General features: G+C 58.2%; 2 protein-coding genes and 2 pseudogenes across 2 annotated transcripts; 2 read left to right on the top strand and 2 right to left on the bottom strand.

Moving 5' to 3' along the window:
• Positions 1–4318: 4318 nt before the first annotated feature.
• On the bottom strand, positions 4319–9468 carry LOC118261315 (ADP-ribosylhydrolase ARH1-like). The gene is made up of 7 exons (XM_050716927.1): positions 9458–9468; positions 9140–9363; positions 8300–8398; positions 8108–8213; positions 7114–7193; positions 6839–7022; positions 4319–4691 (listed from the first exon to the last, which is right to left on the bottom strand). Exons 1-7 carry the CDS (start codon positions 9466–9468, stop codon positions 4319–4321), a joined length of 1077 nt encoding a protein of 358 aa, XP_050572884.1.
• A 14243-nt stretch (positions 9469–23711) lies between these two features.
• On the top strand, positions 23712–24748 carry LOC118261316 (olfactory receptor 14J1-like; annotated as a pseudogene).
• A 7628-nt stretch (positions 24749–32376) lies between these two features.
• Positions 32377–38159, bottom strand: LOC118261317 (ADP-ribosylhydrolase ARH1-like). Its single transcript, XM_050716928.1, is given in 8 exon segments — positions 32377–32749; positions 35741–35924; positions 36017–36096; positions 36764–36869; positions 36954–37052; positions 37833–37926; positions 37928–38057; positions 38149–38159. Coding segments are annotated over 8 exon segments (1077 nt in total).
• A 14190-nt stretch (positions 38160–52349) lies between these two features.
• LOC118261318 (olfactory receptor 14J1-like) lies at positions 52350–53386 on the top strand (annotated as a pseudogene).
• Positions 53387–64165: the final 10779 nt, after the last annotated feature.

The following is a 64165-nucleotide window of genomic DNA, read 5'->3' on the forward strand; positions in this document are numbered from 1 at the left end:
AAAGTAAGGAGCAGGTTGGACCCGATGATCCTTGTGGGTCCCTTCCAATCCAGAATATTCTGTGATTCTATGAAGGGGCTCCAATGTCTGAAAAATGGACGTCTGAGCCCTTGGGTGGCTTTATGGCCAAGAGCACAAACGACCCTGCCAGGAGAACATCCCCTGTCCTCATGCGAGGCTCACGCAGCCCTTGATTTCTTATCCTGAAACCCCGTGAATAATCCAGCAACCTCCCGTCTGCCTTTTTATGATACCCAACGAAGTCAGGACCAGGAAAACAAGAGCATTTCCCAGCCAGATGCAAAGACCCAACGGTCAGAAAGGCTCCAAAGAGCAATTTTGTGGTGCGTTGGAGCAGCCACGGACAAACCCAGGCACTGCAGGGCGGTTTTGTTCTGTGAGAGGTGTAGGTTCATAAATATGGGAAGGGACTGGGCGAGGCAGAACTACTCCAAGGCATAATGGTGTGAGAAATACCCTATCCACAGCCGGGATAGCTTGGAAAGGCTTGAGACAACAGAGAAATAGCTGATAGAGCTCAGGGGACCTGAAGCGTGGTTTCTCTGACCCCAGAGTCTGACCTGTGTGATGAACCAGCACCGACGCAGTGAGCAGGATGAGCATCCATCTGTCCTGTGATAAGCACATTTCTTTTTTCTCTTTGTTTTTCTAATGCTGTTACCAGGGTAATCTCAGCCTGAAATATTACAGACGTGGTTCCATGCCTGCTGTTGGCCTTGTGAGGTTGGTTTGGTTAGAGAGAGTGTTAAAGTTTGGGTTGGAGTTTGAGGAGCTCATCCTCCTCCTCCAAGTCTCGCTTTAATACATAATACAATAATACATCGGGTTCGTTCGCCACTCAATTCCCCATTCATTAAGGATCTACTCGGCCAGACCCCGTTTCTGTGCTGTACCAATTTAGCAGTGATTCTCTTCAAACCAGCGCTCACAAATCTCTCCTCCCTTCATCAGACCCTCTTGTCCTCGGATTTCAATCTTCTCTAAACGTGTATGGGAAAACACTGGGGTCAGCAGAACACGAGATGCCGCAAGAAATTCGGCCTCTGTCCTCACTCATTGCCCCCCTTGCACGTTTCAAGCAGCCAAACCGATTCTTGCTTGGCCGAAGGTGAAGCTCACGCAATGCCCTCGATTCTCTGTTCTTTATATGAGCTCACCCCTCATGTTTTGTTATTAACTGTCCCAGTCCCTACCTTTCCTCAACCCTAACTGCTAACCCAAACCCCAAACTAAAGTAACAGCCCCAAATCCAAACCACATCCCTAAACCCAAACCATAAACCTTTAACCACCAACAGTAAACCCTGGTTTTTTGCACAGCCATCAAGGGACCCAGGCGGGCTGGGACACAAGGGACAGGGACCTCAGGACACTCATCAACGGTCTGGGGCAGGAATGGCCCCAAAATTAGGGGCAGACACCATGTCTGGAGGTGCTATCCTGCCACGAACACCCAGGGGTCCTGCTGTCCCCAGGACCCAGAGAAGGTCCCCACTGCCAGCAGGGAGCTGATCAGCATCACTGAAGCCAGACCCAGCCACACGCTGGGCTTTCTGTAATTTTTTTTTTCCCCCTAAATTACACAACACGGCACAAATCTGTCACCTGCTCCGGTTCTTCAAAATTATTTTTAAACCCCAGCGTCACTGCGCCAACCCAAACGCAAAGACACCGACGTCACCAGCAGCACATTGAAGTCTTCCCCCCCACCACCCCCATCCCTTTTAGGCAAAATGTTTGTACATCCTTAACATTTCTCTACGTATTCCTATTGCCAAGCAAAGCCCCGTTCAGTGGAAGCAAAATGGGTCAATAAAGGGTTTTTCCACTCATTGCTGACTTGGAAAAGCTACAGAATAGTTGGTGCTGGGTATGGACATGGAGGGCTGTAAATGGCAGAGCCAGTTTTCGTGTTTATTTATTTTTTTTCCCTCCCCCAAAATCACAACTTTTGGCTCCCCAAGGCTGGATCTGCCCTGCGTGGGGAGGAGCAGCTGGGGCAGCCGGCAAACGCAGCCAGAAATAACCCAGAACAAGCAAAAGCGAAGAAAACCACCCTAAGCAGAAGGTGACCTCCTTTCTCATCCTCTCCCTCTTTGCCTTTCTCAGCATTTCGCTCACAAAAATGACAAATGTGGCTCAGTGAGGCGCCACAGCCTGGGGGTCTGGACCAAACCCAGCAGATTTGGGTCTTCAAAAGATTTTAATTCCCCAAATGGTGGTGTTTTTTTTTTTTCCCCACACATTTTAACAGTCCCTCCCCAGCCAGAGACCACCCCAAGGGTTATTTTTTGGTGAAGGAAACAACAAATGTGTGGGGAAAGCCTCCGTGAGGGGACGCCTCTGCTCACAGCGCTGCCCTCCAGCCCCCCACAACCAAAGAAAAGAAGAAAATGAAGAAAAAAAAAGACTAAGAAGGCTGACAACGGTGAAATAGGCGGGTCGGGGAGGCTGCAGCAGGGCTGGGAGACGTGGACGAGGCACCAGCAAATCTTCGACGCCTCAGCCCGCAAGCGCCGCCATTTTGTGGGCACTGGGAAGGGCGACAGAGGGGGTGGGAGGGCGGGAAAATCCTACCTCCTGATTGGCTGGTCACGGCTGGAGGCGGCAAGCGGCAGCCAGTCAGGAAGCGCGGCAGGCGGCGGCCGCGCGGTGATTGGCTGAGAGCTGCCGCCTCAGCGAGGGGGAGGAGCGTGAGGCGCCTCCAGGGCGTGTCGACCCCATAAAAGTTGCCCCCAAACACCCCCAGGGGCCCCCAAAACTCCCCAGGGGACCCCCAAAAAGATCTAGCCCCCCCCCCCCCCCCCCAAACCCCTTAGGGTCCCCCCCAAACACCCCCCAGGCCTTCCCCCCAAAAAACAGGGTCCCCCCCCAAACACCCCACAGAAGCCCACCAGAGCCCCCACAAACACCATCAGTGTGTCCCGCCCCCCCCCGCCCCCCCGCCCCGACCGCCCTCAAACACCCTCAGCACCCCCCAAAATCCTCTCAGCCCCCCCCTAAATCCTCCCGGGGCCCCCTCCCAAACACCCCCAGCCCCCCCACCTCCATCCTCCAGGGACTCCCTCCTCCCAAAAAAACAGGGTCCCCCCGAGCCCCTCAGGGCCCCAAAAAAAACCCCTCAGGGTCCCTTCTCAAACCTACCAGGGCCACCCCAAAACCCCCAAGACTTCCCCCAAACACTTCCCAGCCCCTCCCCCCCCCCCGAAACACCTCCAGGGTCCGCCCTCAGGGGCCCCCCCCCAAAAACACTCCAAGGGCCCCCCCAAACACCCTCCGGCCACCTTCAAACACCCCCAGAGCCTCCAACCCCCCCCCCCATACACCCCTAGACACCCCCAGGGCTCCCTCAACTCCCCCAGGGCCCCCCTGGGCCCCCTCAGCCCCCCCTCAAAACACCCAGCCCCCCCCCAACCTCTCAGGGTCCCCCAAACATCCCCAGGACCCCCCCCCCCAAATCCCCCCATGGCCCCTCCAAACCCCCCAAGGGTCCCCAGACTCCCCCCCAAATACCCCCAGGACCCCTCCAACCCCCCCCCCCGCAGTACCCCCCAGAAACCCCCAGGGCCCTCTCAGGCCCCCCCCAAAACACCCAGACTCCCCCCCAACCTCTCAGGGTCCCCCAAATCCCCCCATGGCCCCTCCAAACCCACCAAGGGCCCCCAGACCCCCCCCCCAAATGCCCCCAGGGCCCCCCTAAGGCCCCCCCCCAACCTCTCAGGGACCCCCAAACATCCTCAGGACCCCCCCCCAAAACCCCACAAAGGGCCCCCAGACCTCCCCCCCAACATCCCCAGGACCCCCCTAAGGGCCCCCCCCCCAACAACATGGCCGCCCCCCCCGTTGGGAAAAGCCACTTTATTGCCACCCCCCTTCTCAGGGGGCCAAGGGGGAGGAGCCAACCGGGGCCCCTCCCCTGACTGGAAGCGCTGCGATTGGTGGGGAGTGGGGAGAAGGGGCGGGGCTTGTGCTTCGAGGCCCGCCCCCCACGCGCCGTGCAGGGGCGGGGCTGGATTATTGCTATCGGTCACCATGGCTCCCGAAAGTGGGCGGGGCTCCGCCCGTTGGCCCCGCCCCCCAAGCGTCACTCCGGGGCTGGGATTGGTCGCGGCGCTGAGCTGACCAATCCCATCCCCCCAGGACCCTCCAGAGCCCCCCAGGACCCCACACAAGTCCCCAGTACCCCCCCGGACCCGTCCCATTTCCCCCCCCCCCCCCCCGATATTTCCTGCTGGGACAAGTGGGTGACACTGAGGACCCAGGGTTTTGGGGGGGGGGGGGGGGGGTGTCAGGGGGGTTCAGGCCCCCCCCCAGGCCAACTCGTGGAGGCGCCGGGCGGCGGCGCTCAGGCGCCCGCGGTACTCGAGGCCGCGGTGCAGCCCGGGGGGCACCGCCGCCAGCCCCCCCAGCAGCCCCCAGCAGCCGGCGGCGATGGTGCCGGTGGAGTCGTTGTCCCCCCCGTGCAGCACCCCGCGGTGACACAGGGTGGCCCAGCACCCGCCGGCCGCCAGCAGCGCCTCCAGGGCCACCATGGGGGCGTCGTGGCCGCTGCGCCCCGGCCACCCCCCCAGCGCCCAGCCCAGGTACTCGGCGTCCCGCTCGGCCGGGGACGGCAGCGCCGGCAGCCGCGGGGGGCCCGAGCCCTCCAGAAGCCCCCGGGACTCCAGGTACCTGCGGGGACAGCGGGGGCAGAGGGGACATTGGGGTCAGAAGGGACATTGGGGTCACCGGGGACACTGGGGTCACTGGGGACACTGGGGTCAGTGGGGTCATGGGGACATCAGGGTCAGTGGGGACATTGGGGTCATGGGGTCAGGGTGGTCAGGGGGGGTCACAGGGACACTGGGGTCGGTGGGGACATTGGGGTCAGTGGGGTCATGGGGACATCAGGGTCAGTGGGGACATTGGGGTCAGTGGGGTCATGGGGGCATCACGGTCAGTGGGGACATTGGGGTCATTGGGGTCAGGGTGGTCAGGGGGGGTCACAGGGACACTGGGGTCGGTGGGGACATTGGGGTCAGTGGGGTCAGGGTGGTCAGGGGGGGTCACAGGGACACTGGGGTCGGTGGGGACATTGGGGTCATGGGGTCAGGGTGGTCAGGGGGGGGTCACAGGGACACTGGGGTCGGTGGGGACATTGGGGTCATGGGGTCAGGGTGGTCGGGGGGGGTCACAGGGACACTGGGGTCGGTGGGGACATTGGGGTCAGTGGGGTCATGGGGGCATCAGGGTCAGTGGGGACATTGGGGTCACAGGGGTCAGTGGGGTCACAGGGACACCGGGGTCAGTGGGGACATTGGGGTCAGTGGGGTCACAGGGACACTGCGGTCATTGGGGACACCAGGGACATTGGGGTCACCAGGCCATGGGCCCCTAGCAGCCCCCGGGACTTTGGGTACCTGTGGGGTCGCTGGGGACACCGGGGTCATTGGGGTCACCAGGCCATGGATGTCCCTAAGCACTCCCAGTATCCCCAGCAACACCTCCCAGCACTCCCGGTGCCCCCCTTACTAGTGCCACGTGTCCCTGAAGAAGGACCAGTCCACACCATTGTCCCCCATGGCCACCCCAGTGCCCTCCCAGTGCCCCCAGTAACCCCTCCCAGTGCTCCCAGTGCCCCTTCCCAGTGTTCCCAATGCTCCCTGTTTCCCCTCCCAGTGCTCCCAGTGCCCCCTCACCAGCGCCAGGCGTCCCCGAAGAAGGGCCAGGTGATGGCGTTGTCTCCGACGGCCACACCAGTCCCCTCCCAGTGCTCCCAGTAACCCCTCCCAGTGCTCCCAGTGCCCCTTCCCAGTGTTCCCAATGCTCCCTGTTTCCCCTCCCAGTGCTCCCAGTGCCCCCTCACCAGCGCCAGGCGTCCCCGAAGAAGGGCCAGGTGATGGCGTTGTCTCCGACGGCCACACCAGTCCCCTCCCGGTGCTCCCAGTAACCCCTCCCGGTGCTCCCAGTGCCCCCTCCCAGTGCTCCCAGCGCTCCCAGCACCCCCTCACCGGCGCCAGGCGTCCCCGAAGGGCCAGGTGATGGCGTTGTCTCCGACGGCCACACCAGTCCCCCCCCGGTGCTCCCAGTAACCCCTCCCGGTGCTCCCAGTGCCCCTTCCCAGTGTTCCCAATGCTCCCTGTTTCCCCTCCCAGTGCTCCCAGTGCCCACTCACCAGCGCCAGGCGTCCGCGAAGAAGGGCCAGGTGATGGCGTTGTCTCCGACAGCCACACCAGTCCCCTCCCGGTGCTCCCAGTAACCCCTCCCAGTGCTCCCAGTGCCCCTTCCCAGTGTTCCCAATGCTCCGTTTCCCCTCCCAGTGCTCCCAGTGCCCACTCACCAGCGCCAGGCGTCCGCGAAGAAGGGCCAGGTGATGGCGTTGTCTCCGACAGCCACACCAGTCCCCTCCCGGTGCCCCCAGTAACCCCTCCCAGTGCTCCCAGTGCCCCTTCCCAGTGTTCCCAATGCTCCCTGTTTCCCCTCCCAGTGCTCCCAGTGCCCCCTCACCAGCGCCAGGCGTCCCCGAAGAAGGGCCAGGTGATGGCGTTGTCTCCGACGGCCACACCAGTCCCCTCCCAGTGCTCCCAGTAACCTCTCCCAGTGCTCCCAGTGCCCCTTCCCAGTGTTCCCAATGCTCCCTGTTTCCCCTCCCAGTGCTCCCAGTGCCCCCTCACCAGCGCCAGGCGTCCCCGAAGAAGGGCCAGGTGATGGCGTTGTCTCCGACGGCCACACCAGTCCCCTCCCGGTGCTCCCAGTAACCTCTCCCAGTGCTCCCAGTGCCCCTTCCCAGTGTTCCCAATGCTCCGTTTCCCCTCCCAGTGCTCCCAGTGCCCCCTCACCAGCGCCAGGCGTCCCCGAAGAAGGGCCAGGCGGCGGCGTTGTCCCCGACGGCCACCCCGGTGCTCTCCACGTAGTCCCACGCCTGGGGCAGCACCCGCAGCAGCTCGGCCCCCCACTTCTCGGGGGGCTCCCCCCGCGCCCCCAGCGCCCCAAAAAGGGCCACGGCCAGCGCCCCCAGGTACCCTGCAGGGATGGGGCGGGGGGGGGGGGGGGAGTCAGGGGATGAGGGCGGGGGGGTCCCCGGGGGGTCCCCGCGCCCCGGGGTGGCACCCACCGGTGGGGTGGTGGTGGGTCATGCGCCCGCTCTCCACGCTCACCCGGATCAGCGTCGGCAGCTCCCGGGCGTGGGGGTACCTGCGGTGGCCCCGGCCCTGTCTTTGTCCCCGTCCCCACGTCCCTGTCCCTGTCACCCCCCTCCCCCAAATCCCACATCCTCATCCCCATCCCTGCCCCCCCCCATGTCCCTGTCCCTCACCCCCCCCCCCCGCCATGTTCCCGTCCTTAATGTCCCATGTCCCCATCCTTGTCACCCGCATGTCCCTATCCCTGTCCCCCCATGTCCCTGTCCCATGTCCCCATCCCTGTCCCCCCATGTCCCAATCCCTGACCCCCCCCCCATGTCCCTGTCCCCCAGCCCCCTCCATGTTCCCATCCCTAATGTCCCATAATCCCATCCCTGTCACCCCCCCCCATGTCCATGTCTCTGTCCCCCCCCCACCTCCCTGAACCCCACCCCATGTCCCCATCCCTGTCACCCCCATGGCCCTGTCCCTGACCCCCCCCCCCCATGTCCCCACCCCTGTCCCCACGCCCCCCTGCCATGCCCCCAATGTCCCCATCCCTGTCCCGTGTCCCCATCCCTGTCCTCCCATGCCCCAGACCCCCCCATGCCCCCCCCATGCCCCCCATCACCCCCATGTCCCATGTCCCTGACCCCCCTCCCATGTCCCCCCCCCGTCCCCATCCCTGTCCTCCCATGCCCCAGACCCCCCCATGTCCCCCCCTATGCCCCCCCCATGCCCCCCATCACCCCCATGTCCCATGTCCCTGACCCCCCCATGTCCCCCCCTATGCCCCCCCCCATGCCCCCCATCACCCCCATGTCCCATGTCCCTGACCCCCCCCCCCCATGTCCCCCCCATGCCCCAGACCCCCCCATGCCCCCCATCACCCCCATGTCCCATGTCCCTGACCCCTCCCCCCCATGTCCCCCCCCGTCCCCATCCCTGTCCTCCCATGTCCCTGACCCCCCCCCCGTGCCCCCCCACCTGAGGCCGATGGCCAGGCTGCGCATGGCGGCCCCGCAGCCGGTGCCGGTGGGGTTGAAGGGGATGCGATACCCCTGGGGCTCCCCAGGCCGCAGCTGCGATGTGCCTGGGGGGGGGGGGGGGATTTGGGGTGAGCTCCCCCCCCCCCCCCAACACCTCCCCCCCCACACCCCAATAACCCCCCCCACGCACCCAGGATGCTGGTGGGCCCCGGCTTGCGCCCCTCCATGTCCCCCATGGCGGCCACGTAGCGGCGAGCCAGCTCCTGCAGGAGGGGCTCCCCCTCCAGGCCTGGGGGGGGAGGGGGGGACAGTGGGGACCCCCCATGAATGGGGGAGAGGGAGATCACCCCCCCCCCCCCCCCCCCCCAAAAAAAAGAAAAATTGGAGGGGAAGGAGGATCCCGCCCACAATATCCCCAAAATGAGAGGGGACCCACCTGGGCACCCCAAATTGGAGGGGGGGGGGGAACTGGGGACCCTCCCCCTAAAATAAAGGGAAAAGGATCCCCCCGACCCCCCCTGCCATGAGTATATTGGGGATCCTCCCCCCCCAAATACCCCCCAGGGACCCTCCAAAGTGGAACTGGGATACAAAGGGGACCCACCCCCCCCCCTTACACCACCCCCCAAGGACCTCCCCCCCCCCCAGTGTGGGTCTGGGGTACAAAAAGGACCCCCCCACACCCCACAAATTCCCCCCCCCATATGGCTCTGGGGCACAAAAGACACCCCCCCCCCCATCCCCCACAACCCCCCCAAAATGGGTCTGGGGTACAGAGCGACCCCCACATTACCCCCCAGACCGCCCCCCAAAATGAGTCTGGGGTACACAATGACCCCCCCCTTACCCCCAGCCCCCCCCCCCCCCAAATAGGTCTGGTGCACAAAAGGGACCCCCCCCTTACCCCTCAGACACCCCCCCCAAAATGGCTCTGGGTTACAAACGGACCCCCCCCTTTACCCCCCCCCCCCAAAAATGGGTCTGGGGGTCCCCACGCCCCCCCCCCCCCCCCCCCCCCCCAACCCGTTACCGGTGGCCAGCCCCTCGGCCGTGGCGAGGTGCAGGACGGTGTCGTCGCTGACGGGCCACTCGGGGGGCTCGAGGACGATGGCTCCGAGCCCCCCCAGCTGGGCCAGCTCGGCGTGGATCTGGGGCCCCGAGGTGCAGTACTCCCAGCGGGACCCCCGGTACCCCAGGGCGTCCCCCACCCCGCTCAGCACCAGGGCGGCCTCGTACGCCTCCACCGAGGGCACCCTAAGGGGTTTTTGGGGGGGGGGGGGGCATGGGTGTTGTCACAGAGGGACTTTGGGACCACCCCCCCCCCCCAAGCCCCCCGGGGGACACTCACGTCTCCGCCATGGTGGTGGCAGCTGGGGACGCCTGTCACGGGGGGGGGGGGGACGGGGACAGAGCTGGCGGGGGGCCCTTAAGGGAGACGGGGATTTTGGGGAAGGGGGGGGGGGATATGGGTGGGGGTCATTCAAAGGGGCCTGAAAATGGGAGGGGGGGGGTTAATGGGGGCTGGGGTGGACGCTGAGGGGGGGGGGGTTTAATGGGGGCTGGGGTGGACGCTGAGGGGGGGGGGGCAGAGAAGGAAGGGGGGGGGTCCAGAGGGAACTGGGGGTACCCAAAGGGATTTGGGGGCACTCAAAGGGACTCAGGGGGCACCCAAAGGGATATTGAGGGGGGGGGCACCAAAGGGATATTAAGGGACTTGGGGGGGGGCCCCCAAAGGGATTTGGGGGGGGGGGGGGGGCACCCAAAGGGACATGAAGGCAGCAACACAGAGGGGGAAAAGAAAAAAAAAAAAGAAGGCATTTCCAAGAAAAAAAAAAATATTTCTACCAAATATATTTTTTTTTTCATACTGGGATGAGGCAAAAAAATAAAGATTTTTTCCCCCCCCCTCCTCCCCACTCCACAGACCACATGCCACATTTTGGGGCAAGATCCTGCAAAAAAAATCACCATTTCTCACCCGAGTGGGTCCCACCAGGACGGGGCTGATAACCAGGGTCTGAGACGACCTAAAAATGCTACTTTTTGAGTTAAAAAAATGATAATAATAAATACAATTAGTGGTTGGTGGCGGGCAGCAGGGAGTTAAAAGCTCATCCCTAATTTTCAGCAGCTTAATTAAAAGTCCATCGGCGAAACCCCAGTGCTGGACCCCTGCCAAGCTCTGGGGTTTTGTCTTTTTTTCGGGGGGGGGGGGCAAAATTGCACCAAATGACCACAGTTCTTTGGTTTTTATTCAGTGTAAACTTGGTGAAAGAAATAAAAAAGAAAAATTAAAATTAAGTAATTAAATAATTAAAAAAGAACCCCCCCAAAAAATGAAACTGAGTCTTTAGAGCCTGAAATGAGGACTTGAATCCTAAAAATGCACCTTTGGGCAGTAAAAATGAGGCTTTGGACCCTAAAAAATAAAGGTCTGGACCTCAAAAGGAGGCTTAGGATTGTAAAAAGAAGTTTTGGGGACCTAAAAATGAGGGTTTAGACTCTCAAAATGATGTTTTTGGTCCCCGAAGAGGAAGCTTTGGATCCCAAAATGAGGCTTTGGGCCCTAAAAATGAGGCTTTGGACCCTGTAAGTACAATTTGGACACTCAAAAATAGGATTTGGACACTGAAAATCTGAACCCGAGACTCAGAAATGACTGTTTGAAACTCAAAAATGGGGGAATTGGACCCTAAAAAACTTCGGACCTTAAAAATAAAGCTTTGGGCCCAAAAAGGGGGGGGGGAGGGGGGTTAGACACCTCAAAATGAGGATCTGAGCCCTAAAAATGGGCGTTTGGATCTTAGGAGAAGGCTTTGGGATCTAAAAATGAGGTTTTGGGCAATAAAAAGAAGAGTTAGGATTCTAAAAATGGGATCTTCGGACCCTAAAATTAGGCTTTAGTTCCTACAAATGTGGGTGTGGACCCTAAAAAGAGGGTTTCATCCCTAAAAGGAAAGTTGGGATGCCAGAAATGAGGCTCCAGGCCCTGAACATGTGAGTTAGGAACCCAAAAATGAGCTGTTTGCACTCAAAATGAGGGTTTGAGGCCTAAAGAGGTCGCTTTGGACACAAAACCTCTGCCCACGGCATGCTGGGAGTTGTAGTCACAGCCCTTTTGCCCCGTGGCATGCTGGGAGTTGTAGTCCCGCACCCCATTGCATGCTGGGAGCTGCAGGCCTGCACCCCACAGCATGATGGGAGTTGTAGTCCCCACCCCCCAGCATGCTGGGAGCTGAAATACTGTACCCCGTGGCATGCTGGGAGCTGTAGGCCTCTGCTCCTATGGCATGATGGGAGTTGTAGTCACAGACCCTTCCCCCCAATGCTGGGAGCTGTAGTCCTTTGCCCCCCATGGCATGATGGGAATTGTAGTCACAGTCCTTTGCCCCCATGGCACACTGGGAGCTGCAGTCCTTCACCAAGTGTGTGCTGGGAGCTGCAGGCCTCCCCCCACATGGGATGATGGGAGTTGTAGTCAATATCATTTGCCCCATGGCATTCTGGGAGCTGTAGTCCTGCACCCTGCTGAGAGCTATTGGCCTCTGCCCCCATGGCACCTTGGGAGTTGTAGTCACAGTCCTTCGCCCTGCAGCATGCTGGGAGCTGTAGTCCCTCACCCCCAAGGCATGCTGGGAGCTGCAGTCCCTCACCCCACAGCACGCTGGGAGCTGCAGTCCCTCACCCCACAGCTGGCTGCCATGGCCCAGCCCCTGGCCCCCTCCTGAGCCCCCAGGGATGGGCAACGCCGTGTCAGGACGCACACCGAGAAATCGCTATGTCCGTGTGCCAGCGGGCTGGGGCAGGAAGAAATGGGGAAGAGATGAACCCCACCGACCTGCGGCGAGCCCCCAGGGCTGGGGCAAAGGGTAGAGCAAAGGACGTGCGGGCCTGCAGGGCTGTGGACCCCAAGGTGACACGCGATTGCCAGCACCCCTTGCTCCTGAGGCCCCAGGTGTCAGCTCACACGTCCCTGCATCACTGGTCAGGGGCCAAACCTCTGCCTCGGCCATGCTCTGGGTCCGGTTGTGCATTAGGATCAGATTAAAATGGAAGACGAAGACGACGAAGATGGAAGACGAAGATGACAAAGATGAAGAAGATGAAGGAAGAAGACGAATATGACAAAGACAGAAGATGACGAAGGAAGAATATGAAGACAAAGATGGAAGACAAAGATGATGATGAAGATAACAAAGGAAGAAGTAGTGTAAGAAGAAGATGAAGAAGTACGCACAGCCAGGCGTGGGGCATCAACCACCTCTCCTGGAAGCCTGTTCCGGCATCCGACCCCCCCCACGATGAAGAAATTTGTCCTCGTGTCCCATCTGAACCTCCCCTGGTGTTGCTTTGTGCCATTCCCATGTCCTACCATTGGTTCCTGTGAAAGGCCAGCAGAAACAGGGACCTCCAGGCTTTCATCTCCCACGGTACCACACCGTGATCCCTATCGCACACAGACAACTCTCGCAGCTGGCTGAACTCCCGGAAGGGAGGTGGACAGGAGGACAACATCTGCTGCGGGGGCGTTAGCAAGGGTGGTGCAAAGGGAGATGCTCCAGAGCTGGACTCTACACGAGGAAGCGATGAGGCTGGCCTCCTTCCTCTTTGTACAAGCCATTGCAAGGAGGGCCTTCATCCTGAAGGCTGCGTCGCCATCCTGCTGGGCCTCCACGACCACGTTCTTCTCACCTGGACGATACATCAAACAGCCGTTTGGTGGAGGACCACCACAGCCAAAACACGGGGAGCTCCAGGGGGCTCTGGTTACTCTGGAGGCCGTGCAGAGGCTGTGCACAGCCGATGTTGGTTCCTGCCCCCTCTTTAAAACCTCCCTCTTCCCCCTAGGAAGAACGACAGCGGAAGTGCTGATTACAAGTTTATTGAGACAAGAGTTAGAGCAGATCGTACTGCACGTACATATTCATGGGATTACTGGCTCCAAATGCATCCAACGGATCCCAGAAGGGAAAAGGAAGCAGGGAGAAAGAGGGGCGGTGATGTTGAGTAAACGACCTCCAAATGAAAACCAACCACCAAATGGGTCAAAAAACGTTAACAAAAGAAAACCAACCATCAAACGGGTCCAAAAACATTACCAAAAGAAAAACGACCACTGAACAGGTCCAAAAACATTAACAGACAGAAAACCAACGACTAAATAGGTCCAAAAATATTACCAAAAGAAAAGTGACCACTAAAATGAGTCCAAAAATGTTAACAAGAAGAAAACCAATCAATAAATGGCTCCAAAAACATTAACAAAAAGAAAACCGACCACCAAACGGGTCCAAAAACATTACCAAAAGCAAACCAACCGCCCCCAGGAACGGGCTCAGAAGGTGACTGATGAAATAAAGGAAGATCAGCAGACAAAGCATTACAGACCGACCGTGACCTGCATTCCCCATGCGCATTTTCCTTTTCTTTGGGGCAGAAAAGCTGCAGTGTGCAGAGCTTCCAGGTCCCCAGGAGGGGGAGGGCTGCCAGGTGGCACCTCCTCCCTCTGTGATGGTGAATTTAAAATACAAAGCCTAATTTTAGGGCCCAAACCGTATTTGAGAGTCCAAAACCTCCAGTTGGAGACCAAACCTCCCTTTTCAGTGTCCAAACCCTAATTTCTGTAGACCTAAACCTCCCTTTTCAGTGTCCAAACCCTCCTTTAAGTGTTCAAACACCCATTTTGTGGGGCTGAAGCCTAATTCTTAGAACCCAAAGTCTCATTTTTCTGGTCTAAACATTAATTCTGAAAGACCAAAGTCTCAGTTTGAGGGTCTAAAGCCACCAGTTTTGGTCCAAATCTGGTTTTTTAGGGCCCAAAGCCTCTCCTGCTGGTCCACAGCATATTTACAGGGGCCAAATTCTCTTCTCCAGAGCCCCAGGCTCAGTTTGGGCCAGTTGTCCCAGCAGAGTCCTCTCCCAGCTTCTCGCCCCAAGGCCTCGACGCAGTTCAAGCCCCAAGTTCATGGCCAAACCAAGAGCAGTGAGCATTTCTCTCACTTCTACGATGCTACGATTCTGTGACTTCTACGATTTCTACAGTTCTGGGATTCTATGATTTCTATGATTCTACAGTTCTATTTCTACGATTCTTTTCTGACTTCCGCAAGCCTACAGTTTCTACAGTCCTAAAATTCTTTTCTGATTTCTACAATTCTATGATTCCAAGTTCTACAATTCTATGATTCCAGTTTCTACAGTTCTTACAATTCTACAACTTCTACGATTACCCACAACTCTTTGATGTCCTCCTCCCAGCACAGAGGTGCTTGGGCAGGCAGCGGGCGCTTGGTGCCGGCGTCACTGCGGGCAACAGCCAGCACTGGCCGTGTCACCGTGATGTCACAGATATCACTGTGACATGACCGTATAAAAGAGGCTGTGCCTGCGACAGCGGTACAGAGACGTTCGGGCAGGATGAGCTCCCAGGTGGCTGTTGCCAGCAAGGAGCAACCTGCTTGCACGAGGCGTACCACGTTAGGCTTCCCAGAGAGCAGCGCGATGGAGCACATCTCCGCGATGCCAGGTGTCACTGACCAAGGTACGGGCACCCCCAGCACCGCAGGAGTGTGGCTGACCCCCGTGTCTGGGGCTTTCCGTGGGGGGGACCCGGCTCTGCGGTCACCTCCGGGGAGTCTCTGTTTGGGGCCGGAGATGTGATGGCTCTTTTCATCTGCCACCAAAACACGGGGCTGGGGGTGCTGGGAGGGTGGCAGCCACCAGATGCAGAGCGTGACCTGATTTTCTTTGTCTTCCAGAGCGATCATCTGTCTGGGATGCAGTGTCTGTCTACATCCAGGAGCACCTCCAGCTGCGCCAGGTGGGTTGGCACCCACGTCGTCCTTGTTCCCCTCCTCAAAAGCAGGAAACTCACCCCAAAAGGCCCCACCCAGGAGCCAATAGGTATCGCACAAGTGCGGTGTTGCTTGTGGTAGGTGGTGTGGTATCTCAGGGCTGATCCCAGTCGCTGGAAGCCCCTGGATCCCCTCAGCCTGGCTCCCAACAGCGGGAAGGGCACAGCAGGACCTGAAGCACCGTCCCTGGATGGGACCACCTCCAGATGATCCTTAACCTTCGGCCCTTCCGTTCTCTTCCACGTGCAGGGCGTCCGAATTCCCGCTCTTGGCTGCTTTGACGTTGTTTCCAAACGGGTCGAGGATGGGAACAAGTCCCTGACGGTGCAGTGGCCCACGTTTCGCCTGGCCAGGAACCTCGTCGTTGCCCACAACCTCACAAACGACAAGGAGTACCTGCCAGGTAAGAGGACGCATGAATCCCTTGCTGCATGGATGATCCCCTCCCTGGATCTTAGATGCTTCCCCAAAAAAAGCAAAGTGTCCCCTGCACGGAGCAGGTCCCAAACCGAGGCCTTTCTGGGCGATGACTGCAATGAGCAGCACCTGGGGAACACGCGGGGAAGGGCCGCTGGTGACCGACTCCATCCCTCTTGTTTGGTTTTCCAGGCCATAAGGAGCTGGAACCCCTCAAATTTGGTGAGGTGGCTGCTGCTGCCTCCGTGTCCTGGAAGAAGGTGGAGGGCTGCATCCGAAGCACCACATCCCTCATCTCTCACTGCCTGGGGAAGGGCGAGAACATCGCCCTCGTCCTGAAGGACATGGGGGTGCTCCTCATCGAAGGCACGAGGGTGGAAATCAAGTTCTATTACAACTTCTTGGAGAGCCTGTCACCAAAGGGGAGCCTTCAGAAGGCTGTTTTCAAGGTGAGGGTTTTGTTTTCCCCACGGCCTGGGCAGCCTCACAAGGGTGCAGTAGCAATGCCTGCCCTTGGCCCACCCGTACCTCTTGGGCTGGATCTCTTGGCCAACCTCTTGGGGTGGCCAAGAGCTGCGGTCCTGCCGGCTCCCGCTGCCCTGGGCTCCTCCGGGACCGAGTGCCTCGGCCAGGCAGAGGACATTTGCCATCTCCATGCTCCTCCACTGCAGGACCCCCAGCTGATGGACATGGTGGTGTCGCGGCTGGAACCCGTGGCCTCCCTGACCTTCTCTGGCCGCGTCATCGTCTTTCCCGAGTGAGTATGTTTGCGGCTGTGGCCGCTGCTCCTGTTCGGTAGCGTTTGCTCCTTGCACCCATGGGTGCCCAGCCAGTGAGGTGGATCTGACCTGACAGATGGAGGAACTGAGGCAACGCCTCCTTCCCATCGAGGCCTGGGCTTCTTTGCAGGGCGACCCCTCTTCCCAGGACAGTCCTTGGGGATGGGGCCTTTACGGCAACGCGAAAACGTCTCCCTGAGCGGGTGAGCGTGGGGAGTGGTGGTGCCCTGGGTCACGCCGATCTCTTCTTTTTCCAGCTTTAAAATGGACAAAGTGCCCCAACTATCACCCAGAGAGCGTCTCAAGGCCCGCAGGGACAACAGGCAGGAGAAAGAACGGGCTGTGTTGTCGTCTCCCAGCCAAGGTAAGAGACGCAAAGCGGCTGCTGGCTCCTCTTGTGCCACAGCTTCATGCCAGCTCAGCACAGCCTCTCGTCTCCGGGCCTCCAAAATGGAGCCCCCGTGTGTGATGTGCCCAAGGTGCCCGGCCCTGGGTGCTGCAGGAGGTCGGGGATCTGGAACACCCCCTAAAATTGGCTGTACCCAGCTCCTCTGTCCCAGAACTTGGCCCCAAAACCATGTCATGGCCTAAAAATGAGCCGGGTGAGGCTGGTGCCAAAGAGGGCCAAGGCACCTGGAGATGGAGGCTGTGAGGGGAGCACAGCGGCCTCTGGGACACCACAGGAGGAGGCCTCAGCACCCGCCGTGTCCCGGGTACAGCAGAATCACAGAAATGTTCTTCTGACATCTCTCCTTCCCGATTCCAGAGAAACTTCCTGAATTGCCACCCTTCCCGGGCACCTTGACCATCGTTTTTAAAGAAAAAGGGCAACCCTGGAAGAGGAGGGCCGAGCAGAAGGAGAAGCCTTTGTTCAGGTGAGGCTGGAGGCTCCGGGAGGGGGGGGGGATGACGCCGCGGGGAGCCCCCCACTTCTCAGGGCTGGCCCCTCTGTTTGGGGTCTGCAGCCACGGGCGCTGCGTGGGGGGGGGTACAAGATGGGGCCCCAAAGATGTGGTGTAGGTGGATGAATTCTTTTCTCTTTGTCCTTTCAGCAGGCTGCCAGTGATCCCCGAGCTGCCTCATGCCGAAAATGAGCCTTTGAGCGACCAACTGCAGGAAGACACAGCGCCCAAAAAAGAGCCCAAAACAACGCCCAAAAAAGAGCCCAAAACAACGCCCAAAAAAGAGCCCAAAAAAGAGCCCAAAAAAGAGCCCAAAACAGCGCCCAAAGACCAGGCGCAAGACCGGGGCCGGGCGAAGGCTGTGAAATCTGCAAAACCTCAGAAGAGCAAAGGCCAAAAACCAGCAAAAGCCCCTCCTGAAGTCAGGAAGCCATCCATCCTGGAAGCCCTGCCACAGACGGAGCGAGTGAAGCGCCCTGAATCTCAGAAAGCCCCAGGCCCGCTACAAACACCCATCGTTTCCATGCTGTCCTTGTCAAACTCAGAGGGCAGCAGGGTTCAGGAGCCCAGCGACGACAGAGGCAGATTCCAGCTAGGGAGGTCCAGCTCCCAAAGACTGATGAAGTTACGGGCTGAGAAGTTCTGGTCCGTGCTTCCAGACCGTCCGAAGATGGAAGCATCTAATTCCAAGGCCAGCCCCAGCCCGCCCAAGGAGCCCAGCTACCCCTCTGTTTTTGGGCCACTGACACACAAGGGGGCCAGGTCTATGCAGCTTCAACCGCCAAAGTTTGTTCCCAGACCCCCTACGCCATGGCCCAGTCCATGGTGACCCGAGCTTTGCCCGGAGTTGCAAGAACGCCGTCAGAGGTGGCAAAACAGGTGCGTGATCCACATCCGTGTTCTTCTGGGGGGCTCAAGCCTTGGAGGAAAGTAGTTACGGGGACAGCGGGGTCTCTCCAAAGAGATCTCAGTTTTGAGCCGTGGGTTGGCTCCTCCATCGCTAGACTCAAGTCCCTCAATTTCTCTTCTGTTGCCACGCAGACACACCAGGCCACATTAGTTGTCAGCATTTAGAAGGCCTAACAAAGCAGGAGGCTGCTCTTGGCCAGAGAGGAGAGTGTGTGTTTGCAGCTGGGTGCTGGTTTCCAGGCCTGGTGGGAAGAGAGGGGCTTTTTGGGTGGGCCTGGCAGAGCTGAACCCTGCTGCTGGCCGGGGTCTGGTGATGGGGTAAACGGCGGGAGGGAAATGGCGGCGTTGCCCTCGGTGTTGTGGCCTGAAGCCATGCCCGGGGTCCGCATGTGGGCAAAGAGCCCTAAAAACCTGTAGCTTTTTTTGCTCAGAGTCTCACTTGTTTTACAGAAATCCATCTGACAGCGGACCGCGAGATATTGGAGAAAAACATAACAAACTCTTGCCAAAGACGACCAACTCCTCGTTTGTCCACGACGCGGTCTCACCAGACCAAGGATGAAGGTTTTCCAGCTGTGGCTCTGCAGTCAGCCCAAACTTCTGCTGGGAGCGGGACCATCACGGGGATGTTACCAGCTGAAGGACTTTCTTCATGGCCTCCATGGCAAGGAACCTCCCCTTGCTGGGGCAACAGATGGGAAGCGGGCCCTCAGAGCAACGTGGAGAAAACCTGCACATCCCTGGAGGGGAAAGGAGAGGATGCGACGGCAGCTGGGGAGAAAAAGAGAGCACCATTTCCATCCTGCTGGCTTATGTTTTCAAAACGGAACCTGCAAATTAAAATGATTTTTCAAAATGTTTCTTCTTGTAGAGTAAAATTCTGTACAGAAATTGCACCACTTAAGACTGATTTTGGTTTTGAGGATGATTCCATTGATCAAGAATTTCAACTTTTGATGGTTAGCATTGTTTGGATAAATGCTCATCGGTGGCTTTTGATGGCAAATTGCACGTTTTGATGGTCAGCTTAGTCCAAGTACTGAATGCTTCTGCCCTGGAGACCCGCATCTGAAACACCCAGCAAAGAATCAGATAACGTTTGCTGGTAACACTCTAACCTTGCTTACCTTTACGTCTTCCCTCGAGATTTCTCTCTGTATTTTTTTTCCTGGACCTTCTCATATTTCTTTTTGCTCTTTCTGTTTCTTGACCGTGTTTTCGCAGGCCTCTTCACCCTTTCTGTGTGGTTTTTACTCATAAACCACGAGGGAACGGGCAGAGTTGAGGGCACAAATCTTTTCTGCGCCTATTTCCAGGGTGCTGCCAACCCACGGCACCAGTCTGCTCGGTGGTCGCTCACGCCATGCGCGCCAGTGGCTTCATTAACAATCCCCCTGAGGCCTACTGTCATCATTTTGCCTCGACTCCCCCAAAATCCTCATCCCAGTGGTGGAAGGCTCTCTCAACCACCTCTTGTTGCAGGGGAGGAGGAGTAGCGGCTGTTGGAGGAGCTCTATTTCTCCCACCTCAGTTCTCCTAGCAAAGCTCTTTCTCTGTGCTGGTTTCTCCCCCTTCTGCCGTGGCAGTGCCCACTCCTGCCTTGTCCTGGTTGTTCTCTGCTCTGAGAGATGGAGCGAGGATGTTTTCCTGAGCTGCTGCCATTGCTGTTTCCCTCACGGTGGCAAGGGCTCTTTGTTCTTCAGCGTCTCCTACTCCTCACTGTCCAAGCGTGCTCCCTTCCTGCTGTAGTGCTGAGGGGAGAGTTCGGAGAGCCGGGTGGTTTGTGATATCTCCCCTGCATCTTTTCTTCACATCCTCAATCTCTCAGTCCCTGGATGCCTCCAGAAAACGGACTGTTCAGCGCTACGCACAGCTTCATCACTCGAAAGCTCTCTGTATCTTGGGATTCAGCACCTTCACGAGGCCAAACCATCGTGCCTGGAGAAACAACGGTCAGAGTGGAGTTCCTGCAACCTCCTCCTGGCGCCAGTGCCCTTCTGGCACGTTCTAGGAGCACTTTGCAGGACGAGCAGAGGACTCTACCAGCGCTACACGCTGGAAATGAGATCCTGGTCTTCCTGCCCTGGCTGCTCCTGTCGGAGCAGAAGCTCATCTTTACACCCTCTCAGACCTCCGTAACTCCTCTTCTCACTGCTGGCCAGTTCGGGAGAGCAGACCGGGAGCAATTTACTCAGGCACCAAGCGATGGGAGAGAATAAAGGACCTGCAAATCACAGAGAGGACAGAGACCAAGGTCAGCAGCAGGAGAGGGGGCGTATTCTGCCCACCACCTACTCGTTGTTACCTGCAGAGGAAATAGGCCTGCCAATGGAGAACCGTCTGTGCCACAAGAGCGGAATGCAGCTCGTGCAGCCTCCTGCAAAGAAAGGAGAGCGGTGCCTTTGAGTAACTGCAGGGTTTCTGAAAATAAAAGATACCACACCCCTGGAGAACAACACACCGACACAAATCAAAGCCAAGACCCTCTCCCTGAGAACAGTGCTTAGCAGGAGCACCCGTATTGAAGTTTCTCCTCATTATCACCAGTTTTACAGTCAGAAATAAAGGTGATGTTTACCTTTATAGAGCAGTGATCGTCTCCTGCCTGACACCTGAATATTTCCTGCATCAGAACGGGACGTAAGGAACAGAGCGGTGCTTCTCCAGCTGCTGCACAACCCGCAATGCTTTGCCACTGTGAAGTAAAGAGCAGTGTGTAAATTGGTGTCCCGAGGCATTAGTCACTGCCCAGGTCATGGAACACAGCGAGCCTGCTACGACAGGGTTACCTGAAACATCATAGAAGGACCAGAGCCCAGTCTCTTGCTCTCCACATGCTGCTGCATCAGCACCACGAAGGAGATGGGCATCTCGTTTTGGGGGTGTGCGCGCGTGTCTATGTACTGGGGCGACTTCCAGGCTGCAAAACATTTAAAAAGTCAACCTAAGATCTCCCCCCTATTTAAAGGACAATTTATCTTTATTATTAAGAACTTTTAGCGTGATCAGTTTGATAATATTAGAGTGAATTCTCTTTTTTGCCAACAAACCACCTCGGTGCAATGCTTGCTATCACCACCAGGAGCACAAACCACCTCCTGATCGCACTCACCCTACACCCAACGAGACAGTATTCCAAGACCACTCCTCACTATGGGAGGGGGAATTTATTATTTATTACTATTTAATTTATTAATTTATTATTTATTATTTAACCCATTATTTCCCATTTACGTCCCGTTAAGTATGGGAACAGAGGCGTACTTTGAGGCAAAAGCAGCACAAGCAGCTCCTGGGGCTTTCCACGAGGCACTTGACTTTACCAGTCAGCAATATCCTGCCATGATGCAGACCCGTCAGTGAGCAGGGCACGAGGCTTCTCGTTTTCTGCTAATTTCTTGTATATTGGCGCCTCTTCAGCACGTGTCACCTCCTCCTCTGGTGAGGATATTCCCAAATCTTCGTCTTTCGGTCAGTCCACGATCACTTCCAAGATTCCTAGGAGGACTGGTGTTTCTTATTTGAGCCTGCTGTGCTATCAGTGTGACCCATTTACTCCACACAACACCACTGCATGTCCAGAGGGGACCTTTCCCTTGAACATCCAGCTCAACACCTGCAGCCGGGGTGCCAGGAGGAGCCGTGCTGCAGCACCAACCACTCCCGAAGAAGCTCGGACCCCTTCATATGCTGCCAGTATCTCTTTGTTTTTTTGGTTGGTTTCAGATCCTCTTCATCCCAGACTCCAAAATCCTTGGGGCTGACCTCAAATCTCCCCCGGTGCTTTCTGCCAGAGGCTCCAGGTGGGGCCATTCTCCCTGCCTCTGGTGTAAAGCACATTTTTTTATTTTTTTTTAAACCTTTTGTCCTACCTGAACTAGCCCAAGGGCTACTGCGTGAACGATCTCCTGCTTAATTCGCTCAAAGGCTTCTCGTTGCTCGGGTTCCTGATTGGAATTGTTCTTTTGGGTCACTTGGTAGAGAAGGCTACAAATCATACCACAATTTAGATTAGAGGTGAGGAAGAAATTCTTCACTCAGAGGGTGGTGAGGCACTGGGACAGGTTTCCCAGAGAGGCTGTGGATGCCCCATCCCTGGAGGTGTTCAGGGCCAAGCTGGATGAGGCCCTGGGCAACCCGACCTTGTTGGTGGCATCCCTGCCTATGGCAGGGGTTGGAAATCTTTGAGGTCCCTTCCAACCCAAGCCATTCTATGATTCTGTGATTGACTCAGTACAGAGAAATGGGAGCCCTGCCCGTCCTGTCTGATAACGGGGCAGAAAAGCGATTCTCGTGCCCAGCTCTTTTGTTTTTCTCTGATAGAAGAAACCACACTGCTGGGAAGAAGCACATCTCCCCAGCCGAGGGCGGCTGTTGCACCGGGGATTACCTGTTTGTTGTCGGCTTGTTTCCCTGCAGGCTCCTTCTGGAGCCCCAGGGACATCTCGAGGGGCAGAGAAAGCAATCCCGAGCCAGAGGGAAGCCGCAGCGCTGCAGAGATGAGCGGCTCCTCCGCATGGCGAGGCTGGGGGCTCTGCCTGCAGGGGACACAGGCAGAGGAGATAAAAGAGAGAAAAGAGAGAGGTTAAGGGAAGAGGAGAGGAGACGTCGCGTCTTTCGACGTGGTAGGTCTGCGGCAGCAGAGCAGGGCACGAGTATCCCGCAGCACAGATGGGAAAAGTTTTGTTTCTTTGTGGTGGAGAAGGGCACGGTCCAGAGCAGCATCAGAGGGGTTGGCTGAAAAGCGAGGAGTTTTTTTAGGGTCTCTGCTTTCCCTTCCCTGCCCCACAGGGATGGAAATGGAGCGGTTGGTTTAAGACAGGAGCCTCCTAGGGCATCGCACTGAGAGCACGACGCAGCTCCTAGGTTCTGCTCAGCCCACGGCCAGCACCAGCACCGCCACTGTGCTCCCCTCAGGGTCAATTCAAGTCAAGGAAGAGTTGGTTGGAGGCTGGAGCCTCCGCCACCAGCAGGAAGCCATTGACATTTCCCCTCCTCGTGGCCCTGCTGCCCTTCTTCTTTCTCCCACCCCTTATGGGGTTGGGGATTCAGCTGCATGGAAGAAAGGCACCCAAGCACCCTCCTGACCCGGGGGCTTTGTGCTGAGAGCTGAGCTCTCCTTTGGGTATGACGAGGCAGGGCGAGGAGACTGGAGCTGGGTGCTTTGAGCCCAGATTCCTACACTCTCGGCACCATCCAGGTTCTTTTTTGGGGGGACATATGAGCGCAGTCCCCCTCCGGCTCCAACCCGTGCAGTATGGGGCGGCCAGGCAGCTCTCCTCGCACCTTTCCTCTCGGGACCCACAGAATTCCATGCGGAGTGCACAATGCCAGGATTTCTGCCCGAAAATCCTCCGCAGCTGAGGTGGGGGGTACCAGAAGAGAACACAACAGAAACCACCACCACCGACAACAAAAAACGCAGGGCTGCTCTGCAGTCGGCTGGAGTGGGAGCAACCACGCTGGGAAGCAATTTGGCGCCAGGATCTAACCCAAGAGCACCCCGCGTTCCTATTTACCCATGGCTGTAGGGCAGGGCCAGCTCTTCCACCGTGTCCCCCGATCTAAGTGGGATTCCTGGAAGGAACCATCCAGAAATCATGAAAGGGACCTGCTGAAGGTCTTCTGAAATAGGGAGAGGTAGCCCGGGCTGGTTTTTCTAGTGGGTTTTGCTCCCAGAGGTGTTTTCTAACTTTCTGCTGTCGTTCTGTCTTTGGGCAGGTCGCTGTGCCCAGAAGCAGATGTCCAACAGCAGCTCCACCACCGAGTTCCTGCTCCTGGCATTCGCAGACACGCGGGAGCTGCAGCTCCTGCACTTCGGGCTCTTCCTGGGCATCTACCTGGCTGCCCTCCTGGGCAACGGCCTCATCCTCACCGCCGTAGCCTGCGACCACCGCCTCCACACCCCCATGTACTTCTTCCTCCTCAACCTCGCCCTCATCGACCTCAGCTCCATCTCCACCACTGTCCCCAAAGCCATGGCCAACTCCCTGTGGGACACCAGGGCCATCTCCTACTGGGGGTGCGCAGCCCAGCTCTTCCTCTTTTCCTTTCTGATATCAGCAGAGCTTTATCTCCTCACCATCATGGCCTACGACCGCTACGTGGCCATCTGCAAGCCCCTGCACTACGGGACCCTCCTGGGCAGCAGAGCCTGTGCCACCATGGCAGCAGCTGCCTGGGGTGGTGGAGTTCTCCACGCTCTGCTGCACGCCGCCAACACATTTTCACTCCCTCTCTGCCAAGGCAATGTCCTGGACCAGTTCTTCTGCCAGATCCCCCAGATCCTCAAGCTCTCCTGCTCCAACTCCTACCTCGGGGAGGTCGGGCTTCTCGTGGTCGGGGTCTCTTTCGCCTTTGGGTGTTTTATTTTCATCGTGGTGTCCTATGTGCAGATCTTCAGGGCCGTGCTGAGGATGCCCTCTGAGCGGGGCCGGCACAAAGCCTTCTCCACGTGCCTCCCTCACCTGGCCGTGGTCTCCCTGTTCATCAGCACGGCCACGTTCGCCTACCTGAAGCCCCCCTCCATCTCCTCGCCACCCCTGGACCTGGTGGTGGCCGTCCTCTACTCGGTGCTGCCTCCGGCGCTCAACCCCCTCATCTACAGCCTGAGGAACCAGGAGCTCAAGGATGCCATCAGGAAAATGAGCTCCTGGATATTCCTCAGCGGTGCCAACTTCCCGACTCGCTCTGCAAATTAGTCGGGGGCGTCACATCCCTGGCTTCTGCTTCGCTGTTCCTCCGTCGGTGGCACCACCAGCATTTTTGTTGTCAGTGACGTTGTGTTTATCGCCACCGTTGTATTCACTGTCACCATCACGTCACGGCAATTTGTGGTGCTCGTGCTCCTACACAACTGCTGAGCTCACTTCTAGTGACGTCCTACTCACTTCAGCTCACTTCTAGTGAGGAACGGGGCTGCTCTCTCCTGAAACCCCTCAAAGTGGACACCTCCACCGGGTCAGAGCGGGCTCTCAGAGCTTTCTGGAACAAAACAATCTCCCCATTTTACCTGCAGTGCCTGAAGACTCTCCTGTTCTTTGAAAGCTGGTAACACAGGCACAAGCAGCTTTTCCAGGAGCAAAGCGCTCTACTCCGGCACCTTGGGACCTGCTGGAGACCCAGGGGTGCATTTGGGACTGACCACCAGGCTCTAATGCCCCTGGAGACGGAGAACGGTCCCTGCTTTACATACCTGGGCTGGCCCACACGGATGAAATCCTTAGAGAGGGGCCGCAGACCCTCGCAGCACCCGCAGGAGCCCCGGGACGCGGGCTCTCAGCCCTCCCTCGCAGGCAGGATCCTCGTGCACCTCCACAGAATCCCAGAAGCGTTGGAAGGGAGCTCTGGAAATCACCCGGACCGCCACCACCAAGCGGGGTCGCCCAGAGCACGCTGCTCAGGATCGCACCCAGCTGGGTTTATGAGGATCTCCAGAGAAGGAGGCACCACAGCCTCTCTGGGCAGCGCGTGCCAGCGCCCTGTCACCCTCACGGTACAGAAATGTTTCCTCATATCCAGCTAGAGCTCCGGCTACAGGACGTCTCCGTTCCTTCAGCGAGGTGGTGGATGAAGGAGTTGAACAAAAGGGGGACACCACCACCGAACCAGCCCTCGATCCACCCCACTGCCCGCTCCTCCATCCCCAAGCTTCATCGCAAGGATTTCATGGGAGGCAGAAGGCTTTCAGGCTGGCTAGCCACGATTCCCCCTCGGTGGAGCCACGCTGAGCACTCCTGATCGCCTCCATGCGCTGTGAGAGGCCACCCAAGACGAGCCGCCCCCAAAACCTTCCCAGGGATGGAGGCGAGGCTCCTGGGTCCCGCTTCCTGCCCCTTTCTTGGAGGCTGGGGTGATGCTGCCTTTATTCCAGTCCTCTCCTTTTCTCCACGATGACGAAGAGTGGCCAACAAAACTCCTCCTGGCTTCCTACTGCCCCCAAACCTCCTCAGGATCCCCTCGGTGCCACCATCCAGGAAGGGCTGAACACAGAGGCCAATTTTCCTGCTCATGTTTCGGGCCGTGCCCCCAGAGGTCGCCATCCACGTCCCTCGCTTCACCTCCTGCTTTCTTCGCCCTCTTTCCTCACTCCCAAATCCCCGCAAGTCTCCCGCAGACGCCCCACCTCTCGAGGTGGCTTGATTAGAGGACTGGAACACCTGTTAAACGAGGACAGGCTGAGGGAACTGGGCCTGTTTAGCCTGGAAAAGAGAAGACAGAGAGAAGAGACTGAGAAGGTCTCACCAGCGTGTATAAATATCTGAGGGAAGGTGTCAAGAGAACGGAGCAGGTTTCTTTTCGGTTGTGCCCAGCGACAGGACGAGGGGCACTGGGCACAAACTGAAGCCCAGGAGGCTCTGGCTCAATGTGAGGGGGCGCTTCTGTACTGGGAGGGTGACAGAGCACTGGGACAGGCTGCCCAGAGGGCTTGTGGAGTCTCCTTCTCCGGCAATCTTCAAAACCCGCCCGGGTGCCATCCCGTGAAATGTGCTCTAGGTGATCCTGCTGGGCAGAGGGGGTTGGACTGGGTGATCTTCAGAGCTCCCTTCCAACCTCGGACAATTCTGTGACACGCAGAGGAACAAAGAGCCCTGAAAGGGCAGCACCGCGGTGAAACCGGTCAGCTGTGGCGCAAGGGGCCTCGAGCGGAGGCCGGGATCTCACCCCCAAGGCACAGGATTGCTCTGTAAAACCCAGCAAGGCTTCAGCCAGCACCAGAGCCCCCTGCGCTTAGCCTACCTGTGGTCGCAGCTGGCAATTACCTGCACTAACGAGACCACGGGGAATCGGTCCCAGTGCTGGGCCTCATTAAGCCTTCAGTAACATTCAGAGCCGCTTCTGACTTCTCTGCGCAGCCTCCTCTTGGCACCAAATACACCACGGGGATCATTACAGCGCAGAACGCTCGCGTCTGCCTTGTCCCTCCACATAATTTTCCTTAAGTCCAGGTAATTAATCCCAGTAAAGCAAAACTGCCTACGAGGGGAGAGGATTAACTCGGTACATGGCACCAGTCCAGGCTTTTCCTGCGGGCGGTTTGCTCAGTTTCCGTCGCTGACCAGCCTCCTCGTTACTTGATAACCACAGGAGAATATCTTAATCCGATTTGTTTCTACCTGCAGACGCCAATTCTGCATTCTCCAACTCTGCACAAGCACTCGGATTTACCATCTGCACCCAACATGCCCCAAACTGGAGCAAAGTGACTACACCACCTCGATTTCTCAAGCCTGCAGCTCCCACGCCGACGGGTGTTTCGCATCCTGCCCGTGTTTAACTTCGCTTTGCAGCAAGAGCAGAGGCTCCTCTGCACCCTCACCTCTCTGCTGCTCACCCCTTGCCTGCTCCTCATGGGAGTGTCAAGGTGGAGGAGGCCCCTGGGGGTCCAACTCCGACACTTGGTGCTGCGGCCACGCCAGTTCGCACCCAGCAAGGTCTTGTAGAGAAAGCTCCGCTTGGAGACGCGCAGGAAGGTTCAAGAAGGCGTCGTGGTTTCACTCCAAAGCTCTGGAGAAGGAGAAGGGGTTCCCAAAACTCAACAGATTCCCAGTTCCAGAGATCCTCAAGCAGTATTGAATCCCCGTTTTAGACTCCATCAGCAGACAACACATAGCGAGTCACTGCCTAACGGCAGCCGAACCAAACCACCTGTTAGCGTGTACACATGGAACGTGAAGATGCTCCTAAAGAACAAGATTCTAATTAAAGATGTGTTAATTGTAACAAAAAGAAGAGAAATGGAGCAGATGCTGTACATTCCTCGTGGGTAGTTATGCTTTTGTGTGATGGTAGTGGAGATGAGTATCTGTGAACAGAATCAGTGCGTAATTTAGGTTGGAAAGGATTTGTGGAGTCCTCTCCTGACTCTAAACCAAAGCCCTTCTTAAAGCGGGGCTAGCTACAGTCAGATCACGTTGGTGAAGACAAGGAACACTTTAGGTTAAAGAAAAGTTACCTGAAATAAAAGATGAAAAAGTATTTCCACGCATATTTTGCTGTAACTGGAATAAGTAATATTCGTTGCTTTGATCGAACGGAACAAATTTAACGTTATTTTTACAGAACCCATGTTTTATGGCACCTACACAAACACAAAGTAAGGAGCAGGTTGGACCCGATGATCCTTGTGGGTCCCTTCCAATCCAGAATATTCTGTGATTCTATGAAGGGGCTCCAATGTCTGAAAAATGGACGTCTGAGCCCTTGGGTGGCTTTATGGCCAAGAGCACAAATGACCCTGCCAGGAGAACATCCCCTGTCCTCATGCGAGGCTCACGCAGCCCTTGATTTCTTATCCTGAAACCCCGTGAATAATCCAGCAACCTCCCGTCTGCCTTTTTATGATACCCAACGAAGTCAGGACCAGGAAAACAGGAGCATTTCCCAGCCAGATGCAAAGACCCAACGGTCAGAAAGGCTCCAAAGAGCAATTTTGTGGTGCGTTGGAGCAGCCACGGACAAACCCAGGCACTGCAGGGCGGTTTTGTTCTGTGAGAGGTGTAGGTTCATAAATATGGGAAGGGACTGGGCGAGGCAGAACTACTCCAAGGCATAATGGTGTGAGAAATACCCTATCCACAGCCGGGATAGCTTGGAAAGGCTTGAGACAACAGAGAAATAGCTGATAGAGCTCAGGGGACCTGAAGCGTGGTTTCTCTGACCCCAGAGTCTGACCTGTGTGATGAACCAGCACCGACGCGGTGAGCAGGATGAGCATCCATCTGTCCTGTGATAAGCACATTTCTTTTTTCTCTTTGTTTTTCTAATGCTGTTACCAGGGTAATCTCAGCCTGAAATATTACAGACGTGGTTCCATGCCTGCTGTTGGCCTTGCGAGGTTGGTTTGGTTAGAGAGAGTGTTAAAGTTTGGGTTGGAGTTTGAGGAGCTCATCCTCCTCCTCCAAGTCTCGCTTTAATACATAATACAATAATACATCGGGTTTGTTCGCCACTCAATTCCCCATTCATTAAGGATCTACTCGGCCAGACCCCGTTTCTGTGCTGTACCAATTTAGCAGTGATTCTCTTCAAACCAGCGCTCACAAATCTCTCCTCCCTTCATCAGACCCTCTTGTCCTCGGATTTCAATCTTCTCTAAACGTGTATGGGAAAACACTGGGGTCAGCAGAACACGAGATGCCGCAAGAAATTCGGCCTCTGTCCTCACTCATTGCCCCCCTTGCACGTTTCAAGCAGCCAAACCGATTCTTGCTTGGCCGAAGGTGAAGCTCACGCAATGCCCTCGATTCTCTGTTCTTTATATGAGCTCACCCCTCATGTTTTGTTATTAACTGTCCTAGTCCCTACCTTTCCTCAACCCTAACTGCTAACCCAAACCCCAAACTAAAGTAACAGCCCCAAATCCAAACCACATCCCTAAACCCAAACCATAAACCTTTAACCACCAACAGTAAACCCTGGTTTTTTGCACAGCCATCAAGGGACCCAGGCGGGCTGGGACACAAGGGACAGGGACCTCAGGACACTCATCAATGGTCTGGGGCAGGAATGGCCCCAAAATTAGGGGCAGACACCATGTCTGGAGGTGCTATCCTGCCACGAACACCCAGGGGTCCTGCTGTCCCCAGGACCCAGAGAAGGTCCCCACTGCCAGCAGGGAGCTGATCAGCATCACTGAAGCCAGACCCAGCCACACGCTGGGCTTTCTGTAATTTTTTTTTTCCCCCTAAATTACACAACACGGCACAAATCTGTCACCTGCTCCGGTTCTTCAAAATTATTTTTAAACCCCAGCGTCACTGCGCCAACCCAAACGCAAAGACACCGACGTCACCAGCAGCACATTGAAGTCTTCCCCCCCACCACCCCCATCCCTTTTAGGCAAAATGTTTGTACATCCTTAACGTTTCTCTACGTATTCCTATTGCCAAGCAAAGCCCCGTTCAGTGGAAGCAAAATGGGTCAATAAAGGGTTTTTCCACTCATTGCTGACTTGGAAAAGCTACAGAATAGTTGGTGCTGGGTATGGACATGGAGGGCTGTAAATGGCAGAGCCAGTTTTTGTGTTTATTTATTTTTTTTCCCTCCCCCAAAATCACAACTTTTGGCTCCCCAAGGCTGGATCTGCCCTGCGTGGGGAGGAGCAGCTGGGGCAGCCGGCAAACGCAGCCAGAAATAACCCAGAACAAGCAAAAGCGAAGAAAACCACCCTAAGCAGAAGGTGACCTCCTTTCTCATCCTCTCCCTCTTTGCCTTTCTCAGCATTTCGCTCACAAAAATGACAAATGTGGCTCAGCGAGGCGCCACAGCCTGGGGGTCTGGACCAAACCCAGCAGATTTGGGTCTTCAAAAGAGTTTAATTCCCCAAATGGTGGTTTGTTTTTTTTTTTTTTTTCCCCACACATTTTAACAGTCCCTCCCCAGCCAGAGACCACCCCAAGGGTTATTTTTTGGTGAAGGAAACAACAAATGTGTGGGGAAAGCCTCCGTGAGGGGACGCCTCTGCTCACAGCGCTGCCCTCCAGCCCCCCACAACCAAAGAAAAGAAGAAAATGAAGAAAAAAAAAGACTAAGAAGGCTGACAACGGTGAAATAGGCGGGTCGGGGAGGCTGCAGCAGGGCTGGGAGACGTGGACGAGGCACCAGCAAATCTTCGACGCCTCAGCCCGCAAGCGCCGCCATTTTGTGGGCACTGGGAAGGGCGACAGAGGGGGTGGGAGGGCGGGAAAATCCTACCTCCTGATTGGCTGGTCACGGCTGGAGGCGGCAAGCGGCAGCCAGTCAGGAAGCGCGGCAGGCGGCGGCCGCGCGGTGATTGGCTGAGAGCTGCCGCCTCAGCGAGGGGGAGGAGCGTGAGGCGCCTCCAGGGCGTGTCGACCCCATAAAAGTTGCCCCCAAACACCCCCAAGGGCCCCCAAAACTCCCCAGGGGACCCCCAAAAAGATCTAGCCCCCCCCCCCCAAACCCCTTAGGGTCCCCCCCAAACACCCCCCAGGCCTTCCCCCCAAAAAACAGGGTTCCCCCCCCCAAACACCCCACAGAAGCCCACCAGAGCCCCCACAAACACCATCAGTGTGTCCCGCCCCCCCCCCCCCCCCCCGCCCCGACCGCCCTCAAACACCCTCAGCACCCCCCAAAATCCTCTCAGCCCCCCCCTAAATCCTCCCGGGGCCCCCTCCCAAACACCCCCAGCCCCCCCACCTCCATCCTCCAGGGACTCCCTCCCCCCAAAAAAACAGGGTCCCCCCGAGCCCCTCAGGGCCCCAAAAAACCCCTCAGGGTCCCTTCTCAAACCTACCAGGGCCACCCCAAAACCCCCAAGACTTCCCCCAAACACTTCCCAGCCCCTCCCCCCCCCCGAAACACCTCCAGGGTCCGCCCTCAGGGGCCCCCCCCAAAAACACTCCAAGGGCCCCCCCAAACACCCCCCGGCCACCTTCAAACACCCCCAGAGCCTCCAACCCCCCCCCCATACACCCCTAGACACCCCCAGGACTCCCTCAACTCCCCCAGGGCCCCCCTGGGCCCCCTCAGCCCCCCCTCAAAACACCCAGCCCCCCCAACCTCTCAGGGTCCCCCAAACATCCCCAGGACCCCCCCCCCCCAAATCCCCCCATGGCCCCTCCAAACCCCCCAAGGGTCCCCAGACTCCCCCCCAAATACCCCCAGGACCCCTCCAACCCCCCCCCCCCCCCCAGTACCCCCCAGAAACCCCCAGGGCCCTCTCAGGCCCCCCCCAAAACACCCAGACTCCCCCCCAACCTCTCAGGGTCCCCCAAATCCCCCCATGGCCCCTCCAAACCCACCAAGGGCCCCCAGACCCCCCCCCAAATGCCCCCAGGGCCCCCCTAAGGCCCCCCCCCAACCTCTCAGGGACCCCCAAACATCCTCAGGACCCCCCCCAAAACCCCACAAAGGGCCCCCAGACCTCCCCCCCAACATCCCCAGGACCCCCCTAAGGGCCCCCCCCCCAACAACACGGCCGCCCCCCCCGTTGGGAAAAGCCACTTTATTGCCACCCCCCTTCTCAGGGGGCCAAGGGGGAGGAGCCAACCGGGGCCCCTCCCCTGACTGGAAGCGCTGCGATTGGTGGGGAGTGGGGAGAAGGGGCGGGGCTTGTGCTTCGAGGCCCGCCCCCCACGCGCCGTGCAGGGGCGGGGCTGGATTATTGCTATCGGTCACCATGGCTCCCGAAAGTGGGCGGGGCTCCGCCCGTTGGCCCCGCCCCCCAAGCGTCACTCCGGGGCTGGGATTGGTCGCGGCGCTGAGCTGACCAATCCCATCCCCCCAGGACCCTCCAGAGCCCCCCAGGACCCCACACAAGTCCCCAGTACCCCCCCGGACCCGCCCCCCCCCCCCCCCCCCCCCCGATATTTCCTGCTGGGACAAGTGGGTGACACTGAGGACCCAGGGTTTTGGGGGGGGGGGGGGGGGGGTCAGGGGGGTTCAGGCCCCCCCCCAGGCCAACTCGTGGAGGCGCCGGGCGGCGGCGCTCAGGCGCCCGCGGTACTCGAGGCCGCGGTGCAGCCCGGGGGGCACCGCCGCCAGCCCCCCCAGCAGCCCCCAGCAGCCGGCGGCGATGGTGCCGGTGGAGTCGTTGTCCCCCCCGTGCAGCACCCCGCGGTGACACAGGGTGGCCCAGCACCCGCCGGCCGCCAGCAGCGCCTCCAGGGCCACCATGGGGGCGTCGTGGCCGCTGCGCCCCGGCCACCCCCCCAGCGCCCAGCCCAGGTACTCGGCGTCCCGCTCGGCCGGGGACGGCAGCGCCGGCAGCCGCGGGGGGCCCGAGCCCTCCAGAAGCCCCCGGGACTCCAGGTACCTGCGGGGACAGCGGGGGCAGAGGGGACATTGGGGTCAGAAGGGACATTGGGGTCACCGGGGACACTGGGGTCACCGGGGACACTGGGGTCAGTGGGGTCATGGGGACATCAGGGTCAGTGGGGACATTGGGGTCAGTGGGGTCATTGGGGTCAGGGTGGTCGGGGGGGTCACAGGGACACTGGGGTCAGTGGGGACATTGGGGTCAGTGGGGTAATGGGGACATCACGGTCAGTGGGGACATTGGGGTCATTGGGGTCAGGGTGGTCAGGGGGGGTCACAGGGACACTGGGGTCGGTGGGGACATTGGGGTCAGTGGGGTCATGGGGACATCACGGTCAGTGGGGACATTGGGGTCAGTGGGGTCAGGGTGGTCGGGGGGGGTCACAGGGACACTGGGGTCGGTGGGGACATTGGGGTCAGTGGGGTCATGGGGACATCACGGTCAGTGGGGACATTGGGGTCATGGGGTCAGGGTGGTCAGGGGGGGTCACAGGGACACTGGGGTCGGTGGGGACATTGGGGTCATGGGGTCAGGGTGGTCAGGGGGGGTCACAGGGACACTGGGGTCGGTGGGGACATTGGGGTCATGGGGTCAGGGTGGTCAGGGGGGGTCACAGGGACACTGGGGTCGGTGGGGACATTGGGGTCATGGGGTCAGGGTGGTCGGGGGGGGTCACAGGGACACTGGGGTCGGTGGGGACATTGGGGTCATGGGGTCAGGGTGGTCGGGGGGGGTCACAGGGACACTGGGGTCGGTGGGGACATTGGGGTCATGGGGTCAGGGTGGTCGGGGGGGGTCACAGGGACACTGGGGTCGGTGGGGACATTGGGGTCATGGGGTCAGGGTGGTCGGGGAGGGTCACAGGGACACTGGGGTCGGTGGGGACATTGGGGTCAGTGGGGTCATGGGGACATCAGGGTCAGTGGGGACATTGGGGTCAGTGGGGTCAGGGTGGTCGGGGGGGGTCACAGGGACACTGGGGTCGGTGGGGACATTGGGGTCAGTGGGGTCATGGGGGCATCAGGGTCAGTGGGGTCATTGGGGTCACAGGGGTCAGTGGGGTCACAGGGACACCGGGGTCAGTGGGGACATTGGGGTCAGTGGGGTCACAGGGACACTGCGGTCATTGGGGACACCAGGGACATTGGGGTCACCAGGTCATGGGCCCCTAGCAGCCCCCGGGACTTTGGGTACCTGTGGGGTCGCTGGGGACACCGGGGTCATTGGGGTCACCAGGCCATGGATGTCCCTAAGCACTCCCAGTATCCCCAGCAACACCTCCCAGCACTCCCGGTGCCCCCCTTACTAGTGCCACGTGTCCCTGAAGAAGGACCAGTCCACACCATTGTCCCCCATGGCCACCCCAGTGCCCTCCCAGTGCTCCCAGTAACCCCTCCCAGTGCTCCCAGTGCCCCTTCCCAGTGTTCCCAATGCTCCCTGTTTCCCCTCCCAGTGCTCCCAGTGCCCCCTCACCAGCGCCAGGCGTCCCCGAAGAAGGGCCAGGTGATGGCGTTGTCTCCGACAGCCACACCAGTCCCCTCCCAGTGCTCCCAGTAACCTCTCCCAGTGCTCCCAGTGCCCCTTCCCAGTGTTCCCAATGCTCCCTGTTTCCCCTCCCAGTGCTCCCAGTGCCCACTCACCAGCGCCAGGCGTCCCCGAAGAAGGGCCAGGTGATGGCGTTGTCTCCGACGGCCACACCAGTCCCCTCCCAGTGCTCCCAGTAACCCCTCCCAGTGCTCCCAGTGCCCCTTCCCAGTGTTCCCAATGCTCCGTTTCCCCTCCCAGTGCTCCCAGTGCCCCCTCACCAGTGCCAGGCGTCCCCGAAGAAGGGCCAGGTGATGGCGTTGTCTCCGACGGCCACACCAGTCCCCTCCCAGTGCTCCCAGTAACCCCTCCCAGTGCTCCCAGTGCCCCTTCCCAGTGTTCCCAATGCTCCCTGTTTCCCCTCCCAGTGCTCCCAGTGCCCACTCACCGGCGCCAGGCGTCCCCGAAGAAGGGCCAGGTGATGGCGTTGTCTCCGACAGCCACACCAGTCCCCTCCCGGTGCCCCCAGTAACCCCTCCCGGTGCTCCCAGTGCCCCCTCCCAGTGCTCCCAGTGCCCCCTCCCAGTGCTCCCAGCGCTCCCAGCACCCCCTCACCGGCGCCAGGCGTCCGCGAAGAAGGGCCAGGTGATGGCGTTGTCTCCGACGGCCACACCAGTCCCCTCCCGGTGCTCCCAGTAACCCCTCCCGGTGCTCCCAGTGCCCCTTCCCAGTGCTCCCAGTGCCCCTTCCCAGTGTTCCCAATGCTCCATTTCCCCTCCCAGTGCTCCCAGTGCCCCCTCACCAGCGCCAGGCGTCCCCGAAGAAGGGCCAGGTGATGGCGTTGTCTCCGACGGCCACACCAGTCCCCTCCCGGTGCTCCCAGTAACCTCTCCCAGTGCTCCCAGTGCCCCTTCCCAGTGTTCCCAATGCTCCGTTTCCCCTCCCAGTGCTCCCAGTGCCCCCTCACCAGTGCCAGGCGTCCCCGAAGAAGGGCCAGGTGATGGCGTTGTCTCCGACAGCCACACCAGTCCCCTCCCAGTGCTCCCAGTAACCCCTCCCAGTGCTCCCAGTGCCCCTTCCCAGTGTTCCCAATGCTCCGTTTCCCCTCCCAGTGCTCCCAGTGCCCCCTCACCAGCGCCAGGCGTCCCCGAAGAAGGGCCAGGTGATGGCGTTGTCTCCGACGGCCACACCAGTCCCCTCCCAGTGCTCCCAGTAACCCCTCCCAGTGCTCCCAGTGCCCCTTCCCAGTGTTCCCAATGCTCCATTTCCCCTCCCAGTGCTCCCAGTGCCCCCTCACCAGCGCCAGGCGTCCCCGAAGAAGGGCCAGGTGATGGCGTTGTCTCCGACGGCCACACCAGTCCCCTCCCGGTGCTCCCAGTAACCCCTCCCGGTGCTCCCAGTGCCCCCTCCCAGTGCTCCCAGTGCCCCTTCCCAGTGCTCCCAGCGCTCCCAGCACCCCCTCACCGGCGCCAGGCGTCCCCGAAGAAGGGCCAGGCGGCGGCGTTGTCCCCGACGGCCACCCCGGTGCTCTCCACGTAGTCCCACGCCTGGGGCAGCACCCGCAGCAGCTCGGCCCCCCACTTCTCGGGGGGCTCCCCCCGCGCCCCCAGCGCCCCAAAAAGGGCCACGGCCAGCGCCCCCAGGTACCCTGCAGGGATGGGGCGGGGGGGGGGGGGGGGAGTCAGGGGATGAGGGCGGGGGGGTCCCCGGGGGGTCCCCGCGCCCCGGGGTGGCACCCACCGGTGGGGTGGTGGTGGGTCATGCGCCCGCTCTCCACGCTCACCCGGATCAGCGTCGGCAGCTCCCGGGCGTGGGGGTACCTGCGGTGGCCCCGGCCCTGTCTTTGTCCCCGTCCCCACGTCCCTGTCCCTGTCACCCCCTCCCCCAAATCCCACATCCTCATCCCCATCCCTGCCCCCCCCCATGTCCTTGTCCCTCACCCCCCCCCCCCCGCCATGTTCCCGTCCTTAATGTCCCATGTCCCCATCCTTGTCACCCCCATGGCCCTGTCCCTGACCCCCCATGTCCCTGTCCCATGTCCCCATCCCTGTCCCCCCATGTCCCAATCCCTGACCCCCCCCATGTCCCTGTCCCCCAGCCCCCTCCATGTTCCCACCCCTAATGTCCCATAATCCCATCCCTGTCCCTCCCCCCCCCATGTCCATGTCTCTGTCCCCCCCCCCACCTCCCTGAACCCCGCCCCATGTCCCCATCCCTGTCACCCCCATGGCCCTGTCCCTGACCCCCCCCATGTCCCCACCCCTGTCCCCACGCCCCCCTGCCATGCCCCCAATGTCCCCATCCCTGTCCCGTGTCCCCATCCCTGTCCTCCCATGCCCCAGACCCCCCCATGTCCCCCCCTATGCCCCCCCCATGCCCCCCATCACCCCCATGTCCCATGTCCCTGACCCCCCCCCCCCCCATGTCCCCCCCCGTCCCCATCCCTGTCCTCCCATGTCCCTGACCCCCCCCCCGTGCCCCCCCCACCTGAGGCCGATGGCCAGGCTGCGCATGGCGGCCCCGCAGCCGGTGCCGGTGGGGTTGAAGGGGATGCGATACCCCTGGGGCTCCCCAGGCCGCAGCTGCGAGGTGCCTGGAGGGGGGGGGGGGGATTTGGGGTGAGCTCCCCCCCCCCCAACACCTCCCCCCCCCCACCCCAATAACCCCCCCCACGCACCCAGGATGCTGGTGGGCCCCGGCTTGCGCCCCTCCATGTCCCCCATGGCGGCCACGTAGCGGCGAGCCAGCTCCTGCAGGAGGGGCTCCCCCTCCAGGCCTGGGGGGGGAGGGGGGGACAGTGGGGACCCCCCATGAATGGGGGAGAGGGAGATCACCCCCCCCCCCCAAGGACCCCCCCCCCCCACACCCCCCCAAAAAAAAGAAAAATTGGAGGGGAAGGAGGATCCCGCCCACAATATCCCCAAAATGAGAGGGGACCCACCTGGGCACCCCAAATTGGGGGGGGGGGGAACTGGGGACCCTCCCCCTAAAATAAAGGGAAAAGGATCCCCCCGACCCCCCCCGCCATGAGTATATTGGGGATCCTCCCCCCCCAAATACCCCCCAGGGACCCTCCAAAGTGGAACTGGGATACAAAGGGGACCCCCCCACACCCCCCCTTACACCACCCCCCAAGGACCTCCCCCCCCCCCCCAGTGTGGCTCTGGGGTACAAAAAGGACCCCCCCCCCCCCCCCCCAAATTGCCCCCCCCCCCCATATGGCTCTGGGGCACAAAAGACACCCCCCTCCCCCTTATCCCCCACAACCCCCCCCAAAATGGGTCTGGGGTACAGAGCGACCCCCACATTACCCCCCAGACCGCCCCCCAAAATGAGTCTGGGGTACACAATGACCCCCCCCTTACCCCCAGCCCCCCCCCCAAATAGGTCTGGTGCACAAAAGGGACCCCCCCCCCCCTTACCCCTCAGACACCCCCCCAAAATGCCTCTGGGTTACAAACGGACCCCCCCTTTACCCCCCCCCCCCCCCCCCCCCAAAAATGGGTCTGGGGGTCCCCACGCCCCCCCCCCCCCCCCCCCCCCCCCAACCCGTTACCGGTGGCCAGCCCCTCGGCCGTGGCGAGGTGCAGGACGGTGTCGTCGCTGACGGGCCACTCGGGGGGCTCGAGGACGATGGCTCCGAGCCCCCCCCAGCTGGGCCAGCTCGGCGTGGATCTGGGGCCCCGAGGTGCAGTACTCCCAGCGGGACCCCCGGTACCCCAGGGCGTCCCCCACCCCGCTCAGCACCAGGGCGGCCTCGTACGCCTCCACCGAGGGCACCCTAAGGGGTTTTTTGGGGGGGGGGGGCATGGGTGTTGTCACAGAGGGACTTTGGGACCTCCCCCCCCCCAAGCCCCCCGGGGGACACTCACGTCTCCGCCATGGTGGTGGCAGCTGGGGACGCCTGTCACGGGGGGGGGGGGGGGGACAGAGCTGGCGGGGGGCCCTTAAGGGAGACGGGGATTTTGGGGAAGGGGGGGGGATAAGGGGGGGGGGTCATTCAAAGGGGCCTGAAAATGGGAGGGGGGGGGGGTTAATGGGGGCTGGGGTGGACGCTGAGGGGGGGGGGGAGAGAAGGAAGGGGGGGGTCCAGAGGGAACTGGGGGTACCCAAAGGGATTTGGGGGCACTCAAAGGGACTCAGGGGGCACCCAAAGGGATATTGAGGGGGGGGGGCACCAAAGGGATATTAAGGGACTTGGGGGGGGCCCCCAAAGGGATTTGGGGGGGGGGGGGGCACCCAAAGGGACATGAAGGCAGCAACACAGAGGGGGAAAAGAAAAAAAAAAAAGAAGGCATTTCCAAGAAAAAAAAAATATTTCTACCAAATATATTTTTTTTTCATACTGGGATGAGGCAAAAAAATAAAGATTTTTTCCCCCCCCCTCCTCCCCACTCCACAGACCACATGCCACATTTTGGGGCAAGATCCTGCAAAAAAAAATCACCATTTCTCACCCGAGTGGGTCCCACCAGGACGGGGCTGATAACCAGGGTCTGAGACGACCTAAAAATGCTACTTTTTGAGTTAAAAAAATGATAATAATAAATACAATTAGTGGTTGGTGGCGGGCAGCAGGGAGTTAAAAGCTCATCCCTAATTTTCAGCAGCTTAATTAAAAGTCCATCGGCGAAACCCCAGTGCTGGACCCCTGCCAAGCTCTGGGGTTTTGTCTTTTTTTTCGGGGGGGGGAGGCAAAATTGCACCAAATGACCACAGTTCTTTGGTTTTTATTCAGTGTAAACTTGGTAAAAGAAATAAAAAAGAAAACTTAAAATTAAGTAATTAAATAATTAAAAAAGAAGCCCCCCAAAAAATGAAACTGAGTCTTTAGAGCCTGAAATAAGGACTTGAATCCTAAAAATGCACCTTTGGGCAGTAAAAATGAGGCTTTGGACCCTAAAAAATAAAGGTCTGGACCTCAAAAGGAGGCTTAGGATTGTAAAAAGAAGTTTTGGGGACCTAAAAATGAGGGTTTAGACTCTCAAAATGATGTTTTTTGTCCCCGAAGAGGAAGCTTTGGATCCCAAAATGAGGCTTTGGGCCCTAAAAATGAGGCTTTGGACCCTGTAAGTACAATTTGGACACTCAAAAATAGGATTTGGACACTGAAAATCTGAACCCGAGACTCAGAAATGACTGTTTGAAACTCAAAAATGGGGGAATTGGACCCTAAAAAACTTCGGACCTTAAAAATAAAGCTTTGGGCCCAAAAAGGGGGGGGGGGGAGGGGGGTTAGACACCTCAAAATGAGGATCTGAGCCCTAAAAATGGGCGTTTGGATCTTAGGAGAAGGCTTTGGGATCTAAAAATGAGGTTTTGGGCGATAAAAAGAAGAGTTGGGATTCTAAAAATGGGATCTTCGGACCCTAAAATTAGGCTTTAGTTCCTACAAATGTGGGTGTGGACCCTAAAAAGAGGGTTTCATCCCTAAAAGGAAAGTTGGGATGCCAGAAATGAGGCTCCAGGCCCTGAACATGTGAGTTAGGAACCCAAAAATGAGCTGTTTGCACTCAAAATGAGGGTTTGAGGCCTAAAGAGGTCGCTTTGGACACAAAACCTCTGCCCACGGCATGCTGGGAGTTGTAGTCACAGCCCTTTTGCCCCGTGGCATGCTGGGAGTTGTAGTCCCGCACCCCATTGCATGCTGGGAGCTGCAGGCCTGCACCCCACAGCATGATGGGAGTTGTAGTCCCCACCCCCCAGCATGCTGGGAGCTAAAATACTGTACCCCGTGGCATGCTGGGAGCTGTAGGCCTCTGCTCCCATGGCATGATGGGAGTTGTAGTCACAGACCCTTCCCCCCAATGCTGGGAGCTGTAGTCCTTTGCCCCCCATGGCATGATGGGAATTGTAGTCACAGTCCTTTGCCCCCATGGCACACTGGGAGCTGCAGTCCTTCACCAAGTGTGTGCTGGGAGCTGCAGGCCTCCCCCCACATGGGATGATGGGAGTTGTAGTCAATATCATTTGCCCCATGGCATTCTGGGAGCTGTAGTCCTGCACCCTGCTGAGAGCTATTGGCCTCTGCCCCCATGGCACCTTGGGAGTTGTAGTCACAGTCCTTCGCCCTGCAGCATGCTGGGAGCTGTAGTCCCTCACCCCAAGGCATGCTGGGAGCTGCAGTCCCTCACCCCACAGCACGCTGGGAGCTGCAGTCCCTCACCCCACAGCTGGCTGCCATGGCCCAGCCCCTGGCCCCCTCCTGAGCCCCCAGGGATGGGCAACGCCGTGTCAGGACGCACACCGAGAAATCGCTATGTCCGTGTGCCAGCGGGCTGGGGCAGGAAGAAATGGGGAAGAGATGAACCCCACCGACCTGCGGAGAGCCCCCAGGGCTGGGGCAAAGGGTAGAGCAAAGGACGTGCGGGCCTGCAGGGCTGTGGACCCCAAGGTGACACGCGATTGCCAGCACCCCTTGCTCCTGAGGCCCCAGGTGTCAGCTCACACGTCCCTGCATCACTGGTCAGGGGCCAAACCTCTGCCTCGGCCATGCTCTGGGTCCGGTTGTGCATTAGGATCAGATTAAAATGGAAGACGAAGACGACGAAGATGGAAGACGAAGACGACAAAGATGAAGAAGATGAAGGAAGAAGACGAATATGACAAAGACAGAAGATGACGAAGGAAGAATATGAAGACAAAGATGGAAGACAAAGATGATGATGAAGATAACAAAGGAAGAAGTAGTGTAAGAAGAAGATGAAGAAGTACGCACAGCCAGGCGTGGGGCATCAACCACCTCTCCTGGAAGCCTGTTCCGGCATCTGACCCCCCCCACGATGAAGAAATTTGTCCTCGTGTCCCATCTGAACCTCCCCTGGTGTTGCTTTGTGCCATTCCCATGTCCTACCATTGGTTCCTGTGAAAGGCCAGCAGAAACAGGGACCTCCAGGCTTTCATCTCCCACGGTACCACACCGTGATCCCTATCGCACACAGACAACTCTCGCAGCTGGCTGAACTCCCGGAAGGGAGGTGGACAGGAGGACAACATCTGCTGCGGGGGCGTTAGCAAGGGTGGTGCAAAGGGAGATGCTCCAGAGCTGGACTCTACACGAGGCAGCGATGAGGCTGGCCTCCTTCCTCTTTGTACAAGCCATTGCAAGGAGGGCCTTCATCCTGAAGGCTGCGTCGCCATCCTGCTGGGCCTCCACGACCACGTTCTTCTCACCTGGACGATACATCAAACAGCCGTTTGGTGGAGGACCACCACAGCCAAAACACGGGGAGCTCCAGGGGGCTCTGGTTACTCTGGAGGCCGTGCAGAGGCTGTGCACAGCCGATGTTGGTTCCTGCCCCCTCTTTAAAACCTCCCTCTTCCCCCTAGGAAGAACGACAGCGGAAATGCTGATTACAAGTTTATTGAGACAAGAGTTAGAGCAGATCGTACTGCACGTACCTATTCATGGGATTACTGGCTCCAAATGCATCCAACGGATCCCAGAAGGGAAAAGGAAGCAGGGAGAAAGAGGGGCGGTGATGTTGAGTAAACGACCTCCAAATGAAAACCAACCACCAAATGGGTCAAAAAACGTTAACAAAAGAAAACCAACCATCAAACGGGTCCAAAAACATTACCAAAAGAAAAACGACCACTGAACAGGTCCAAAAACATTAACAGACAGAAAACCAATGAGTAAATAGGTCCAAAAATATTACCAAAAGAAAAGTGACCACTAAAGTGAGTCCAAAAATGTTAACAAGAAGAAAACCAATCAATAAATGGCTCCAAAAACATTAACAAAAAGAAAACCGACCACCAAACGGGTCCAAAAACATTACCAAAAGCAAACCAACCGCCCCCAGGAACGGGCTCAGAAGGTGACTGATGAAATAAAGGAAGATCAGCAGACAAAGCATTACAGACCGACCGTGACCTGCATTCCCCATGCGCATTTTCCTTTTCTTTGGGGCAGAAAAGCTGCAGTGCGCAGAGCTTCCAGGTCCCCAGGAGGGGGAGGGCTGCCAGGTGGCACCTCCTCCCTCTGTGATGGTGAATTTAAAATACAAAGCCTAATTTTAGGGTCCAAACCGTATTTGAGAGTCCAAAACCTCCAGTTGGAGACCAAACCTCCCTTTTCAGTGTCCAAACCCTAATTTCTGTAGACCTAAACCTCCCTTTTTAGTGTCCAAACCCTCCTTTAAGTGTTCAAACACCCATTTTGTGGGGCTGAAGCCTAATTCTTAGAACCCAAAGTCTCATTTTTCTGGTCTAAACATTAATTCTGAAAGACCAAAGTCTCAGTTTGAGGGTCTAAAGCCACCAGTTTTGGTCCAAATCTGGTTTTTTAGGGCCCAAAGCCTCTCCTGCTGGTCCACAGCATATTTACAGGGGCCAAATTCTCTTCTCCAGAGCCCCAGGCTCAGTTTGGGCCAGTTGTCCCAGCAGAGTCCTCTCCCAGCTTCTCGCCCCAAGGCCTCGACGCAGTTCAAGCCCCAAGTTCATGGCCAAACCAAGAGCAGTGAGCATTTCTCTCACTTCTACGATGCTACGATTCTGTGACTTCTACGATTTCTACAGTTCTGGGATTCTATGATTTCTGTGATTCTACAGTTCTATTTCTACGATTCTTTTCTGACTTCCGCAAGCCTACAGTTTCTACAGTCCTAAAATTCTTTTCTGATTTCTACAATTCTATGATTCCAAGTTCTACAATTCTATGATTCCAGTTTCTACAGTTCTTACAATTCTACAACTTCTACGATTACCCACAACTCTTTGATGTCCTCCTCCCAGCACAGAGGTGCTTGGGCAGGCAGCGGGCGCTTGGTGCCGGCGTCACTGCGGGCAACAGCCAGCACTGGCCGTGTCACCGTGATGTCACAGATATCACTGTGACATGACCGTATAAAAGAGGCTGTGCCTGCGACAGCGGTACAGAGACGTTCGGGCAGGATGAGCTCCCAGGTGGCTGTTGCCAGCAAGGAGCAACCTGCTTGCACGAGGCGTACCACGTTAGGCTTCCCAGAGAGCAGCGCGATGGAGCACATCTCCGCGATGCCAGGTGTCACTGACCAAGGTACGGGCACCCCCAGCACCGCAGGAGTGTGGCTGACCCCCGTGTCTGGGGCTTTCCGTGGGGGGGACCCGGCTCTGCGGTCACCTCCGGGGAGTCTCTGTTTGGGGCCGGAGATGTGATGGCTCTTTTCATCTGCCACCAAAACGCGGGGCTGGGGGTGCTGGGAGGGTGGCAGCCACCAGACGCAGAGCGTGACCTGATTTTCTTTGTCTTCCAGAGCGATCATCTGTCTGGGATGCAGTGTCTGTCTACATCCAGGAGCACCTCCAGCTGCGCCAGGTGGGTTGGCACCCACGTCGCCCTTGTTCCCCTCCTCAAAAGCAGGAAACTCACCCCAAAAGGCCCCACCCAGGAACCAATAGGTATCGCACAAGTGCGGTGTTGCTTGTGGTAGGTGGTGTGGTATCTCAGGGCTGATCCCAGTCGCTGGAAGCCCCTGGATCCCCTCAGCCTGGCTCCCAACAGCGGGAAGGGCACAGCAGGACCTGAAGCACCGTCCCTGGATGGGACCACCTCCAGATGATCCTTAACCTTCGGCCCTTCCGTTCTCTTCCACGTGCAGGGCGTCCGAATTCCCGCTCTTGGCTGCTTTGACGTTGTTTCCAAACGGGTCGAGGATGGGAACAAGTCCCTGACGGTGCAGTGGCCCACGTTTCGCCTGGCCAGGAACCTCGTCGTTGCCCACAACCTCACAAACGACAAGGAGTACCTGCCAGGTAAGAGGGTGCATGAATCCCTTGCTGCATGGATGATCCCCTCCCTGGATCTTAGATGCTTCCCCAAAAAAAGCAAAGTGTCCCCTGCACGGAGCAGGTCCCAAACCGAGGCCTTTCTGGGCGATGACTGCAATGAGCAGCACCTGGGGAACACGCGGGGAAGGGCCGCTGGTGACCGACTCCATCCCTCTTGTTTGGTTTTCCAGGCCATAAGGAGCTGGAACCCCTCAAATTTGGTGAGGTGGCTGCTGCTGCCTCCGTGTCCTGGAAGAAGGTGGAGGGCTGCATCCGAAGCACCACATCCCTCATCTCTCACTGCCTGGGGAAGGGCGAGAACATCGCCCTCGTCCTGAAGGACATGGGGGTGCTCCTCATCGAAGGCACGAGGGTGGAAATCAAGTTCTATTACAACTTCTTGGAGAGCCTGTCACCAAAGGGGAGCCTTCAGAAGGCTGTTTTCAAGGTGAGGGTTTTGTTTTCCCCACGGCCTGGGCAGCCTCACAAGGGTGCAGTAGCAATGCCTGCCCTTGGCCCACCCGTACCTCTTGGGCTGGATCTCTTGGCCAACCTCTTGGGGTGGCCAAGAGCTGCGGTCCTGCCGGCTCCCGCTGCCCTGGGCTCCTCCGGGACCGAGTGCCTCGGCCAGGCAGAGGACATTTGCCATCTCCATGCTCCTCCACTGCAGGACCCCCAGCTGATGGACATGGTGGTGTCCCGGCTGGAACCCGTGGCCTCCCTGACCTTCTCTGGCCGCGTCATCGTCTTTCCCGAGTGAGTATGTTTGCGGCTGTGGCCGCTGCTCCTGTTCGGTAGCGTTTGCTCCTTGCACCCATGGGTGCCCAGCCAGTGAGGTGGATCTGACCCGACAGATGGAGGAACTGAGGCAACGCCTCCTTCCCATCGAGGCCTGGGCTTCTTTGCAGGGCGACCCCTCTTCCCAGGACAGTCCTTGGGGATGGGGCCTTTACGGCAACGCGAAAACGTCTCCCTGAGCGGGTGAGCGTGGGGAGTGGTGGTGCCCTGGGTCACGCCGATCTCTTCTTTTTCCAGCTTTAAAATGGACAAAGTGCCCCAACTATCACCCAGAGAGCGTCTCAAGGCCCGCAGGGACAACAGGCAGGAGAAAGAACGGGCTGTGTTGTCGTCTCCCAGCCAAGGTAAGAGACGCAAAGCGGCTGCTGGCTCCTCTTGTGCCACAGCTTCATGCCAGCTCAGCACAGCCTCTCGTCTCCGGGCCTCCAAAATGGAGCCCCCGTGTGTGATGTGCCCAAGGTGCCCGGCCCTGGGTGCTGCAGGAGGTCGGGGATCTGGAACACCCCCTAAAATTGGCTGTACCCAGCTCCTCTGTCCCAGAACTTGGCCCCAAAACCATGTCATGGCCTAAAAATGAGCCGGGTGAGGCTGGTGCCAAAGAGGGCCAAGGCACCTGGAGATGGAGGCTGTGAGGGGAGCACAGCGGCCTCTGGGACACCACAGGAGGAGGCCTCAGCACCCGCCGTGTCCCGGGTACAGCAGAATCACAGAAATGTTCTTCTGACATCTCTCCTTCCCGATTCCAGAGAAACTTCCTGAATTGCCACCCTTCCCGGGCACCTTGACCATCGTTTTTAAAGAAAAAGGGCAACCCTGGAAGAGGAGGGCCGAGCAGAAGAAGCCTTTGTTCAGGTGAGGCTGGAGGCTCCGGGAGGGGGGGGGGATGACGCCGCGGGGAGCCCCCCACTTCTCAGGGCTGGCCCCTCTGTTTGGGGTCTGCAGCCACGGGCGCTGCATGGGGGGGGGGGTACAAGATGGGGCCCCAAAGATGTGGTGCAGGTGGATGAATTCTTTTCTCTTTGTCCTTTCAGCAGGCTGCCAGTGATCCCCGAGCTGCCTCATGCCGAAAATGAGCCTTTGAGCGACCAACTGCAGGAAGACACAGCGCCCAAAAAAGAGCCCAAAACAACGCCCAAAAAAGAGCCCAAAAAAGAGCCCAAAAAAGAGCCCAAAAAAGAGCCCAAAACAGCGCCCAAAGACCAGGCGCAAGACCGGGGCCGGGCGAAGGCTGCGAAATCTGCAAAACCTCAGAAGAGCAAAGGCCAAAAACCAGCAAAAGCCCCTCCTGAAGTCAGGAAGCCATCCATCCTGGAAGCCCTGCCACAGACGGAGCGAGTGAAGCGCCCTGAATCTCAGAAAGCCCCAGGCCCGCTACAAACACCCATCGTTTCCATGCTGTCCTTGTCAGACTCAGAGGGCAGCAGGGTTCAGGAGCCCAGCGACGACAGAGGCAGATTCCAGCTAGGGAGGTCCAGCTCCCAAAGACTGATGAAGTTACGGGCTGAGAGGTTCTGGTCCGTGCTTCCAGACCGTCCGAAGATGGAAGCATCTAATTCCAAGGCCAGCCCCAGCCCGCCCAAGGAGCCCAGCTACCCCTCTGTTTTTGGGCCACTGACACACAAGGGGGCCAGGTCTATGCAGCTTCAACCGCCAAAGTTTGTTCCCAGACCCCCTACGCCATGGCCCAGTCCATGGTGACCCGAGCTTTGCCCGGAGTTGCAAGAACGCCGTCAGAGGTGGCAAAACAGGTGCGTGATCCACATCCGTGTTCTTCTGGGGGGCTCAAGCCTTGGAGGAAAGTAGTTACGGGGACAGCGGGGTCTCTCCAAAGAGATCTCAGTTTTGAGCCGTGGGTTGGCTCCTCCATCGCTAGACTCAAGTCCCTCAATTTCTCTTCTGTTGCCACGCAGACACACCAGGCCACATTAGTTGTCAGCATTTAGAAGGCCTAACAAAGCAGGAGGCTGCTCTTGGCCAGAGAGGAGAGTGTGTGTTTGCAGCTGGGTGCTGGTTTCCAGGCCTGGTGGGAAGAGAGGGGCTTTTTGGGTGGGCCTGGCAGAGCTGAACCCTGCTGCTGGCCGGGGTCTGGTGATGGGGTAAACGGCGGGAGGGAAATGGCGGCGTTGCCCTCGGTGTTGTGGCCTGAAGCCATGCCCGGGGTCCGCATGTGGGCAAAGAGCCCTAAAAACCTGTAGCTTTTTTTGCTCAGAGTCTCACTTGTTTTACAGAAATCCATCTGACAGCGGACCGCGAGATATTGGAGAAAAACATAACAAACTCTTGCCAAAGACGACCAACTCCTCGTTTGTCCACGACGCGGTCTCACCAGACCAAGGATGAAGGTTTTCCAGCTGTGGCTCTGCAGTCAGCCCAAACTTCTGCTGGGAGCGGGACCATCACGGGGATGTTACCAGCTGAAGGACTTTCTTCATGGCCTCCATGGCAAGGAACCTCCCCTTGCTGGGGCAACAGATGGGAAGCGGGCCCTCAGAGCAACGTGGAGAAAACCTGCACATCCCTGGAGGGGAAAGGAGAGGATGCGACGGCAGCTGGGGAGAAAAAGAGAGCACCATTTCCATCCTGCTGGCTTATGTTTTCAAAACGGAACCTGCAAATTAAAATGATTTTTCAAAATGTTTCTTCTTGTAAAGTAAAATTCTGTACAAAAATTGCACCACTTAAGACTGATTTTGGTTTTGAGGATGATTCCATTGATCAAGAATTTCAACTTTTGATGGTTAGCATTGTTTGGATAAATGCTCATCGGTGGCTTTTGATGGCAAATTGCACGTTTTGATGGTCAGCTTAGTCCAAGTACTGAATGCTTCTGCCCTGGAGACCCGCATCTGAAACACCCAGCAAAGAATCAGATAACGTTTGCTGGTAACACTCTAACCTTGCTTACCTTTACGTCTTCCCTCGAGATTTCTCTCTGTATTTTTTTTCCTGGACCTTCTCATATTTCTTTTTGCTCTTTCTGTTTCTTGACCGTGTTTTCGCAGGCCTCTTCACCCTTTCTGTGTGGTTTTTACTCATAAACCACGAGGGAACGGGCAGAGTTGAGGGCACAAATCTTTTCTGCGCCTATTTCCAGGGTGCTGCCAACCCACGGCACCAGTCTGCTCGGTGGTCGCTCACGCCATGCGCGCCAGTGGCTTCATTAACAATCCCCCTGAGGCCTACTGTCATCATTTTGCCTCGACTCCCCCAAAATCCTCATCCCAGTGGTGGAAGGCTCTCTCAACCACCTCTTGTTGCAGGGGAGGAGGAGTAGCGGCTGTTGGAGGAGCTCTATTTCTCCCACCTCAGTTCTCCTAGCAAAGCTCTTTCTCTGTGCTGGTTTCTCCCCCTTCTGCCGTGGCAGTGCCCACTCCTGCCTTGTCCTGGTTGTTCTCTGCTCTGAGAGATGGAGCAAGGATGTTTTCCTGAGCTGCTGCCATTGCTGTTTCCCTCACGGTGGCAAGGGCTCTTTGTTCTTCAGCGTCTCCTACTCCTCACTGTCCAAGCGTGCTCCCTTCCTGCTGTAGTGCTGAGGGGAGAGTTCGGAGAGCCGGGTGGTTTGTGATATCTCCCCTGCATCTTTTCTTCACATCCTCAATCTCTCAGTCCCTGGATGCCTCCAGAAAACGGACTGTTCAGCGCTACGCACAGCTTCATCACTCGAAAGCTCTCTCTATCTTGGGATTCAGCACCTTCACGAGGCCAAACCATCGTGCCTGGAGAAACAACGGTCAGAGTGGAGTTCCTGCAACCTCCTCCTGGCGCCAGTGCCCTTCTGGCACGTTCTAGGAGCACTTTGCAGGACGAGCAGAGGACTCTACCAGCGCTACACGCTGGAAATGAGATCCTGGTCTTCCTGCCCTGGCTGCTCCTGTCGGAGCAGAAGCTCATCTTTACACCCTCTCAGACCTCCGTAACTCCTCTTCTCACTGCTGGCCAGTTCGGGAGAGCAGACCGGGAGCAATTTACTCAGGCACCAAGCGATGGGAGAGAATAAAGGACCTGCAAATCACAGAGAGGACAGAGACCAAGGTCAGCAGCAGGAGAGGGGGCGTATTCTGCCCACCACCTACTCGTTGTTACCTGCAGAGGAAATAGGCCTGCCAATGGAGAACCGTCTGTGCCACAAGAGCGGAATGCAGCTCGTGCAGCCTCCTGCAAAGAAAGGAGAGCGGTGCCTTTGAGTAACTGCGGGGTTTCTGAAAATAAAAGATACCACACCCCTGAAGAACAACACACCGACACAAATCAAAGCCAAGACCCTCTCCCTGAGAACAGTGCTTAGCAGGAGCACCTGTATTGAAGTTTCTCCTCATTATCACCAGTTTTACAGTCAGAAATAAAGGTGATGTTTACCTTTATAGAGCAGTGATCGTCTCCTGCCTGACACCTGAATATTTCCTGCATCAGAACGGGACGTAAGGAACAGAGCGGTGCTTCTCCAGCTGCTGCACAACCCGCAATGCTTTGCCACTGTGAAGTAAAGAGCAGTGTGTAAATTGGTGTCCCGAGGCATTAGTCACTGCCCAGGTCATGGAACACAGCGAGCCTGCTACGACAGGGTTACCTGAAACATCATAGAAGGACCAGAGCCCAGTCTCTTGCTCTCCACATGCTGCTGCATCAGCACCACGAAGGAGATGGGCATCTCGTTTTGGGGGTGTGCGCGCGTGTCTATGTACTGGGGCGACTTCCAGGCTGCAAAACATTTAAAAAGTCAACCTAAGATCTCCCCCCTATTTAAAGGACAATTTCTCTTTATTATTAAGAACTTTTAGCGTGATCAGTTTGATAATATTAGAGTGAATTCTCTCTTTTTTGCCAACAAACCACCTCGGTGCAATGCTTGCTATCACCACCAGGAGCACAAACCACCTCCTGATCGCACTCACCCTACACCCAACGAGACAGTATTCCAAGACCACTCCTCACTATGGGAGGGGGAATTTATTATTTATTACTATTTAATTTATTAATTTATTATTTATTATTTAACCCATTATTTCCCATTTACGTCCCGTTAAGTACGGGAACAGAGGCGTACTTTGAGGCAAAAGCAGCACACGCAGCTCCTGGGGCTTTCCACGAGCCACTTGACTTTACCAGTCAGCAATATCCTGCCATGATGCAGACCCGTCAGTGAGCAGGGCACGAGGCTTCTCGTTTTCTGCTAATTTCTTGTATATTGGCGCCTCTTCAGCACGTGTCACCGCCTCCTCTGGTGAGGATATTCCCAAATCTTCGTCTTTCGGTCAGTCCACGATCACTTCCAAGATTCCTAGGAGGACTGGTGTTTCTTATTTGAGCCTGCTGTGCTATCAGTGTGACCCATTTACTCCACACAACACCACTGCATGTCCAGAGGGGACCTTTCCCTTGAACATCCAGCTCAACACCTGCAGCCGGGGTGCCAGGAGGAGCCGTGCTGCAGCACCAACCACTCCCGAAGAAGCTCGGACCCCTTCATATGCTGCCAGTATCTCTTTGTTTTTTTGGTTGGTTTCAGATCCTCTTCATCCCAGACTCCAAAATCCTTGGGGCTGACCTCAAATCTCCCCCGGTGCTTTCTGCCAGAGGCTCCAGGTGGGGCCATTCTCCCTGCCTCTGGTGTAAAGCACATTTTTTTATTTTTTTTTTAAACCTTTTGTCCTACCTGAACTAGCCCAAGGGCTACTGCGTGAACGATCTCCTGCTTAATTCGCTCAAAGGCTTCTCGTTGCTCGGGTTCCTGATTGGAATTGTTCTTTTGGGTCACTTGGTAGAGAAGGCTACAAATCATACCACAATTTAGATTAGAGGTGAGGAAGAAATTCTTCACTCAGAGGGTGGTGAGGCACTGGGACAGGTTTCCCAGAGAGGCTGTGGATGCCCCATCCCTGGAGGTGTTCAGGGCCAAGCTGGATGAGGCCCTGGGCAACCCGACCTTGTTGGTGGCATCCCTGCCTATGGCAGGGGTTGGAAATCTTTGAGGTCCCTTCCAACCCAAGCCATTCTATGATTCTGTGATTGACTCAGTACAGAGAAATGGGAGCCCTGCCCGTCCTGTCTGATAACGGGGCAGAAAAGCGATTCTCGTGCCCAGCTCTTTTGTTTTTCTCTGATAGAAGAAACCACACTGCTGGGAAGAAGCACATCTCCCCAGCCGAGGGCGGCTGTTGCACCGGGGATTACCTGTTTGTTGTCGGCTTGTTTCCCTGCAGGCTCCTTCTGGAGCCCCAGGGACATCTCGAGGGGCAGAGAAAGCAATCCCGAGCCAGAGGGAAGCCGCAGCGCTGCAGAGATGAGCGGCTCCTCCGCATGGCGAGGCTGGGGGCTCTGCCTGCAGGGGACACAGGCAGAGGAGATAAAAGAGAGAAAAGAGAGAGGTTAAGGGAAGAGGAGAGGAGACGTCGCGTCTTTCGACGTGGTAGGTCTGCGGCAGCAGAGCAGGGCACAAGTATCCCGCAGCACAGATGGGAAAAGTTTTGTTTCTTTGTGGTGGAGAAGGGCACGGTCCAGAGCAGCATCAGAGGGGTTGGCTGAAAAGCGAGGAGTTTTTTTAGGGTCTCTGCTTTCCCTTCCCTGCCCCACAGGGATGGAAATGGAGCGGTTGGTTTAAGACAGGAGCCTCCTAGGGCATCGCACTGAGAGCACGACGCAGCTCCTAGGTTCTGCTCAGCCCACGGCCAGCACCAGCACCGCCACTGTGCTCCCCTCAGGGTCAATTCAAGTCAAGGAAGAGTTGGTTGGAGGCTGGAGCCTCCGCCACCAGCAGGAAGCCATTGACATTTCCCCTCCTCGTGGCCCTGCTGCCCTTCTTCTTTCTCCCACCCCTTATGGGGTTGGGGATTCAGCTGCATGGAAGAAAGGCACCCAAGCACCCTCCTGACCCGGGGGCTTTGTGCTGAGAGCTGAGCTCTCCTTTGGGTATGACGAGGCAGGGCGAGGAGACTGGAGCTGGGTGCTTTGAGCCCAGATTCCTACACTCTCGGCACCATCCAGGTTCTTTTTTGGGGGGACATATGAGCGCAGTCCCCCTCCGGCTCCAACCCGTGCAGTATGGGGCGGCCAGGCAGCTCTCCTCGCACCTTTCCTCTCGGGACCCACAGAATTCCATGCGGAGTGCACAATGCCAGGATTTCTGCCCGAAAATCCTCCGCAGCTGAGGTGGGGGGTACCAGAAGAGAACACAACAGAAACCACCACCACCGACAACAAAAAACGCAGGGCTGCTCTGCAGTCGGCTGGAGTGGGAGCAACCACGCTGGGAAGCAATTTGGCGCCAGGATCTAACCCAAGAGCACCCCGCGTTCCTATTTACCCATGGCTGTAGGGCAGGGCCAGCTCTTCCACCGTGTCCCCCGATCTAAGTGGGATTCCTGGAAGGAACCATCCAGAAATCATGAAAGGGACCTGCTGAAGGTCTTCTGAAATGGGGAGAGGTAGCCCGGGCTGGTTTTTCTAGTGGGTTTTGCTCCCAGAGGTGTTTTCTAACTTTCTGCTGTCGTTCTGTCTTTGGGCAGGTCGCTGTGCCCAGAAGCAGATGTCCAACAGCAGCTCCACCACCGAGTTCCTGCTCCTGGCATTCGCAGACACGCGGGAGCTGCAGCTCCTGCACTTCGGGCTCTTCCTGGGCATCTACCTGGCTGCCCTCCTGGGCAACGGCCTCATCCTCACCGCCGTAGCCTGCGACCACCGCCTCCACACCCCCATGGACTTCTTCCTCCTCAACCTCGCCCTCATCGACCTCAGCTCCATCTCCACCACCCTCCCCAAAGCCATGGCCAACTCCCTGTGGGACACCAGGGCCATCTCCTACTGGGGGTGCGCAGCCCAGCTCTTCCTCTTTTCCTTTCTGATATCAGCAGAGCTTTACCTCCTCACCATCATGGCCTACGACCGCTACGTGGCCATCTGCAAGCCCCTGCACTACGGGACCCTCCTGGGCAGCAGAGCCTGTGCCACCATGGCAGCAGCTGCCTGGGGTGGTGGAGTTCTCCACGCTCTGCTGCACGCCGCCAACACATTTTCACTCCCTCTCTGCCAAGGCAATGTCCTGGACCAGTTCTTCTGCCAGATCCCCCAGATCCTCAAGCTCTCCTGCTCCAACTCCTACCTCGGGGAGGTCGGGCTTCTCGTGGTCGGGGTCTCTTTCGCCTTTGGGTGTTTTATTTTCATCGTGGTGTCCTATGTGCAGATCTTCAGGGCCGTGCTGAGGATGCCCTCTGAGCGGGGCCGGCACAAAGCCTTCTCCACGTGCCTCCCTCACCTGGCCGTGGTCTCCCTGTTCATCAGCACGGCCACGTTCGCCTACCTGAAGCCCCCCTCCATCTCCTCGCCACCCCTGGACCTGGTGGTGGCCGTCCTCTACTCGGTGCTGCCTCCGGCGTTCAACCCCCTCATCTACAGCCTGAGGAACCAGGAGCTCAAGGATGCCATCAGGAAAATGAGCTCCTGGATATTCCTCAGCGGTGCCAACTTCCCGACTCGCTCTGCAAATTAGTCGGGGGCGTCACATCCCTGGCTTCTGCTTCGCTGTTCCTCCGTCGGTGGCACCACCAGCATTTTTGTTGTCAGTGACGTTGTGTTTATCGCCACCGTTGTATTCACTGTCACCATCACGTCACGGCAATTTGTGGTGCTCGTGCTCCTACACAACTGCTGAGCTCACTTCTAGTGACGTCCTACTCACTTCAGCTCACTTCTAGTGAGGAACGGGGCTGCTCTCTCCTGAAACCCCTCAAAGTGGACACCTCCACCGGGTCAGAGCGGGCTCTCAGAGCTTTCTGGAACAAAACAATCTCCCCATTTTACCTGCAGTGCCTGAAGACTCTCCTGTTCTTTGAAAGCTGGTAACACAGGCACAAGCAGCTTTTCCAGGAGCAAAGCGCTCTACTCCGGCACCTTGGGACCTGCTGGAGACCCAGGGGTGCATTTGGGACTGACCACCAGGCTCTAATGCCCCTGGAGACGGAGAACGGTCCCTGCTTTACATACCTGGGCTGGCCCACACGGATGAAATCCTTAGAGAGGGGCCGCAGACCCTCGCAGCACCCGCAGGAGCCCCGGGACGCGGGCTCTCAGCCCTCCCTCGCAGGCAGGATCCTCGTGCACCTCCACAGAATCCCAGAAGCGTTGGAAGGGAGCTCTGGAAATCACCCGGACCGCCACCACCAAGCGGGGTCGCCCAGAGCACGCTGCTCAGGATCGCACCCAGCTGGGTTTATGAGGATCTCCAGAGAAGGAGGCACCACAGCCTCTCTGGGCAGCGCGTGCCAGCGCCCTGTCACCCTCACGGTACAGAAATGTTTCCTCATATCCAGCTAGAGCTCCGGCTACAGGACGTCTCCGTTCCTTCAGCGAGGTGGTGGATGAAGGAGTTGAACAAAAGGGGGACACCACCACCGAACCAGCCCTCGATCCACCCCACTGCCCGCTCCTCCATCCCCAAGCTTCATCGCAAGGATTTCATGGGAGGCAGAAGGCTTTCAGGCTGGCTAGCCACGATTCCCCCTCGGTGGAGCCACGCTGAGCACTCCTGATCGCCTCCATGCGCTGTGAGAGGCCACCCAAGACGAGCCGCCCCCAAAACCTTCCCAGGGATGGAGGCGAGGCTCCTGGGTCCCGCTTCCTGCCCCTTTCTTGGAGGCTGGGGTGATGCTGCCTTTATTCCAGTCCTCTCCTTTTCTCCACGATGACGAAGAGTGGCCAACAAAACTCCTCCTGGCTTCCTACTGCCCCCAAACCTCCTCAGGATCCCCTCGGTGCCACCATCCAGGAAGGGCTGAACACAGAGGCCAATTTTCCTGCTCATGTTTCGGGCCGTGCCCCCAGAGGTCGCCATCCACGTCCCTCGCTTCACCTCCTGCTTTCTTCGCCCTCTTTCCTCACTCCCAAATCCCCCCAGTCTCCCGCAGACGCCCCACCTCTCGAGGTGGTTTGATTAGAGGACTGGAACACCTGTTAAACGAGGACAGGCTGAGGGAACTGGGCCTGTTTAGCCTGGAAAAGAGAAGACAGAGAGAAGAGACTGAGAAGGTCTCACCAGCGTGTATAAATATCTGAGGGAAGGTGTCAAGAGAACGGAGCAGGTTTCTTTTCGGTTGTGCCCAGCGACAGGACGAGGGGCACTGGGCACAAACTGAAGCCCAGGAGGCTCTGGCTCAATGTGAGGGGGCGCTTCTGTACTGGGAGGGTGACAGAGCACTGGGACAGGCTGCCCAGAGGGCTTGTGGAGTCTCCTTCTCCGGCAATCTTCAAAACCCGCCCGGGTGCCATCCCGTGAAATGTGCTCTAGGTGATCCTGCTGGGCAGGGGGGTTGGACTGGGTGATCTTCAGAGCTCCCTTCCAACCTCGGACAATTCTGTGACACGCAGAGGAAGAAAGAGCCCTGAAAGGGCAGCACCGCGGTGAAACCGGTCAGCTGTGGCGCAAGGGGCCTCGAGCGGAGGCCGGGATCTCACCCCCAAGGCACAGGATTGCTCTGTAAAACCCAGCAAGGCTTCAGCCAGCACCAGAGCCCCCTGCGCTTAGCCTACCTGTGGTCGCAGCTGGCAATTACCTGCACTAACGAGACCACGGGGAATCGGTCCCAGTGCTGGGCCTCATTAAGCCTTCAGTAACATTCAGAGCCGCTTCTGACTTCTCTGCGCAGCCTCCTCTTGGCACCAAATACACCACGGGGATCATTACAGCGCAGAACGCTCGCGTCTGCCTTGTCCCTCCACATAATTTTCCTTAAGTCCAGGTAATTAATCCCAGTAAAGCAAAACTGCCACGAGGGGAGAGGATTAACTCGGTACATGGCACCAGTCCAGGCTTTTCCTGCGGGCGGTTTGCTCAGTTTCCGTCGCTGACCAGCCTCCTCGTTACTTGATAACCACAGGAGAATATCTTAATCCGATTTGTTTCTACCTGCAGACGCCAATTCTGCATTCTCCAACTCTGCACAAGCACTCGGATTTACCATCTGCACCCAACATGCCCCAAACTGGAGCAAAGTGACTACACCACCTCGGTTTCTCAAGCCTGCAGCTCCCACGCCGACGGGTGTTTCGCATCCTGCCCGTGTTTAACTTCGCTTTGCAGCAAGAGCAGAGGCTCCTCTGCACCCTCACCTCTCTGCTGCTCACCCCTTGCCTGCTCCTCATGGGAGTGTCAAGGTGGAGGAGGCCCCTGGGGGTCCAACTCCGACACTTGGTGCTGCGGCCACGCCAGTTCGCACCCAGCAAGGTCTTGTAGAGAGAGCTCCGCTTGGAGACGCGCAGGAAGGTTCAAGAAGGCGTCGTGGTTTCACTCCAAAGCTCTGGAGGAGGAGAAGGGGTTCCCAAAACTCAACATATTCCCAGTTCCAGAGATCCTCAAGCAGTATTGAATCCCCGTTTTAGACTCCATCAGCAGACAACACATAGCGAGTCACTGCCTAACGGCAGCCGAACCAAACCACCTGTTGGCGTGTACACATGGAACGTGAAGATGCTCCTAAAGAACAAGATTCTAATTAAAGATGTGTTAATTGTAACAAAAAGAAGAGAAATGGAGCAGATGCTGTACATTCCTCGTGGGTAGTTATGCTTTTGTGTGATGGTAGTGGAGATGAGTATCTGTGAACAGAATCAGTGCGTAATTTAGGTTGGAAAGGATTTGTGGAGTCCTCTCCTGACTCTAAACCAAAGCCCTTCTTAAAGCGGGGCTAGCTACAGTCAGATCACGTTGGTGAAGACAAGGAACACTTTAGGTTAATGAAAAGTTACCTGAAATAAAAGATGAAAAAGTATTTCCACGCATATTTTGCTGTAACTGGAATAAGTAATATTCGTTGCTTTGATCGAGCGGAACAAATTTAACGTTATTTTTACAGAACCCATGTTTTATGGCACCTACACAAACACAAAGTAAGGAGCAGGTTGGACCCGATGATCCTTGTGGGTCCCTTCCAATCCAGAATATTCTGTGATTCTATGAAGGGGCTCCAATGTCTGAAAAATGGACGTCTGAGCCCTTGGGTGGCTTTATGGCCAAGAGCACAAATGACCCTGCCAGGAGAACATCCCCTGTCCTCATGCGAGGCTCACGCAGCCCTTGATTTCTTATCCTGAAACCCCGTGAATAATCCAGCAACCTCCCTTTTTATGATACCCAGCAAAGTCAGGACCAGGAAAACAAGAGCATTTCCCAGCCAGATGCAAAGACCCAACGGTCAGAAAGGCTCCAAAGAGCAATTTTGTGGTGCGTTGGAGCAGCCACGGACAAACCCAGGCACTGCAGGGCGGTTTTGTTCTGTGAGAGGTGTAGGTTCATAAATATGGGAAGGGACTGGGCGAGGCAGAACTACTCCAAGGCATAATGGTGTGAGAAATACCCTATCCACAGCCGGGATAGCTTGGAAAGGCTTGAGACAACAGAGAAATAGCTGATAGAGCTCAGGGGACCTGAAGCGTGGTTTCTCTGACCCCAGAGTCTGACCTGTGTGATGAACCAGCACCGACGCGGTGAGCAGGATGAGCATCCATCTGTCCTGTGATAAGCACATTTCTTTTTTCTCTTTGTTTTTCTAATGCTGTTACCAGGGTAATCTCAGCCTGAAATATTACAGACGTGGTTCCATGCCTGCTGTTGGCCTTGCGAGGTTGGTTTGGTTAGAGAGAGTGTTAAAGTTTGGGTTGGAGTTTGAGGAGCTCATCCTCCTCCTCCAAGTCTCGCTTTAATACATAATACAATAATACATCGGGTTCGTTCGCCACTCAATTCCCCATTCATTAAGGATCTACTCGGCCAGACCCCGTTTCTGTGCTGTACCAATTTAGCAGTGATTCTCTTCAAACCAGCGCTCACAAATCTCTCCTCCCTTCATCAGACCCTCTTGTCCTCGGATTTCAATCTTCTCTAAACGTGTATGGGAAAACACTGGGGTCAGCAGAACACGAGATGCCGCAAGAAATTCGGCCTCTGTCCTCACTCATTGCCCCCCTTGCACGTTTCAAGCAGCCAAACCGATTCTTGCTTGGCCGAAGGTGAAGCTCACGCAATGCCCTCGATTCTCTGTTCTTTATATGAGCTCACCCCTCATGTTTTGTTATTAACTGTCCTAGTCCCTACCTTTCCTCAACCCTAACTGCTAACCCAAACCCCAAACTAAAGTAACAGCCCCAAATCCAAACCACATCCCTAAACCCAAACCATAAACCTTTAACCACCAACAGTAAACCCTGGTTTTTTGCACAGCCATCAAGGGACCCAGGCGGGCTGGGACACAAGGGACAGGGACCTCAGGACACTCATCAATGGTCTGGGGCAGGAATGGCCCCAAAATTAGGGGCAGACACCATGTCTGGAGGTGCTATCCTGCCACGAACACCCAGGGGTCCTGCTGTCCCCAGGACCCAGAGAAGGTCCCCACTGCCAGCAGGGAGCTGATCAGCATCACTGAAGCCAGACCCAGCCACACGCTGGGCTTTCTGTAATTTTTTTTTCCCCCTAAATTACACAACACGGCACAAATCTGTCACCTGCTCCGGTTCTTCAAAATTATTTTTAAACCCCAGCGTCACTGCGCCAACCCAAACGCAAAGACACCGACGTCACCAGCAGCACATTGAAGTCTTCCCCCCCACCACCCCCATCCCTTTTAGGCAAAATGTTTGTACATCCTTAACATTTCTCTACGTATTCCTATTGCCAAGCAAAGCCCCGTTCAGTGGAAGCAAAATGGGTCAATAAAGGGTTTTTCCACTCATTGCTGACTTGGAAAAGCTACAGAATAGTTGGTGCTGGGTATGGACATGGAGGGCTGTAAATGGCAGAGCCAGTTTTTGTGTTTATTTATTTTTTTTCCCTCCCCCAAAATCACAACTTTTGGCTCCCCAAGGCTGAATCTGCCCTGCGTGGGGAGGAGCAGCTGGGGCAGCCGGCAAACGCAGCCAGAAATAACCCAGAACAAGCAAAAGCGAAGAAAACCACCCTAAGCAGAAGGTGACCTCCTTTCTCATCCTCTCCCTCTTTGCCTTTCTCAGCATTTCGCTCACAAAAATGACAAATGTGGCTCAGCGAGGCGCCACAGCCTGGGGGTCTGGACCAAACCCAGCAGATTTGGGTCTTCAAAAGAGTTTAATTCCCCAAATGGTGGTTTTTTGTTTTTTTTTTTTTTTCCCCACACATTTTAACAGTCCCTCCCCAGCCAGAGACCACCCCAAGGGTTATTTTTTGGTGAAGGAAACAACAAATGTGTGGGGAAAGCCTCCGTGAGGGGACGCCTCTGCTCACAGCGCTGCCCTCCAGCCCCCCACAACCAAAGAAAAGAAGAAAATGAAGAAAAAAAAGACTAAGAAGGCTGACAACGGTGAAATAGGCGGGTCGGGGAGGCTGCAGCAGGGCTGGGAGACGTGGACGAGGCACCAGAGGCACCAGCAAATCTTCGACGCCTCAGCCCGCAAGCGCCGCCATTTTGTGGGCACTGGGAAGGGCGACAGAGGGGGTGGGAGGGCGGGAAAATCCTACCTCCTGATTGGCTGGTCACGGCTGGAGGCGGCAAGCGGCAGCCAGTCAGGAAGCGCGGCAGGCGGCGGCCGCGCGGTGATTGGCTGAGAGCTGCCGCCTCAGCGAGGCGGAGGAGCGTGAGGCGCCTCCAGGGCGTGTCGACCCCATAAAAGTTGCCCCCAAACACCCCCAGGGGCCCCCAAAACTCCCCAGGGGACCCCCAAAAAGATCTAGCCCCCCCCCCCCAAACCCCTTAGGGTCCCCCCCAAACACCCCCCAGGCCTTCCCCCCAAAAAACAGGGTCCCCCCCCAAACACCCCACAGAAGCCCACCAGAGCCCCCACAAACACCATTAGTGTGTCCCGCCCCCCCCCCCCCCCGCCCCGACCGCCCTCAAACACCCTCAGCACCCCCCAAAATCCTCTCAGCCCCCCCCTAAATCCTCCCGGGGCCCCCTCCCAAACACCCCCAGCCCCCCCACCTCCATCCTCCAGGGACTTCCCTCCCCCCAAAAAACAGGGTCCCCCCGAGCCCCTCAGGGCCCCAAAAAAACCCCTCAGGGTCCCTTCTCAAACCTACCAGGGCCACCCCAAAACCCCCAAGACTTCCCCCAAACACTTCCCAGCCCCTCCCCCCCCCCCCGAAACACCTCCAGGGTCCGCCCTCAGGGCCCCCCCCCCCCCCCAAAACACTCCAAGGGCCCCCCCAAACACCCCCCGGCCACCTTCAAACACCCCCAGAGCCTCCAACCCCCCCCCATACACCCCTAGACACCCCCAGGACTCCCTCAACTCCCCCAGGGCCCCCCTGGGCCCCCTCAGCCCCCCCTCAAAACACCCAGCCCCCCCCAACCTCTCAGGGTCCCCCAAACATCCCCAGGACCCCCCCCCCCAAATCCCCCCATGGCCCCTCCAAACCCCCCAAGGGTCCCCAGACTCCCCCCCAAATACCCCCAGGACCCCTCCACCCCCCCCCCCCCCCAGTACCCCCCAGAAACCCCCAGGGCCCTCTCAGGCCCCCCCCAAAACACCCAGACTCCCCCCCAACCTCTCAGGGTCCCCCAAATCCCCCCATGGCCCTCCAAACCCACCAAGGGCCCCCAGACCCCCCCCCAAATGCCCCCAGGGCCCCCCCCTAAGGGCCCCCCCAACCTCTCAGGGACCCCCAAACATCCTCAGGACCCCCCCCAAAACCCCACAAAGGGCCCCCAGACCTCCCCCCCAACAATCCCCAGGACCCCCCTAAGGGCCCCCCCCCCAACAACATGGCCGCCCCCCCCCCGTTGGGAAAAGCCACTTTATTGCCACCCCCCTTCTCAGGGGGCCAAGGGGGAGGAGCCAACCGGGGCCCCTCCCCTGACTGGAAGCGCTGCGATTGGTGGGGAGTGGGGAGAAGGGGCGGGGCCTTGTGCTTCGAGGCCCGCCCCCCACGCGCCGTGCAGGGGCGGGGCTGGATTATTGCTATCGGTCACCATGGCTCCCGAAAGTGGGCGGGCTCCGCCCGTTGGCTCCGCCCCCCAAGCGTCACTCCGGGGCTGGGATTGGTCGCGGCGCTGAGCTGACCAATCCCATCCCCCAGGACCCTCCAGAGCCCCCAGGACCCCACACAAGTCCCCAGTACCCCCCCGGCCCCCCCCCCCCCCCCCCCCCCCGATATTTCCTGCTGGGACAAGTGGGTGACACTGAGGACCCAGGGTTTTGGGGGGGGGGGGGGGGTGTCAGGGGGGTTCAGGCCCCCCCCAGGCCAACTCGTGGAGGCGCCGGCGGCGGCGCTCAGGCGCCCGCGGTACTCGAGGCCGCGGTGCAGCCCGGGGGGCACCGCCGCCCAGCCCCCCCAGCAGCCCCCGCAGCCGGCGGCGATGGTGCCGGTGGAGTCGTTGTCCCCCCCGTGCAGCGCCCCGCGGTGACACAGGGTGGCCCACCCCGCCGGCCGCCAGCAGCGCCTCCAGGGCCACCATGGGGGGTCGTGGCCGCTGCGCCCCGGCCACCCCCCAGCGCCCAGCCCAGGTACTCGGCGTCCCGCTCTGGCCGGGGACGCAGCCCGGCAGCCGCGGGGGGCCCGAGCCCTCCAGAAGCCCCCGGACTCCAGGTACCGCGGGGACAGCGGGGCAGAGGGGACATTGGGTCAGAAGGGAACATGGGTCACCGGGGACACGGGTCACCGGGGACACTGGGGTCAGTGGGGTCATGGGGCAATCAGGGTCAGTTGGGGACATTGGGTCATTGGTCCTTGGTCAGGGTGGTCGGGGGGTCACAGGGACACTGGGTCAGTGGGGACATTGGGTCAGTTGGGGTAATGGGGACATCACGGTCAGTGGGGACATTGGGGTCATTGGGGTCATGGGGTCAGGGGGGTCACAGGACACTGGGGTCATGGGGACATTGGGTCAGTGGGGTCATGGGGACACTCACGGTCGTGGGGAATTGGGGTCATGGGGTCAGGGTGGTCGGGGGGGTCACAGGACACTGGGTCGGTGGGGACATTGGGGTCAGTGGGGTCATGGGGACATCACGGTCAGTGGGGACATTGGGGTCATGGGTCAGGGTGGTCAGGGGGGGTCACAGGGACACTGGGGTCGGTGGGACATTGGGGTCATGGGGTCAGGGTGTCAGGGGGGTCACAGGGACACTGGGTCGGTGGGGACATTGGGGTCATGGGGTCAGGGTGGTCAGGGGGGGTCACAGGGACACTGGGGTCGGTGGGGACATTGGGTCATGGGGGTCAGGGTGGTCGGGGGGGGTCACGGGACACTGGGGTCGGTGGGGACATTGGGGTCATGGGGTCAGGTGGTCGGGGGGGTCACAGGGACACTGGGGTCGGTGGGGACATTGGGGTCATGGGGTCAGGGTGGTCGGGGGGGGTCACAGGGACACTGGGTCGGTGGGGACATTGGGGTCATGGGGTCAGGGTGGTCGGGGAGGGTCACAGGGACACTGGGGTCGGTGGGGACATTGGGGTCAGTGGGGTCATGGGGACATCAGGGTCAGTGGGGACATTGGGGTCAGTGGGTCAGGGTGGTCGGGGGGGTCACAGGGACACTGGGGTCGGTGGGGACATTGGGGTCAGTGGGGTCCATGGGGGCATCAGGGTCAGTGGGTCATTGGGGTCACAGGGGTCAGTGGGGTCACAGGGACACCGGGGTCAGTGGGGACATTGGGGTCAGTGGGGTCACAGGGACACTGCGGTCATTGGGGACACCAGGGACATTGGGGTCACCAGGTCATGGGCCCCTAGCAGCCCCCGGGACTTTGGTACCTGTGGGGTCGCTGGGGACACCGGGGTCCATTGGGGTCACCAGGCCATGGATGTCCCTAAGCACTCCCAGTATCCCCAGCAACACCTCCCCAGCCTCCCGGTGCCCCCCTTACTAGTGCCACGTGTCCCTGAAGAAGGACCAGTCCACACCATTGTCCCCCATGGCCCCCCAGTGCCCTCCCAGTGCTCCCAGTAACCCCTCCCAGTGCTCCCAGTGCCCCTTCCCAGTGTTCCCAATGCTCCCTGTTTCCCCTCCAGTGCTCCCAGTGCCCCCTCACCAGCGCCAGGCGTCCCCGAAGAAGGGCCAGGTGATGGCGTTGTCTCCGACAGCCACCCAGTCCCCTCCCAGTGCTCCCATAACCTCTCCAGTGCTCCCAGTGCCCTTCCCAGTGTTCCCAATGCTCCCTGTTTCCCCTCCCAGTGCTCCCAGTGCCCACTCACCAGCGCCAGGCGTCCCCGAAGAAGGGCCAGGTGATGGCGTTGTCTCCGACGGCCACACCAGTCCCCTCCCAGTGCTCCCAGTAACCCCCCCAGTGCTCCCAGTGCCCCTTCCCAGTGTTCCCATGCTCCGTTTCCCCTCCCAGTGCTCCCAGTGCCCCCTCACACAGTGCCAGGCTCCCCGAAGAAGGGCCAGGTGATGGCGTTGTCTCCGACCCACACAGTCCCCTCCCAGTGCTCCCAGTAACCCCTCCCAGTGCTCCCAGTGCCCCTTCCCAGTGTTCCCAATGCTCCCTTTTCCCCTCCCAGTGCTCCCAGTGCCCACTCACCGGCGCCAGGCGTCCCCCGAAGAGGGCCAGGTGATGGCGTTGTCTCCGACAGCCACACCATCCCCTCCCGGTGCCCCAGTAACCCCTCCCGGTGCTCCCAGTGCCCCCTCCAGTGCTCCCAGTGCCCCCTCCCAGTGCTCCCAGCGCTCCCAGCACCCCCTCACCGTCGCCAGGCGTCCGCGAAGAAGGGCCAGGTGATGGCGTTGTCTCCGACGGCCACACCAGTCCCCTCCCGGTGCTCCCAGTAACCCCCTCCCGTGCCCCAGTGCCCTTCCCAGTGCTCCCAGTGCCCCTTCCCAGTTTTCCCAATGCTCCATTTCCCCTCCCAGTGCTCCAGTGCCCCCTCACCAGCGCCAGGCGTCCCCGAAGAAGGGCCAGGTGATGGCGTTGTCTCCGACGGCCACACCAGTCCCCTCCCGTGCTCCCAGTAACCTCTCCCAGTGCTCCCAGTGCCCTTCCCAGTGTTCCCAATGCTCCGTTTCCCCTCCCAATGCTCCCAGTGCCCCTCACCAGTGCCAGGCGTCCCCGAAGAAGGCCAGGTGATGGCGTTGTCTCCGACAGCCACACATCCACCTCCCAGTGCTCCCAGTAACCCTCCCAGTGCTCCCAGTGCCCCTTCCCAGTGTTCCCAATGCTCCGTTTCCCCTCCCAGTGCTCCCAGTGCCCCCTCACCAGCGCCAGGCGTCCCCGAAGAAGGGCCAGGTGATGGCGTTGTCTCCGACGGCCACACCAGTCCCCTCCCAGTGCTCCCAGTAACCCCTCCCAGTGCTCCCAGTGCCCCTTTCCCAGTGTTCCCAATGCTCCATTTCCCCTCCCAGTGCTCCCAGTGCCCCTCACCAGCGCCAGGGCGTCCCCGAAGAA

Source organism: Cygnus atratus, unplaced genomic scaffold, assembly GCF_013377495.2.
Source record: "Cygnus atratus isolate AKBS03 ecotype Queensland, Australia unplaced genomic scaffold, CAtr_DNAZoo_HiC_assembly HiC_scaffold_52, whole genome shotgun sequence".
Classification (NCBI taxonomy): Eukaryota; Metazoa; Chordata; class Aves; order Anseriformes; family Anatidae; genus Cygnus; species Cygnus atratus.

Excerpts from the sequence above, each read along its gene's own strand:
- LOC118261315 (XM_050716927.1), bottom strand. Across the intron at positions 8,399-9,139 it reads GGCCGAGGGGCTGGCCACCG|GCCTGGAGGGGGAGCCCCTC; the intron begins GTAACGGGTTGG and ends CTCCCCCCCCAG. Across the intron at positions 7,194-8,107 it reads AGCCTGGCCATCGGCCTCAG|GTACCCCCACGCCCGGGAGC; the intron begins GTGGGGGGGCAC and ends GGGCCACCGCAG.